The 72,089-nt window shown below is 30.8% G+C and overlaps 2 protein-coding genes across 3 annotated transcripts; both read right to left on the minus strand.

Annotated features, from left to right (window-relative positions):
• Positions 1 to 5,923: 5,923 nt before the first annotated feature.
• On the minus strand, positions 5,924 to 11,677 carry LOC129285328 (probable hexosyltransferase MUCI70). The gene is made up of 9 exons (XM_054920963.1): positions 10,743 to 11,677; positions 10,017 to 10,211; positions 9,654 to 9,867; positions 9,390 to 9,499; positions 9,108 to 9,307; positions 8,603 to 8,706; positions 7,433 to 7,620; positions 7,148 to 7,347; positions 5,924 to 6,354 (listed from the first exon to the last, which is right to left on the minus strand). Exons 1-9 carry the CDS (start codon positions 10,966 to 10,968, stop codon positions 6,145 to 6,147), a joined length of 1,647 nt encoding a protein of 548 aa, XP_054776938.1. The 5' UTR covers positions 10,969 to 11,677; the 3' UTR covers positions 5,924 to 6,144.
• Positions 11,678 to 53,630: 41,953 nt separating this feature from the next.
• On the minus strand, positions 53,631 to 57,675 carry LOC129286832 (L-type lectin-domain containing receptor kinase VII.1). 2 transcript variants are annotated; one of them, XM_054922901.1, is made up of 3 exons: positions 56,929 to 57,674; positions 55,837 to 56,622; positions 53,631 to 54,233 (listed from the first exon to the last, which is right to left on the minus strand). In XM_054922901.1, exons 1-3 carry the CDS (start codon positions 57,515 to 57,517, stop codon positions 53,791 to 53,793), a joined length of 1,818 nt encoding a protein of 605 aa, XP_054778876.1. In that variant the 5' UTR covers positions 57,518 to 57,674; the 3' UTR covers positions 53,631 to 53,790. The 2 variants fall into 2 exon arrangements, with proteins under 2 accessions (XP_054778876.1, XP_054778875.1); XM_054922900.1 differs by having other exon boundaries at positions 55,837 to 57,675.
• Positions 57,676 to 72,089: the final 14,414 nt, after the last annotated feature.

The raw sequence follows: 72,089 nt of genomic DNA on the forward strand, positions 1-72,089 counted from the left end.
TCAAAGTAGTACCCCATAACCCCATATAAAGCACATTTAATCTTTTAAAACATGTAATGCATGATAACTAGTAATATTTATTCAAAAATAGCTAAAACAAAGTAATAGAAAATGTAAATTTCCCCTATTACATCAACCCTTTGGTACCAAAAGGGTTCCCCTTATACAAAATAGGGCTCGGCTTATTCCTTACTTCTCAATAAGTTCCACCAACAATTTTCTACAACATGTAAGTGATCCACATCACTTATCATGACAAATAGCATTAATGAAGACTATAACTCATACCACACAACTTAGGTCAATAAGTCATAATCCACCCTAATGGTCTATATATTAAAAACCATTCACATAGTATCACTTAACCACCAAAACCATTTATTAGCCATCACTAGGCTAATTTTCAATTTATATAATTTTTTAATCAATTAAAAAACTTTACTTAGTGCCACCAACTTTCATCATTAGCCCTTATAATGAAAACCAACCTTAATTTAAATTTTATTAGGCTCAAATAGCAAAATTATAACTAAATCAATAGGCTTAAACCATTGAGGAGCAAAAACCCAATTTCTTAAGGTTTATTTTGTGCCCAAAACGCCTCTTTTCATCCAATTATTCACTCAAAATATTAGATCACTATATAGAAACTCAAAACATACTCCCTAGGATCCAAAAAAAATAAAAGCTTACAAGAATAAAGCCTTTGGGATCAAAATTCAAAAATCTCCTCTTCCAAAAATTGAAGAAAATCAAGAGAAAGGGAAGAGGATTGAAGTAGGGAGTTTACCTATCATGTAGTCGAGCTTGCAACAGTCGTAAAGACTCCTAGATCCAAGCCTAACTCCCTCCCTTTCTCTTCTTTCTTCATCTCTCCCTCTCGTACGTTTTCTTTCCTTTCCTTTCCAATTCAATTTTCTGCATTTCTGCATCAGTTTTGGTCTTTAAATTGCTGGTCAAAAAGTTTGGGGAAAATTACAAGAAAGGGCCCAATATTTTTTTATTATTGCATAAAAGCCCGGGTCAACTTTGGTAATTTTTCCCATAGTTAAAAATCAAATAAAACTAAACTTTTGCTTAGTAAAATTCAAACTCTAAGCCTCTATTAAATTATTCTAAATTTTAATTTAATTATAAATATTTTATTTTATTTTTAAAATAAATTTGAGTCTTAAAATTTTTAGGATGTTACAAATTCAAACTCTAAACCTTCAAATAAGCTATAAGCATATGTTTCACTAATGCAAGACTCTCCATTTGTCATAAAACTAATTTAAATAAAGTATAAATTGGGAGAATTTTTTTTATTTAAAATTTAGGATCTTTATAAAATAGTTCCATATAACTAGTCTAACATATCATCAAGAAAGGGTATCGGGAATCAATACTTGATAGTGATCTTGTTGACTGCTCAGCAATCAATGGACATTCTCTAATTTCTATCCTTCTTGGTTACTAGTAATATAGGTATGGCACATGGACTGATGCTTTCATGAATAAGTCCTTTCTTCAATAGCTCTTCAACTTGCCTATAAACCTTTGCATGCTCCTGGGGACTCATTCTATAGATAGGCTTGTTGGGAATGATGACACTTGGAATAAAATCAATGGCATGTTGTATGTCCCATCGGTGGCAATCCAAATAGAATGTCATCTAGTATCACATCCAGAAACTCAACTAATAGTTGTTGAACGTTTGCTAAGACAGTAGAAACTGTAGCATTAGTTTCAAGTACCAAGATAAGGCTCAAAGCTGGGACTTCTGCTTTTGTCACTTTAAACTATTCTCTGGTCACTAAAGACACCAATGGCTTGGACTCTTGCTTGCTCCAGCTATACTCTTTGAGCAATAAAGGTGCCAGCTTAATTTTCACTCTATCCTTGTTGAAAGAATAGGTATTTGTACGATCATCATGATATGCATGTCAGTCATATTGTTAAGGTCTTCCTTAGAGTAGATGATAGGCATCCATTGGCACGACATCCTACCACACTTCATCCTGGAATTCGTTACCAATGGAAAAACTAACCAAACAATGTTTAGAAACCTTTACCTCACTACCTTTATTAAACCACTAGAGCTTGTCAAGATGGGGATGGTTTTAGGTAGGCAATTTCAGCTTTTCCACCATGTAGTTAGATACTATATTCTCACAACTTCTGTTGTCAATAATGACATCACACACTTTCCCTTGAGCAATACAACAGGTATAGAAGATATTGTGATGGAGCCAAGGCTCTTCCTTTGCTTAGGATGTGTACAAGCTATGCCAAACCACCAACATCTCTCTGTGATCAGTAGGTACAAACTCTTCATCATACACTGGCTCTTGGGTGTCGAATACAGATTCTTCCTCTTCTACAGTCTCTGATGCACCATATGCATCTCCTTCTATGTTGGTGATGACTTTGCAGTTAGGACACCTTGAAGCAATATGACCCATTCCTTAGCATTTGAAGTATCAAATTGTCTTAGACCAAAATTCTCTAGCCTTTAGTAAGGGCTTGCTGGAAATGGTAGGACACTGGGCTTGAGCTCTAGAAGCAATGGGGAAATCCTGAGCCCATGAAGACGGCTAGTATGAGGCCATCTTAGGGTTTGTTTCTCAATACAGATTGCTAGTCGAATCACTTTGTCTAGATTCCAGTATTGTTGCAACTGCACCTGATGGCTAATAGCGGTGTTTAACCCTCTTAGATATTGAGCTATGGTCTGCTCCTCCTTCTCCTGAATGTCACATTTCATCATAAGCTTTTCAAACTCTCAAGTATACTCCTCTACAAATAGCATTTTCTAGCGTAAATTCTACAAATGGATGAAGTTATCTTAGTAATAGTTTATAGGAAAAAACTTCCTCATGAGTTCAAGCTTCATTTTTTCCCAAGTCTGGATCTTGGTCTTTCCTTCTCTCTCACGCTTTTTCTTCAGGTTTTCCCACTAGATGGACACGTGCTTCTTAAGTTTGATAGCCACGATCTTAACTTTCTGCTTGTCGAGCACCTCTTTGAACTTAAATATGTGTTCCACCATTTGTAGCCAATCAACAAAGTCATTAGGCTGAAGTTTTCCCTTAAAATCAGGGATGTCCACCTTAATATTGCTATTGTGAAAAGTTTGAATTCAGTCTTGGCGATTTTCAAAAGATGAGGAACTACTACTACCAAAATCTCCTTTTGGGTTTTCAACAACAACTAGGAAGAGATTTGATTTGGGAGAGGAGAGACATCGACTGGAATAAGCCTAATAAATAGGAGTAAAGTAGAAATTATGGCATGCAGTCCAATATTCAAGCCTAAATTTTTTTGAGAGAATTTCAATAAAAAAATCCTTTGACCATACTTATTTAAATTCAAAGTTTCTAAATTTCTAAAATTGCAGTTCAATCTTTGGAGTACTGATTTAATATTAAATTTCTAAAGGAAATGACAAAATTACCTTTCATTGAAATTAATATCTGAATTTTCCTACTTTACTTGTTATTTACTTATAAAATGTTATTAATTGCCCTGTTTAACTTATTTTCATTTTAAGTATTTAAATCATCTTAAGACAATTTGTTTATTCATGTACTGTATATTGTTCATTCACTTATAGACTGTTATTCATTTCTCTACTTTACTTGTTCATTGCCAGACTTTTACTTGATTTCATTATAGGGAAATAAACAAGTGAAGTAAGGCAATTAACAATATTTTGTAAACAAATAAATAAATGAAATAAAATAATTAACAAGTGAAGTAAAGCAATTCTAATATTAATTTAAATAAATGGAAATTTTTTCATTTTTCTTAAAAAGTTAATATCAAATCAGCGCCTCTAAAATGCAATAAAATTTTAAAAAATCAGGAGTTTAGAATTTAAATAAGTGTAATCAAGGTGTCTTTATTGAAATTTTTTCATTTTTTTTTTAGCCACAGCTTTATGAGCATTGAAAAGGTGGCTTAAAATATTGTTATATATATATAATATATATATATTGATTTTCCTAATTATTACTTGAAAAAATAGAATCAACATCAATATAAAAATATACCAAAAAAAATGTTTTCTTCCGATTTTCATTAAAGAATAGCGAGAGTAACAATTAAGTATCAAAAAGATCAATTAATTCAAATTAAATCTCAATTAATTTTAGAATGCCACTAAAGTCTTTTGGTCCTTTAGAAGTAATAAGTCTAATATCTTTAAAAATTTGCAAAAACTCCCAATGTTGCAATTTCATTGTGATATATTTGTAACTTATTTTTTAAATTTTATTAGGATTGAAGAATAAACAATAGGCAATGAACAAAATGAAGGATCTATTTATTTTATTAATAAATAAGTGATAGGAAAATAATAAAAAATAAAATTAATATTTTTTCAATATTAAATATAAACATCTACATTACATATTAAAATTTAAAAAATAAGTTACAAATTCATTACAATGAAATTATAAAATTGGAAACGTAACTTGCAAATCTTTAGGACTATTAGACTTGATACTTTTCATATTAAAAGTGAACATTTGTGTTCTCTATTAAATTAGGAAAATAAGTTGTACAAATACATCACAATAAAATTGCAAAATAAGAAACCAAACTTGCGAATTCCTAAAATTATTAGAACTAATACTTCTCAATATTAAATATGAACTTTTATGTTCCCAATTAAATTTTGGAAAAAAAACTACAAATGCATCATAATAAATTGTAAAATTTTGCACTGAATTATCAAATTTTTGCAAATTCCTATTAAACATATTATCACTAAGGACCAAAAGACTTTATTGGCATTCTAAAATTGATTAAAATTTAACTTGAATTAATTAATTTCTCAGTGCCTAATTGTTATTCTCCCAAGAAAATATAGCACAAGCGATTTTTTGTAGAATTTTTTAATGTCCCTTTTTTTGGCTTCTGCAAAAACAAAACAAAAAAAAAACAAAGGTTAAAAATCATTTTCCCCTTAATTTTCTTTTTCGTCAAACATTGAGCATCTTGTACTTAAGAGTGAGGCAATATTCTCCTTAGGACAATTTTTTTCAAAGTAAAATCACTCTTTTATTAAAGACCCATCGTTTTTTCCGTCAACAGAGAAAAAGATGAGTCTCTGATGAAAAAATAATTTTGTTCCAAAAAAATATTTAAAAAAAATTATCTCACCTTTTATTTCCCATTTCCAACGGTATTACAAAAGAAATCAGTCTCTACTGATAACAAAGCATACACCTTGAGTCTAAAAGGATGTACTTCCCAACCATAACATGTTCTATAGTTTTTCTAATTCAAACATGTCAATATTTTCATTAACACTATTATATATCAGATAATTTAACCCAATTAGTGTTGCATTATCATCTCTCTTGGAATATTTAAAAGTAGGGACTTGGTTCTCCTCCTCCCACCAATCCCTCCGCTTCCCCTCCTCCCAACATTTCCACCATTGGATCTCAATTTCAATGGCTATGATTCATTGTATTATAAAATTATTATAATGTTAAATAATAAATTATTTATAATAGTAATATTAAATAATATATTGTAAAATTTAACAGCTTACATTTATTAAGTTATTTATTATTTTATATTATTATAATAATGATTTCATAATGTAATGAATCTCGGTCATTGAAATTGAAATCCAATGGTAGAGAAGTTAGGAGGAGGGGAGGCAGAGGAATTGGTAGGAGGGAAGCTAATTCCTAGAAATAGAGAAACTAACATTATATATAGAATAGACTATAGGGACTTAATACCTTTAAAAAAAAAATACTAGAACCAATTACAAATACGATGAAATTATAAGAGACCAATTGTTGTGTTTTTCTAATAAATCAAACTTTTGGAAAGTAGCTTAAGTCACTTTATTAGTGAGACCAAAGAGACATGGCTTGACTTGAATACAAATGAGAACAAATATATTTTTTCTTCAACAACGGAACAAAATAATGGAACAATATAATATTGAAAATTTTACTATATATATACAACAAAAAAATAACGAATAAGCAAGAACAATTCAAGAAATTAAAGCGTAAGAAAAACAGAGTCTAGTTGCAAAAAAGCTCAACACATCCTTCCTGCACATTTTCTTCTGCTCAACACTGAATAATTTTCCTCAGTGGAATGAAAAAGAATGTGATTACCCAAAATCAATTCTTAAGTCGCACCAGAATCTCCATTGCCAGGAAAAGCTTTCCGATTGTACATCGACGCCGTCCTCCAATCTGTCCATTGTTGTCTAGGATATGCCACCACAGGCAGACTTTCCGGCAATGGTGGCGGCGGTGAAGGTGGCGGTGGAGATAGGGGTGAAGATGGAGGAGAACGTAGAGCCTTGACCAGCTCCATTACTTCGCGATGGTATTTCTGTAAACATACATTAAAAGTTTGGTTTCAATAGGTTCAATGCAAGATAACAAATAATACATGGCCACCAAGATTGGTTATGAATAGGGAACAAATTATGAGTAACCTGTGTTCATCATATCTGATATAATTTGCACTCTATATTTAATTTGAAATGTTCAGATTTTTTTTTTTTTATCAAGATAAAAATTTATAAAATTTTTAATAAATCTATTCATCATCATAGTCTATATTTAATCAAAACAATCTCATTTTAATATTAATTTTTTTACAAGTTTCATAAATTGGCCATACAGATTTATTCTAAACTGTTTACGTTTAAAAATTTTAACTTGTAATTTTTAAAAAAAAAAATTGGAAAGGCCCCATTAAGAGATTATCGTTATTTTTAATATTGTACTTACAAAAATAAAATTTTATAAAAATTAAAAAAATTAATATTAAATTTGAAGCATCTAAAGTAAATCTAAATAGTCAATTTATGAAAATTATTAAAAAATAATATTAAATTTAGACAATTCAGACTATCCAAATAGATAATAAGTACACTTATTAAAATTTTTTAATCTGAACAGTTCAAATCATTTCAAAGGTGCTTGACTCCCGTTATTAATAACTTCAATAGACATTCCTATAAGTTTAGATTGTTCATCGTTCAATTCTACACTCAAAAATATGGATTAGTCGGTAGTACCAGATAGTCATATAACACATAACACACACTACAATTTAAAGCTTTTTCTTTACTTCAGTGACTGAATTCAAAAGAAAAAAAGATGAGATAATTAATTACCTGAACTACAAAATTGCGTCTCTCACAATCCTGGAACATATTAAAATGAAAATCCACCTGAGACAAAATTTTGTCTCTCACGGTTGAAAAACTTATCTGATCCCTAGAAGTAAACCGATCAACTTCATTGAACCAGAGACAAGTGAAGAGGTTGCTAATAGGAATAAGCTCTCGGACAATTACACATCCTTCAGGAACATCTGCAAATCAACAATCAAGATTAAGAATAATGAAGTGAATTGAGAAAAATTTGCATCTAACCCAACAAGAAAATTTTGGCTGTACCACTTATGATGGGATATTTGTCCCCTGTATATGGGGTCAGTCCCTCATTCTTATAAAACTCAATCTGAAAGTCAATAGAGGCATTGTCATACTTTCCAGCAGCTTTATTTGCCTCAGCTTCAACAAATACATCAAACCGCTTATAATGTCTCGATATTGCGAAAGTTGCATTCTTTCTCCACAAAAACCTGAATAATAAGCAGAGTGGTTAAGGTTCGAAAACAAGCATTCTGGTCAGGCAAGACAAAGTATCAATGCTAGCACCCAAATAAGCTTTAACCCTGCATGCAAGCAAAAAAAAAAAATTCTAGCAATTTTCTAGTTCTGTAGGAAAGGAATTTAATCCATGATTATTACATTTGAAGAGGTAATAGTAACGACTCAAACAAGAATTTCACCGAACATAATCAATCAGACATCAGATTCTTGTTTTTGAGGAACAAACTGTCAAAATGTGAAAAGTAGCCATAATAGGGTGTTGGAAACAAAGGGGCCGCACATGTAAATATTAAAAATGTGTGGCCATTATTATAATTTAGCCTAAATAAAGCAGTCTATTTGGAGAAGTTTTAAGGCTTAAGAGATGTAATTGTTATGGAATTGATGTATAGATAAGAGTAATATTTATAATTGTTGAGGGCCCAAATTGTAAATAACACACTCAAGTCTATAATATAAATAGGGTCGTGGTCCCAGGATTGGGCTTGACGAAAAACTAATTATTTGACCCCCCTCCTAGATAACCATATGTTTACAATTTGAAAGATCATAGTGCCCATCCATCAACTCATGGAACCATGTGACACTCTTGACTGCAGATTTAGGTACGCTTCTGCATTCAATTTCATCTATTCCTCTGAATTGATATGGGATTATATTCGAGTTTATGGATTTGGTTGCAATCATTTCCATGGTTTAAGCATGAACTTGATTGATCAAGAACAACCAATTCCAACATAGGGAGAAAGTCATTGATTGAGAAAGGGAGGGATCTAATAAATTCATTCCAAGGCAATGATTTGATATTCTGTTCATGCCAGATCCAGATGAATTCATGATGACAATGTTCCTAGCATATGATGAAGGAAGCTGAATTCAAATTCCACCTAAAATAAGTAAATATGACCTCTGCATAGATATGTAATCTCAAAGAGAGACACTTAGAGGTACCTTTCAAGAATTTGATGAGGATCAACAACAAGCTCAAGCTTTCCATCAATCCATATAGAATAGCGGGCATTTGGAGTCATTCTATGTATCAGAAGCTTTGGAATCTGTAGACAAGTGTAAAATGGTACATAGAAGATCAAAAGGAAGATCTATGTTACAAAAAAAAAAAATCAAACAAAAAGTGTTCAACTAAAATATATGTTATCTCAACCCACGAAGAAAGATAAAATCATTATAATGCTTAGATCACATAAAAGCATCTAGAAAATATAGATCTACTACTAATCTAAGCTTCTTTTTCCTCCATCCATTGAAGGCGAATCAGAAGACCTCCTCCAATCTAGACTAAAGAAAAAACCACTGTCAAATACGGTAGTTCTCTAAAGCAACAATCAGATCATGAGGAAAAACGTAAATATTTAGAGAATCTGCACCAAATGTTTTCAAGTTTATGCATATCAATGTCACAGTCATGGTGAAGCTGGCCAAATTTATAAACTCTTACTTTCCCGGTCCGTCTACCATCAGTGTAAGGACGATTCCGTGTAACTATAACTCTCCATACCCCAATTTTCTTGCTGCTATCAAGCCTGCCAGAATTTCTCTGATATTTTTCTGTTTCTTCATCTATAAACATAAGGAAGCATACAGTCTTCTTCGAATATTCACTTATATTTGATGGCTCGTTTATCTCATCAAAATTTCCTGAAGAACATTTTAAATTTATAAGTAAATTAAACGCCTAAACAAGTAAGAAAATACAAGACTGGCAAGATAAAATACAGACCAAATATGCAAGATGCAACAACAATGCCAGTACACTGTTCCATATACAGGAGGTCATCCTCATCCATATCATACCCTGTGTTGCGGCCAGGTTTGATTCCGCGAACAAATCTGATTGATAGACACATGCATAACCGAGGATGAAGAGTGAAACAGACATGAACATGAGTATAGGATAAATATGTCCTACTACAGCCAAACGCATTTTATACCTATAAGAAATATGAATATTCCAGTTAAATATCCAACAAAAACTAGAACATACCCACAGTGTATATTCATTGATGGTTGAATATGGTGAGAATAACTTCTCTGCGCCAAAGTGGGATATCCACCGAAGTCAGAACCACCAAATTCTCCATCTCTACTCAAATTTTCCTCATAGATAAAAGTTAAATTCTGAAGGATTGGTGAAGGTGATGGAGATTTTGGCATCAGTGCTATGGCTTCTTCAACTGGTAGGTAACAAACCGGGCATGCTAAAACATGAACAAGGTAAGTATTCAGAAACAACACTACCAGCATATATTATAAAGTGATCTAAAATGTACAGCAAGCCCAGCGTATGGTCTTTAATATCAAAACCTTCAGGAAACTGGGTGATTTAAAATAGTTTAAAATAACTTACGCCGTGGCCCAGTGCGTTTTTTATCGGCTGGTGGAGGAGGCAGTACGAAACTATTACAAGGATGCCCAGGAGGAAGTGTGTAGCCCATAAAATGGCTAGGGGGAGGAGGAGGCAACACCATATCTGAAGTTAGGCTCACAATGCTTTCATTAACATTATTGTTCTGAACACTGTTTATTTCCTGTGATTCTTCACCTGAAACAAACCACATCTCAAATTACCTAATTAAAATAGAAATCAAGTATTAAATTGTAAATCAAAAAACAGGGTTTTCTTTCGTTTTTTTTTTTTTTTTTCCTTTGGCAAGGCAGAGACATAAAGTATAGCATAAGCCAGTGAGTCAAATTGAATCAATAAAGACAACTTCCATGTCGGAATTGCAAATAAATAAGAACTGCAACAACCAGGCACACTAGTACAAAAGAAAATAGAAGAGAAATAGATGAAATAGTTTAAGACAATAATGGCAATAGCACCCAAGTCAATCCAGAATATGTCAAAGAAGCTACTAGACGTATTCATATACCGAATTCCTTTTACCCACACAACATCATTGTAATCATCCAATTGAGATTCATCAAACTACATATCCTATGTGTTCAATGAAACATAAGCAAATAATAGAAGGCTTAAATTGTGAGCAATCACATGATATAAGATGATATAATCACTAAAACCATGGAAGAAAACAGAGAAATTGAAAGGAGAATGGGGGAAAATGAGAACCTTTTTCAACGTTCAAAACCCAGAAGAAAAACGCAGCACAAATAGCAAAGAGTAACAGCATTCCGATACTCTTTTGCCCTGTAAACTTGAAGAACCGCATGAAGAGCTTCTCTTTCTCCTTTACCATCTTGGAAAGCTTTCGTACTGTGTGAATAATTGGAAATCTTTTCTGTAGCTGTTTACCTAAAGAACCATAACTTGAACGAATACCCAGAAAACCCCTCATTCATTACACTTGAAACCCCTCGTATGACCCCCTCATCTAGGCACCCAGAAAATTCAGCCCCTTCAATATATCTAACACGCTGCCCCTAAACTGCCCAAAAAATAAATTCGCCACGCCCAATTCAGCAATTCAGCCCAATCTCACAGATAACTATGATCGAAGTTCCATGCAATTGAATATACTTAGCAATGTTACTCTCACTTCAAATCAACTAAACTTAAGAATTTGCTCTCAAAGACAAAGGGTATCGAAACACAAAATTCCAGAAGTGGAAGCAGAGCAGAATAAATTAGTCACGCCTTTGAAAGAGCAAGATGCGATCAATTGCTAACAAAAATTTGGGTACTACGAAAAAAAAATAAAAATTCAAGCAAGGGATGAGTCTACGGTTTCTGACCGGCTCTGTACGGATTTTAGCAGGATCAAATGGATAGATTTCAAGTAAATATGGGTCTTGGAAGAAACCAGGAACTCTATCGGAAGTAGCGATATATAATATATTATCTTTTGAAAATCCCGGGTTGATGATCTCAGATCAAATTTTCATGGAACATTTATACGAGGGGATGTAGAATTAGGAGAATGAAGTATATACAAATGGAACATCATTGATAGGCCACTCTGCGCATATGAGCAATGTTTTCTAGTTCAAATATTGCCGTCGCACTCAGCTTGACATTTGCGTTTGCCCAATTACTCATAATCCAATTGCGCGCAGTCTCTCCCTCTCCGGCCCCCCCTCCTGTATTTATTTATTTTGAACGAAGGATATCAAATTTTAACCTCTAAAGCTGTGTGGCCTGTCCTTTTTTTTTTTTTTTTTTTTTGGCCAGTATGACCTGTGCGTTGAATGCATGATAATTTAAGCCTAGATTTAGATTTGTATCAAATTCCCGATTGGATATATAAAAAATTTATCCACATCTATGATTTTTTTTTGTAATTTAAAATGGATAGGATTTAAGTATTTTCTCTATTTAAAACATTTTTATCCAACTAAATCACAATAGATGTGTTTAATGTATTAATAATATTAATCATAAGAATTTGTTATAAAATAAATAATCTATAAAAGATTTGCATGTCTTCATCTAATTGAAACAAGCATTTTAAATATATAAGATTGAGTATATAAATTTTTTACAATTTAAATTTTCCCTAAACTTTAATTATTTGAAATTTTAACTATTATAATCCTTTTATTTTCTTCATATTTTCACTATCAATTCCTTTATTATTCTTGTCCCTCTTCTCTCTTTTTTTCCCTCAATTTTCATTGATTCAAAAATAGAGAAAAGCTTATCAATATTAATCTTCTATTTTTGCTTTGAATCTCACCTCCTCCCTTTTCTACTTTTAAAACTTTTTACATTATTTAAATACGGAATTTTAAGTATAATATTCTAATTTAAATCCATCAATTAAAATGCTACTTAAATGTAATATTTGAAGTATTTTTTGTTGAATATTTAAAATTTATAAAAAAATTAAATAATTAAATATTACATAAATATTTTTACAATTTGAGAAATAAAATAAAAAAAATTGAAAGAAAAAAGAAGGAGAGAAGGTGAATATTCATAATTAATTTACACTAAGTTTCTATCCATCTCTGGATATTTGGCATTATAAAATGGAATGAAAAAAAAAAAGAGCAATTTTAAAATATTTTTTGATTGAAAAATTCTAAAATATTTTTGTGTTCCTAAATAAAAAATCATTGAAAAAAAAAGTCTTAATCAGCATGGAGATCTTGGATATGTTATCAATTTCCGCTTTTATTTCGGGATGTAATGGTTTATTTATAAATTGGTGAACATTTAGAACGATTTTAGCGCTTTTTTTTCAAACATGACTTTCAAGGCTATAATAAAATAAGTTGTCCTTTTCTGCTTCTCATTCAAGTGTTTCATATTTTTGAAAAACACAAATCATTTTTTCATAAAACTTATCTATTAACTTTACTATGCTTGCTTATTTTATGGTGATGAAAGAAAAAATACAAATTATTAAGAAAGAAATTAAGAAAATAGTAAATTTAGCATAAATTAAGAAGAAGATCCTTGATTTTATTTGGACCTGGAAGAGATTAGTAAAACTAAAAAAGGGGGGAAATATACAATGATAAATTTTTAATCCATCAAAACTGTCTAATATAAAGGAGATATGCGGACAAAAAAGGATATATGTGAACACACACACACACACACACATATATATATATATATGACAATAAAATCTATTTAAATTAGATAAATAATAGATTGGTCTCACAAAATAACTTAATTCCCTTGGATTCTTTTGTCATTAAGGAATTAAAAGAAATGATACTTTTGTCCTCGATTCAAATTAAAAAAAAAAGTAATGGATGTCATTTCCCCCATTTCCTTCATCAGTCATGCTCTATGTTGTCTCTATTGCCATCTTACCTAAACTGTGTCTCATATGCCACCACAATGTTGCTATTGTTAAGATAGGTGGCACCCAGGAGGAGAGTGAATTGGATGACACTTGAAACTTTTGAAAGAGTAAAGGAAGAAGATAACACCCTCAACATTTATACTGGTTCAGCTACAAACTTGGCCTATGTCTAGTCTTCAAGATCACACTTAAGATTTTCAACTAAAATCACAAGTTTTAATGAGTGCTTGCCACCATAATATAACTCTTAAGACTAACATTATCTTGATTTATTTAACACACCTTACTACAATTCAGCAAGTTATTACAACACCCTTTTCAAAATTTTTGAGAAAATAATAAAAGCTTTTTAATAAAAAACTCTCTTAAAGAGTATATGAGAATACAAATGAAAGCTTATATACTTTTGAGAGCTTTTCACAATTCTTTTCAAGAATGCAATGAGTAAAATCACAATTTAAAAGCTCTTTAAATGCACAAATGATAATTCATTCACTCAAAGATCATTATTTCTTGTTCTGGTTTAAAATGAATCACTTATATAGTTTTTTGAAGTTGACAGACTATTGAAATAGTGATTATATCCGTTCAGGAAATTTTTTTATGAGTGATTGGTATAATCACGCATGATTTTGCACTGAAGAAGTTTCACAAAACCGAATGCAATAGATCACGCATGAACACCTTGTCCTCTCACATGTGGTTTTGCACTTCTGAATAAACATTCAGTTCTGTGTGCCTAATCATGCATGGTACATCATTACTCTCTCGCATGGTTTAGTACTTAAGAATATTCATTCAGTTCTGGGTGCTAAAACTTATGTGGTACCATATTACTCTCTCACATGGTTTTGCACTTATGAATATATTAACATATTAGAGTGCTAAAACTTGAGAGTGTACTATTTGCTCTCAGGTGTGGTTTTGTACATAATGATTGCTTGCCACCATAATATAACTCTTAAGACTAACATTATCTTGATTTATTTAACACACCTTACTACAATTCAGCAAGTTATTACAACACCCTTTTCAAAATTTTTGAGAAAATAATAAAAGCTTTTTATAAAAAACTCTCTTAAAGAGTATATGAGAATACAAATGAAAGCTTATATACTTTTGAGAGCTTTTCACAATTCTTTTCAAGAATGCAATGAGTAAAATCACAATTTAAAAGCTCTTTAAATGCACAAATGATAATTCATTCACTCAAAGATCATTATTTCTTGTTCTGGTTTAAAATGAATCACTTATATAGTTTTTTGAAGTTGACAGACTATTGAAATAGTGATTATATCCGTTCAGGAAATTTTTTTATGAGTGATTGGTATAATCACGCATGATTTTGCACTGAAGAAGTTTCACAAAACCGAATGCAATAGATCACGCATGAACACCTTGTCCTCTCACATGTGGTTTTGCACTTCTGAATAAACATTCAGTTCTGTGTGCCTAATCATGCATGGTACCTCATTACTCTCTCGCATGGTTTAGTACTTAAGAATATTCATTCAGTTCTGGGTGCTAAAACTTATGTGGTACCATATTACTCTCTCACATGGTTTTGCACTTATGAATATATTAACATATTAGAGTGCTAAAACTTGAGAGTGTACTATTTGCTCTCAGGTGTGGTTTTGTACATAATGAACTATCATCAGTTCTGTGGAACCCCTACTCTCTCACACGTGAAATGGATGACAGAATGCCATATGATCAAAACTCGCGTGGAATCAAAATGATATGACACGTGAAATTGCAAGCACTAATGCATAAACTTGTTTGATGCATATTCACATGTAAAGCATAACTCAAGCAAGATTTTGCATAATCAAGGGATATGAAATTAGGAATCAATAATCATACAAATGAATAATTTTAGCTTGATTTGAGAAGATTTAAGACTCAACAAAATAAAATATGATTATTTAACAAGTAACAAATCACGCATGGCTACCATCAGTCTCACGTGTGGTTTTGTACTTTGTTACAATATAATGAAGCACAGGTACTAAAAATTGCATAGTCAATGAAGCCTTTCACGTGTGATTTTGCATGCAAAGATAAAGCTTAAGGCAACATACAACACAAGTGCTTAATCACACATGAAGCACTTCTTCACATTCGCATGATTTAGCTGTCAATGTACCTGACATGCAAAAACTCATAAGTGACCTGTAGAATCACGCGTGATTCTATCTCTTCACTATGTAAACTTCTTCTATGAAAAACCATACGCAAGAAGGGCATTGTTTGCAATCTTTAATATACTTAGAAGATTCTTAATACGTATAAGAGACATATGATGTATTCATTTAGTGATTAAGAAAACTGACTAAGCTCTTTAAGTTTTCACATTGAATCTAAGATAATTTAAATTACTTATCCTAAACTTCTTCATCTTCTCTTGATTCTTTATACTCTTGAGGTTTTATCTCCATCCATAATTCTTTGTATTTGCACACATGACAAATACCTCTTCTCTTAGTTTTGTAATCATCAAAACACATGATCCAACAGCTATAGCCTGAGAATGGGTGTTCTCATATGTGATTTGCTTCACCTCTGACAACTTTGAACTTCTCAATGTTATTGGCAATAGGTCTATCATTGTGGCTTCATGGGTGCTGGAATTGTCATCATCATGAGTCTAAGAGCTTCTCTCCCTCTCTCCCTAATCGCACTTGATTCAAGTATGTATTCATGTTTTCAATGTAGCATCCAAAAACTTTGAACTTGGAATAAATTGCTAATTAAGGGATAAATTAATTAAAAATAATTAATTAATTTAATTATATTTTTAGGTTGTTAATTGGCTTCTTGGGTCATATTTGGCTCTGAATTGAATTAGGATGGAAATTGGATCAAATTGGGTAGCATTGGGAGGAGCAAAAGTGACTTTTTGCTCACTATGTCATGAGCCACAACTTGTGAATAGCACAGACAACATAAAATATAAAAATCATCAGAAAAAGGTAGTTGTTATGTGGGAAAACCTAGAATTTAAAGGGAAAAGATTTGGGCACTATTAGGACTTTAATTTAGGAGAATTTTGAAGCTAGATTGGGTCTTCAAACTTTTGAGGAAGTTTCCCACCTTTTTCTTTTACCTCTATATCTCTTTTTCATTGGATTTAGGAAGTGGGTGAATTTACTCTGAACGGATCAAGCTGTGAGTCTACATTTTAAAGATTTCAAGTGAATATAAATGTTTGATTTAAGTCTCTTAACCTTGGATAAGTGGTAATATGAAGCTTATTTTTGTTTGGTGTAAATTGGATCAAGCCTTAGCTTAATTATGAGATTTTGAGGTGTGACAAGTTAAGATGTCTAGTGTTTTGTTATTAGAGAGTTAAAAGGAAGCTTGAAGGGATTGTGTGAACAAATTGTAATTTTAACAAGCCTCTTTGTTGAGATTAAGAGTGAAAAATAGGAGAATTGGAGTGATATTGATGGCAATTAGTGTTTGGATTAATTAAAGATTAACATATAGTACTTATTATTGTAGATTGAGATGTAGGAAAGCTTGTCTTGACACAAGAGGATATTTAGTACCACAATTAACCCTTTTAGTAACAAACGGGTTGAGTTAACTAGATAATTCACATTATTTATTACCTTATATATGTTATTCTCAAGTTTTTTTATCATTTGTTATGTATATATGTATCAATTTTATAAAAGTTATCTATCTTAGAAAATAAGTGGAGTATTAATTTGTGAAATTTTATATTTTTAAAGTAAGTGGTAAGATTTGTTATAGTTGCTTAAAACATGGTTTATGCATGATCAAGTGAAAATATGTAGTGAAATATGGCATGTTAAAGGGTGGAAGGTCACCTTAATAGAGTTAGTGAAGATTAAGTCCATATGGCATTGCTGGCATCTTGGGACGCTAGGTACACATCATATTTCTCCTTAGTGCCCGAAAAAGGATACGATGCTAGAGACTTACTCTCTTTAGTATTCAAAAGAGTGTGAAGTTGGAGACTATATTCCTTAGCATCCGTAGCATCCAGGGTTAGAGTAATGAAACCCCAGTTACTTGTAATAAGGGGAACCTGTAGTTCAAAAGTAGTTTAGGATACCTTGACTAAGTAGTCATACCATGAATGGTGAGCTTAGGGACCATATATGCGGTTTAGTTTTGTAAAATAGTCTACTAGTTTGGTCAAGAAATTGGACGATCAGATGATTAACGATCATGCATTTTATTATGGTGAATCGTATATGGTGTGTGTAACACCCTCAAATTTACAAACTAATTTTTCAAAAAAAGCAATTAGAACCATGAGGGACAGTCAGGATCCTCATGGCATGATATTTAAATTAGGTCATGAATCAAGAGAGACAAACATAATCCTCTTGGTCAAATAAATACTTTTAATAAAAAGGATTAGAGTTTACATGCTTCACAAAGAAGATATGTCTTAAGTTGGCACAAGATATATTGTATAATCCAAAATAAGAGGCAACGTAAAAGATGGTGTTTCATACACCATAGTTACACCTCTGGTGCTTTCTCGGCCGGATTCGCTCCTGTAAAAATATTAACCACGGGGAATGAGACTTAAAAGTCCCAGTAACCAAAAATTAATATGTAATGATGCATGCGGATGTAACTAATCATGCAATTGCTAAGTGGGCACACAAAACATTTAACCGAACAATATTTTCAAACAAACCGAACAAGTATTTAATTTGCATGACTGCACCTTATATCCTCCTTTCGCCATGCTCGGACGCCAAATCACCCGGCCAAAGGTGAGTTGGACCAAGCGACACGCCACTCATTGGGTCCAATGAGGGCTTACCACGTGGTAATAATTAACCGAATAGAAATTCCCATTATCACCATACATTATCATCATTCAAATATCCAAACAGGAATATATCCGAACAATAATATCTCATCATGATAAACAAAAATAAATTTTTAACCCACTTGGCAATAATTTCAAACAAGTATATACAGTATTTATTTTCAATAATTCATAATTTTTTAAACAACAAAACAACACATAACCATTCACAAACACACCCATCACAACACATTAATAATGGTTACCTTGTGTCTTGAATAACAAGTTCCCCCTTCACAACTTCTTTTTTACCACTATCTTTGTCAATATAATCTACATAATTATTTCACAATACTATATATTAATTTTACATTAAAATAAATAACTCTAATTTAAAGAATTAGAAAGTCTTAGATCTATAATTCATATTAATACTAATTTAAGATTTATGCCTCATTTAACTTCCCAAATTCTTTTTCTAAAATTCTCATACCCTAATAAACTATTTTTTTTATCCTCAAATCACTTCTAGTATCACAATTTCATCCTTCTATATTCTAAAAATTCGTCCAAAAATAAATTAAAAATTTTAAAATTATCCTGAAGCCTCAAATCACCTTTCTATAACCTCAAAAATACCTATTCATACTTAAATAAATATTTAATAATCATAGGTTTATCCCTACATCTCAGATTCCACATAAATTCAACCATATAGATCTAGATTTTAACTTAAAAATTCTTAAACATGAGTTTCAACCTCAAGAAAATATTCTATAATATTTATTATATCCCTAAGAGTTTTAACCTATATTTTTAATCTATCATATCATCAGATTAACTATCCTATAGAAAAAAAATCATAATCAGAATATTTACTCTATCCTATAAAATAATCATATCACTAGAAAGCTAATATTATTTAGAAAATAACTATAAAATTAATTTTGTAATTAAATAAATTTTTAAATGCTAATCTAAACAGGAAAGTTAGAACATACCTGAAGAAAAAGAAAATAATCCCCCCTTGTGAGAAAAACGCCGAGCAACGTGAGAGGAAGAGAGAAAAATAATATAAAAATGGGATTGTGGTCCCAAAATTATATTAAAAAAAACTATAGGTTCGAATTTAATTATTCAAACCTTTGGGCCAAAAGTTGCAATTTCCTCTAAATTGCATCTTAGCCTCTCATGCTTCCTAATGCACACACCCCCTCCTTTTTATACATGAAGGCACCTCTTCTCTTCCCTCATCTAACCAATGTGGGACTTAGAAACAACAACCTTCCACCCCCTTTTTTTTTTATTCCTTCTACCTTCCCTTTTTTTAACACACAATAAAAAATTATTTATGTATTATATCTTAACTAAATATTGCTTATGTGATTTTAAATTTAAATTTTTAAATTTATAATTAAATACCTAACCATAATATCATTTCTAAATAACCTCAAATAATATAAATTCCTATTATTATCATTTTTTTCCTTAAAACCTAAATTCCACAATTTCTTTATTATATAAAAATCAGGATGTTACAGTGTGATTGTTATATATATCTTAAAGCTTTTTATAACTTGCCATGTTAATCGATAGTGTAGATTATCTTTGTTACTGAGATTCTTATCTCACCCTGTGGTTATTATTTTATGGTCATACTGTCGAGTTTGAGTAAGGGAAGGAATTAGGCAAGGATTAGTTGATTAGTTCTACTTGCACTTGTAATGCCTGATTTTATTTTGAGTTGTGTACATAAACTTAAATAGATGATAACATGAGTTTCCAACTAAAAATGTATGTCATTTTGGTTGGTTGTACTAGTATTATACTATGTTATTTTGTATTTTAGCCTAATATTGTATATGACATGAATATGTGGTGATTTTTATGGTGATGGGCTAAAATACTAATACAAGTGCAAGGAATATTATATAAATATGGTGATAATGTATATGTGGTGTATTATATGGCAATAGAAGCTAAACAGTGTGTAAATGTGATTTTGTGTTTTTAGCCATATTTGGTGAAATTGGCATTAAATAGCCAAATTTTGTATTTGGTATATTTTTGTATATTTAAATGTTTAATCAAATGTATTTTGATTCATTGGATTTAGTTTAAGCTTCAAAATGGGTAAATGGTATAATTTTTGAGTTTTTGGTATTTAAATGCTTAAAAATCATTTTAAAAATTGACTTTTGCATCTAAGTGTTTAAAATTCTCATACGGTGTTGAATCATAATAAAACTTGTACCATTAGTTAGCTTGTTGAATAAGCTTTGCATGAGCATTTGAATTACTCCAATTGGACATTGGATGCAAAAATGGCACACGTTTGAAGTTCATCCTGAAAAGTGGTCATGACAAGGACACATGCACCAAAGTTTACTGTGCGTAAGTTATGGCACATGGTATAGAGGCTAAATTGGCATCTCTGTGCCATATGTCATGGCACATGGATCACAAACCACGGCGCATGTACCAAAATACATAAAAATAATATTTTTGGCCTTGTTCTCAAGTGTTTTACTTCCTAAACTTTTCCATACTTTACATATATTTATAAATCATTAAGTTTGAACTCAAACTACTTATTTAAAGAGTTTTTATGAGATTCTAAATATTCAAAATCATCTCTAAAAGTTTATTAGTTTTAAGCCTTCTGTATTTACTTTGAGTTTAAAAACAATCAATTGCTCCTAATTATCATTAATTATTATGATTTTGTGGTAAATGTTAGTAATATTAAGGCGGACATTACACTCAACTTCTATATGACTGTGTTTATGGGTATGTGAGTCCAAACATTGAATTTATAGTTAACGAGTCACCACCACTCAATGCCATTTTTATTTCCTAAACTACTCTTCTAATCTAACCTCTTTATTGGCACAAACCTTAAATCTATGTTAGTTGCTTCGATGGACTCTTGTCCTCATAAATGACTTTGTACTCACAATTCTATTAACTTCTATCTCACCTTGAATTGTGTTTCTTCTGCTATGCTTTTTTATATGAGAACATAATAGACACCATAGGATTGAATTTGGATTTCTTGCTCTTTTTTCTTATAAACAGTTCCCTCTTGTGCTTCTATTTCTATGCGTTGTGTTACTTTTCTCTGCTCATGAGTAATTACCTTTGGGGTAGAATTTTAAGAATTAAAGGGCAAAGTTTGGGGAGAAATATTGAGCCAAAAGAGCAAGAAACCTTATTAAGGTCATCATGGTACCCTAACAATGAAGATATACGTTCCATGAACCTTGAATAAACTTCATTAAGGTCTATGTTCTATGCAACTATTTACAAAATCAAAATTGAGCTTCACATATAAAGAAGCCCGCTAGTATAGTTAAATGAGATAATAATAATGACAATGCCAAAGAAAAAAAATAGTCAAGAGAACGTATCTTGTTATTTCCACTAGCACAAAGCTAAAGACCAAAGTTTTGGAATGACTTGACTTTAAATGAAAATTTAAAATCATTTATATTTTTATTTTGTATAAAATTCTATTGGGTATCATTCCAACAAGAAATGTGATTGTTCATTTGCTTCATAAGGCACATCTCCTTATATTATTCTATCTTCACCACTCTGAGTTTATTATCCTTACTAAAACAATAGTTGCTTAAGTAAATTTTCTCATGATGTTAGTTATTTAAAGATAACTTACAGATGGCAACAAACTGAAATTAAATAAACTATAGTAGAGCTAAAAATCTTATTAAAACAACCATGAAGTAGCTAGATTTGTAATAAACATACATTTATTAATACACACATATATACCACACAGAAAATGTCCATGAGGATAACACATAAGAATTTAGAAATAATATATATATATATATATATATGAAAATAGGATTGATTTTCTAGTAATCATGAGAATTTTTTATAATTGGATAAGCCACAAAACATAATGTTATTGCTCTTATCCATGTTCTTTTTAAGTTCACTTGTGCTTTAGTCTTGAGCTTCTCCTTTTAGATATATGCTCACATGTGAATACCCAACGATAACATGTGTTTTAGTCTTGAGTAAAATAAATTTTGAAGATCAATACATGTGAATGAATATATTGTTGATGAAGCATATATATTATACATTTATAATGAATATTGGAAAAAAAATCATGAAAAAATGGCTAAGTTTTTGGCTTGCAAATCAGCCTCTTATTCCATTGGCCCAAGTTAAGTGAAGAAAATAATAATGACATTCACATTACTCATATCAATTATTGGAAGCAAATTAATTGGATCTATGAGATATTTGGTATGATTTTGTTTGACCTTTGTTGCTGTATGATTTTGATTTTTTTTTTTTACCTTTATTGCTGTGACTAGTGTAGATTGTAAAATGTTAACAAGGAGTCTTGATTGTTTAGGATAAGGAAGATGGTAAATGCGTTAAGTCTTTTCAAGAAGAACTTTCTTAAGGAAAATGAAGATTAATATAAGAAAATGAGGCTAAAACATAGAATAAAATATGAACTAAAGGCTTAGGAAGAGTTGCTAAAGGCTGAAAAGGCCAAGTATGTTGAGAAGGGTAAGCAATTAAAATATGACAGACATATTGAAAAATATAAATACAAGGTTCCTTTTCACACGAGGTGCTCTGTGAGGTAGTTTATAGAGCTTGTAGAGTTTGTAAAAGTGAATGAGAACCTAAGAACGAGGGTAGAGAACATCAATTAATAAAGTTTGGCATGTTGCTTGATGAAAACATTCCCTTGAGACCTCTGTTTTTAATTAATATCTTCATACGATCCACCTATCCTTCAATTTCTTAAAGACAAGTCAAAAGAAATGAAAGCAAAAGATGTTCACATATTAATAAGATTACCCTTTGGTGGGGATAGGGTGTCAACAGAGGTAGATGATTAAGAGAAAGAATTCTTGAGGTTAAAGGAAATATATTATAAAATGACATATAAGAAGATATTGGCATTGATTAAATCTAAAGTAGAGGATGAAATTTTTGAGTTTTTATTTTTATTGTACACATTAAGAATACTTTTATATTCGAGTGATAGTGTTAATGTTAGTGAACAGATGCTTAAGGTAATGTATTGTACTAAGAATGCATTGAAAGACTTCAATTGGTCAAGATACATATTAGATGACTTGTATGATGAATTGGAAGAGTATTTGAAACAAATGAGGAAAAAGAAGAAAGATGTCACTACAAACTTTGAAGGATGCTTATACTTTCTAGTGGTATGTATAGATGAATTTATGCTATTCTTTTCACTGTAATGCGTTTATATTGAGTATAATATGATAATTATTTATATGTTATTGCATATCTATTTTTTGAGCATTTTCCATTGATTAAAACAAGTGACCATGATTTAAGAAATGTTGTCCAATATTAGAATAATAACAAAGCCAAGGAAAGATTACAAAAAAATATGAGGATGCTTTATGGTGCTTTTATAGGAGAGCCTACTTCTACCGTCACCAGGAAGAGACCCACGACATCATATCGAGACTCGGTATTTATTTCTCACTATTTTGGATAAAATAGCATTTAAAACAAGTTTTTTTTTCTATTTACATTTTATAAATTTATAGGAATTAAAGGATTTATTTTCAATAGTAATGGGGATTATTGAAGATAACCACTAAGGATTGAATGCTTATGTCAAATTTGCATTCAAAAAGGAGTAAACGAAAAGGGAAGCATTGCAAAAATTAAAAAGGGAAGGCAAGTCAAGTGTTAAAGTAAAGGAAGAAGATGATTGGGTGAGATATGATAGTGAAGACAAGCCAGCATCCGAGTTTGAAGAAGAAGAGAAGGCAGATTCTGTGTTTGAAGAAGATGGAAAAGAAGAAGATGGAGATGATGAAGGAAAAGAAGATGGAGGAGACAAAGAAGAAGAAGAAGATAAAGGAGAAGACAGAAATAAAGGAGAAAGAGGAGGAGGAGAAGACCAAACTAATAATTTGTCATCTCCAATTCATGTATCTTTCCAAGAAAAGGATGAAAAGGAAAAATCAGAGGAGGAAGTTAAGGATGATAATGGTGAATGACAACTTAGCAGATCTACAAGGAGAAAAATACCAACTATTAAGTCTCCTTCGGTTCTATTGAAGCAGGTGAATAGGATGAAGAAGAAGGTTGATGAAAAGCAACAATTTTTTTCAATTGTATCACACATGTGCAAAAGGGAGGAAGGTGATGAGTAAGTAGTTTTTATCACCTAATTTTTCATTGATTTGCAACAGTTTAAGAAAAGTTAATTAATATTCTCTTTTTCATAATTTTGGTTGAAATGTATTATCAATATCTCACCCGTGATGAACTTTGATGTTTAGGAGGAATACAGTAGATTAGTAACAGGGTGAGATAGTATTTAATTTTTTTTATAATTTACACATAATAATGTACAAATAACATGAATTTCTTAGTGGTTGTAGTTTATGACTATGCTATGCCATGCATTAATGGGTGACATCAAGGATTAAAGTGTAGTTTGCCATCATATATTTGATGCTGACTTCATGATTAGTTTTCAGTGAAATTAAATTTAAATGTCCTATTTACTATGTTTTGTTTTTATAATTTGTAGTATACTATGTTCTTGTTGTAGTGCAAAATGATATTAGATCCCCTCATTTATAAGGAAGCAAAGAACAAGAAGGATATCTTGCCTGAATATGTAGGATACAACATAGCTAAATGCGACCTCATCCTCAGTCTAGCTCTTGTGAACCAGCATTAGATGTCTTTTGTCCTTGACTCCTTAAAGGAGGATAGTGGTATTGAACCAAGGAGAAACAAAGGAAAAAAGATAGAGCTTTAGATGTAAAAAGATTTTTGGCGAATACACGTATACGGTTGATTAGTCAACTTTGATGGTATGTCTTGCGTGCATGTTGTTTTGATAGTATGAATTTGTTTCCTTTATAGCAAAACAGGTTCTTTGACATATTGAGTTGGTGAACCCAAACTTAATCTAAAAGTAACCAATAGCTAATGTTATTTGGCCTCTGGTACCCTAATAAAATAATCTATGCATCCTCTATATATTTTTACAGCGTATCTTATTTATGTAATGCCTTTGTTTCCTTTGACCAATTGTAATTATTATTTGTTTGCTACATATTTACAGGAAAGATTGTGGTGTTCTTATCATGATTTGATTGAAAACATGGGATCCTACTGTGTCGCAAGACTTTACTGATGTTTTTTTGCATTTTCTTTGACCTTATTCTTTCTACTTGTGTGTTATTCTTTGTTTGATGTTTTTCTTTCTACTTATGTGTTATTCTTTCTTTAGTGTAGAAAGAAGTTACTAACTTTAGGGCTGAGCTATTGTGGTGGCTAATTAATCATCTAAAAAAATGAAAGTGGCCTTAAAATTACTTAATAAAGAAAAGACAAGAAAGAGAAGGGGGTAGCTACTTTAGTATATAAAAGGGGATGTTCAATGTAATGACTATCTCAACATTCGTCAATGTAATCACTGTTTGAATATTTCTTAATATGTGTAATGACTTCTTGGTTTAAGGAATGAAGTTCCATTCATCAGTTGAATATTTCTTAATAAATATGAAATACCAAATAGTGCTTGGGTTCAAGAAACAAAGAATGAAGTTTTGTGAACACTTTCTCTAGTGCTTTCTCTTTCTCTGTGGCCATTTTCATTGTGATCATGGATTTCCTCCTCTAGCACTTCTACACCCATTTCTGATAGTACTTAGAAGAATCTATAGAAAGTGAAGACAACTCCTCGCATCACCCATTTCATATCGTGTTGTTTCTCAAATGCTCTTGCTATAAATGATGCTTGGTACGATGTCATTGAGGTCTTTCTAATATGCGCCCAGTTTATGAAGGTGAGATTGAAACTATTAAGCATCTATTTTTTTAAATGCCCATGGACTTGGTGTGTTTGGTTTGGTAGTAATTTGCATTTACTAGTGACACCTTCAATAATATTATTTTCAATCAGTAGTGATCTTTATAACATCTTGGATTTTAAATCAAAAAATTTTAAGTGCTAAGAATTGTATTTTGGTCAATTTAAGTGAATTTTTTTAATTTTATAATGTTTTAAGAAGATTAATATGGTTATTAGATTCTTGGATAACCTTGGGAGAAAACTAGGTCAGTGTTTGAGCAGGTTATGGTATAAAGAGAGACCTAAATAGTGTGTGAGAATCTCTATGCCATGTGCCACAATGCATGTGCAAAATCTACACTTATCAGATTTATGAAATCAAATCAAAAATCAAAAGAGGGAAAAAGTAAAAATGAGAAGGTGATGGAAAATGACCGATGACAACTAGAGCTCGACTGTGGGACCAATTTGGAAGCATTTGGAGCAAGATCTATCCTTGGGTAAGCTTCCTACACCTCTTCCTCTCCCTTTATGCAATTTTCTGATGTTTTAAGGCAATGTAGGCTTTGATTTTAGTTTCTTTAGGTTTAGATCAAATCCATTGCCTTAGTTAAGATTTTAGGGAGTTAAATCAAGCCTGTAACCCTAGGTTTATGGGTTTTGTATGGATTAGAAATTTTTGAATAGGGTTTGAGCTAACCCTAGGTATAATTGGGAGTTTTAGAACAATATGGGTAAGTAAGTGTGTTATTTGAGTGTTTGGGTGCTAAATGAGATTAATGGAGTGTATTGGAGGAATTGATGTTGATAAAATGAGATTTTAGATATAATAAGTATCCAAAATTTCATGATTTTGGGGTTTAATACAAGTGATAATTGATAATTATCATTTGATTGTGTAGATTAAGTGTTGTTTGAGTGTTATCGTGCGTAGGGAACATGTGAAGCAAACGTTAGACCACTGTAACCCTTTTTGTGACAAAAGAGTTTAGATAATGGAATAATTTATACTATTTGATTAAAATGCCTAACTACTTGTGAGTAGATATATATATGTTTTGAAAGCATTGCATATTGTAAAAGAAGCATTTTTTGTATTTGAATTGAATTGAAAACAATAATAATTGAGAAAGTTTATTATATAAGTTAATTATGAACATGATCATAATAGGAGGTGAGAGTTCACCCATAATAAGGAGTAGTGAAAATTCATATGGCATGTATCTCCTTAGTGTCTAGTAAGATATAGTGTTGAAGATTTTCTTCTAATCTATGTGGGGTACGGCGTTGAAGATTAACGTTCCTTAACGGTGTTGGAGTAATGACACCTCGATTCCTGTGTAATGATTCACATATTTTGCACACGTTTCTTTCACATTCTTGACCATATTTTCTTAGTTTATAGCCTTATATGCATCATTTTAGCATTAGATTTAATCATCAGCTCATTTGCATTAAGTTTTGATATTAGGGGCATTTTGATCATTTTGCACATTTTGTTGGAATTAATTATTTTTAATTTGGAATTTTAATTTCTTGAAACATTTTATTATTTAGATAATTTTTATTCTCATTTTTAGGACTTTAGTTGGTTCAATTGCATTAGATTTATTTAGTTTTGTTTATTTTGCATTTTTCAACGTTTAGGGTCTAATTTGGTAATTTCTCTTTTTTAATTTTAAATCTTTTTTTTTTTTTTTGACTTTTCAGCAAAGAAGAAAATGCAGAAAGAGAAGCATGCATGCGCACGTGATCATCTTCTCGGGAGGAAAAACTGAATGCATGCTCACGCGAGAGTGGATCGAACAATTTTGCGTCATCACACAGCTGGATCATCTTCATCTTCCTCCCTCGGTCACACTGCACACACACGACATCGCTCATCCTCTCTCAGCCGAGTTCGGCCATCATAGATCGCACCGCCACCACCGACAGCCACTGCACTTCTTCCTCTGGGTTCAGAGATCATCATCATCACAGTCATCACTCAAGCTCTCGCAGGCGAACGCTCATCACAGTCAGTCGCATCATCATCGTACTTCTCTCCTGAGTTTAGTTAGTGGCAAATAGAATCGCTCACCTCTTCTCGATCAGAGGTTTATGGCTCACTCACAAGTCACACACCAGCGCAGATTCTCCTCTCAGTTTCAGCTCAATCGCACGCCATTCAAAGACTCGTTCCTCTGAAGCATTCATCCATGGCAGCTTCTTGTGAATCTCTTCTTCAGTCAGTAGCTATGGAGAATGAGATGAGAGGCTGAATCTTTAAGGATTCTTCAAAATGATAAAATTTCACTTGAGCTTCATATTTTCTTGGCTTTGGTTCTATTGTAGCTTGAATCTGATTCTATTTTCCTGCTTTGATTTCAAATTTAATTCAATGATTCTGGTTAGATTAATTGAATTAAGGGAGAATTACAAATAGATCTCACATAAGAGAATTAATTACTGTAAAGTTTATTGACAACTGAACTAAACTGCATTAGGACCTTGCAGTAATAAATTCTCTTGTATGGTACTTCAACATCATTCTCCCTTGAATGAATTTGATATCATTTTTCTTGTGAGGATTAGATTGCTTTGGTTTATATTTTTCATTGAATTTGTACATTTCAAGTGTTTGAGCTTATGCTTTAATAGTTATTACTTGCTAAATTCGAATTCTTGATTCTTGTTTGATTTATCTAATTCATTTAGCTTTCATTAGGTCTTAATAAGAAGTTGATTATCTAGATTCAATTGTTCTAAGTGTTAGAGCAAGGTTTTAGCAAGGAAAAATTTAGTGTGATTTGTTTTTATCAAAGTTTGGCAATTATTTAGGGGTTATATGTCTTGGTCTAAGCCACATGTACTTAGTCATAATGGTCATTAGGCTTTTATTTTATCAATTGAGTCATATAGGGACTAAGCTCATGGAATTAAGGAATCTATGATTATAAAATGGATTCAAAACTTAGAAAATTCACTCATTTGCTTGTTTGAATTAATTTTACTTCCATTCAAATTTGGATTATCCAAAATCTTGATCTAATGTTATAAATTAAGAGGAGGAGGGGAAGAGGATGGGAAGAAAAAGGAGAGACTCCTCTCCCTAGACGGCATGGTGATAAAACCGAAAATCTTAATAGTTGAAGGATATAAATGACCATTTATTGACTTTAAAAGCGATCATAACCCTTTAAACTTAGTTGAGGGGCATTTCAAACCCTTAACCCTATAAAAAAATATAGTGGGACCCATTAAAAATATTAAAAAAAATTAAATGTAGGCCCCACCAATGATGAAATTTGATGGAATAAACAACAAGGTGATGAAATCAAAAATCCTAATTGTTAAGAAATATAAATGATCCTTTCTTGATTTTAGGAGTGATACTGACCCCTTTCCACTTAGTTGAAGGACATTTTAGACCCTTAATCCCCCTTCCTTTCTTCGTGAACTTATCACTATATATTCAAATGATGATGGTATTATATTGTACAGGCAAGTTAATCTAGGTTTGAATATAATAAGATGATAAAATGATTTTAAGAAAATTAGAATTAGTTAATGGGAACCTATATATACTGTTTATTTAATGTATGTATTTCATCTCTGGTGGGATGGGTCTATTTTCTCTTTGTACTTGTAAACATTTAAAATGATTTAGGCTGTGCCTTTCGAACATGACTTTGATGTCTACAATAAAAGTGACGTCATAAATGCTGCTTATTGAGGATAGCATATCATTAATTTCTTCCCAAACATTACACATTAGAAGATTCCGAACTCGTGCACAAAGTAATTAAGAGTTGGGTAAAACGAGTTCAGTCTGAGTCTTGAGAGCCGGTGATGTACAGAGATCGAATTGAAGGGAGAGATCGAGAAGGTGAAAGACGAGAGTGAGGGAGATTTTGAGAAGGCGAGAGATCTGTGATATTCTGAGAGATAGAGAGGAATGAGAAAAATGACTAATGAGGGTAAGACTTATGAAACCGATACGGATGCATGCACTAGGAGTGTTCACAGAACCGGACGGGACTAGAACACTCTGTCCCATGTCCATCCCCAACAAAAATTGGACTGAATTTTTGTCTCGTATTCCGTCCTGTCTCAAAAGTTGTCCTGTCTGCTAGAAATCAGGATGGAACTAAGACGAGATTAAGATGTCTTACTGTCTCGACAAATCAAACAATGTTCAAAAAAGATATGGATGATAATATTCATTAAAATTTTAAATCATATTATTTATTAAGTTTAAAATCAAAACAATACAAGAACATAAATCACAATAATTAAAGTCAATTATTAAATTATATTAATCACAACTACATATTATGATAGCAATTACAAATTATCTTTAAGCTATAAGAACAATAATAACATGCAAGCCAAGTACAACATCAAATTATTATTCTTCTACATTGATTGAGATGTGCTAAGTTAATTACTCTTTCAAAAATAAAGCAAGAAATATGATATAAATAAAAGTTGTAAATTAGATAGATATAAAAATAAATTATATTAATATAATTAATATATTATAAAGAAAGATATCACCCTATTTTCTTCTATGTCATTAAAATTATCAATATAAAAAATTTTAGTTTATATAAGAATTATAAGTATTAAAATTATAATTAATATAATTAATATAAATATAAATTATTTTTAATATACGAAATGAGACGTCCTGATGATAATTTTTTATTTCATCTCGTCCTGAACTCCTTTTCTATCTAAGTTTCATCCTCACTGTTTTTAGATTAGGACAAGACTTATCTCAATATAATTGAGATGATACGGGACTAATTGAAAAAGATACAAGCTAAACATTTGTAAACTGTATTAATCGCTGTGAGCGGCAAAATTGTAAAAGACTTAAAGTTATGTTTGTTTGTTTGTTGAGATTATAAACCGTTAGATTGAAATAATCAATGGTTAAAGGAGTCATGATCCATGTGATGATATAAAATCTCCACCATATCCTTTTTTTTTTCTTGTCAGAAATCTCTAGCATATTCTTTTTTGGCCAAAAATCTCTATCATATCTAAGTACACTCTTGTTTTTTTTTTTTATAACATAGTAGGAATATCTTAAGAACACATTGATTACTAAAATTACCATTAATTTAAAAAAGAATTGGTTTTTTTAACATTTTGAACCTTATGGTATGATTTTAACTTTTTTATGTAATTTTAAAATTATCAATTAATTTTCTTAAATAACTTTAAAAATTACACAATATATAAAGTAATAGATTTTAAAATAAATGTATTATTTAAATGATTAATAAATACACAATGAGAAATTATCACATAATCTTATGTACTACGTTATTTAAAATTGTTGGGGCGGATTTTTAATATGCACGAGAATAAACAATTTTAACATAAAATAATTTTTTTTTTGAATTTACAAGGGCAAGCCAAAGCTTGATAATTACAGCTAATTAGTCACTAGAGCGTAGGCTCTGTTCCCTAATGACCATATCAAACAGCAGGCAGAAATCTGAGTTAATATCTGTAAGCCAGGCACATCAAGAAATGCGTTCTTTTCTAATAAATAAATCAGCACACAGCACAGGAAATTGAGTTGCGTCTAATATAAACGACTTCCACATCTTTCATAAGGCTTATAAGATCTCGGATTTGATAGACTAAGCTCATAAGAGGGTATTGAGGCCCACATTCTCTCATGATAAAGTTCAGGCTTGGCTTTCTAAGGAGTCAGTGTGCAGTTTAACTTTACCCAAATTTCTGTCTTGGCATATCTAGAGACCGGCCTTCATTGCTTCTGAACTCAGCTTCTGTAAAAAAACGTTTCCCTAAGTACTTTGGAAGCCCACTATCCATTGTTCTTGAGAGTTCTTAATCACACCAGCACACATTAAAATAATTTTTTTTATAATTTTAATATGCACATGACAAAAAATTCTAGAATACAATATGTTATGAATTTTTATACACCTGCACAACAAATCTTCCCTCTCGCTTGCATATTCTAGAAAACATTTTTTATTTTTAATATAAGACACGCAATATTAATTATATTATTTTAATATTATTTATTAAATTTAAACTTATTAATTATGAGAGAAAATATAATATAAATTTTAAAAAATTCATTTAAATGAGTAATAAAATTTTAATTTTATCCTTGTTTAAATGAAATTTTTTAATGGTAAAGAATTTTGTAGTGAAATTGATACCACTAGACAGGTAGCTCAAAAAGCTACGTGATTCCAAAGTGATATCATGAAAGCAAATAGTAGGGGTGTGCCACAATACAGGGTATGTGCACCATGACGCATTACGCAATGAAAGGGCTTCCCTCTCTATGCTATCCACTATGACAGATGACACAGGCTTAGTTTTATTAGAATCTGAAAATGATATGGTTTAAACTTTCAATTATGCTTGAATGTTTGAAATTGTTTCAAATGTGATGTACTTATAGGGAGTATAAGAGAAAATATGATCATCATGCATGGATGCATTAGAGACTATGTTATTTTTGCCACATGGTAAGCTACTACCTAAGATCCCGTGGTTGACACTTTTTGTCAAGGTCCCTTTCCCCTGGTTTGGGATTATGAGACATTAGGCACCTCTTTTTAAGAAGGGGAGTTTAGTCTTACAAGCAATGTATTTTGGTGAGGTATATCCTCTAATAAGACCCAACTAGCAGGATAAAGTGGATGAAAGGTATAAGGGATGGTTAGGAATGACAACATTTGTTTATATAACTTTTTGATATACTTTTGACTTGTAAAAATAGGATTCCCTTATTTGTAAACTCATTTATAAACTAATTTTGTAAAAAATATTATTTATGTAAATATAGGTTGTGAAATAAGATTTTGATTTGCTTTACTAGTATATTTAGAATTCTCATATATTATTAAAGCGTTAAATCTCACTCATTATCTTTTAAATTTTTTAAGTGAGGGTTCTAGTAGGTCATGAGGGAAAATTGAGCCTATGTGTTAAATAATCTTCCAGTTGAGCACATGTTCGTTTTGTTTAGTTAATTGCCATGAACTATAATATTATAAAACATTTATTTGGGATTTGGGAACTTACGAACGAACTTAACATTTAAATACTTGATTTTTAGTGGGGCTATGGATTTATTTGGACTTGATCATCTGATTACTCTTGCAAAACTGGGCAGAGCCCTTTTTATATCTTTTAACTTATTGGCTCAATCATGATTGTTTGGCAAATTGAGTGTTTCGGGCCACATACCCTTGGCTCAATAGTTGTACGTTCTTGGGTATCTCATTATTCCTTCTAAAATTTAATATGTGCGCTGATTTTGTTTTTTGGTAATAAAAGGGGCTGAAGCCTAAATCAGAAAGTCTAACAAATGGAGGAGCAGCATTGAGAAAGCAAAATCCAACAGCAAGTGAGAGTGCATCTTTTGCAAGCGCGTCAACAACCATATTTGCATCCCTTCATCTGTACTGTAGTTTAATATTCCAAATTTCCAATCTCTGTTCAGTAATCTCATTACATTCAGGAAGGTAGCACTGGCAATGGACTGGCTTTGATCTTGATTGTTCAAGCTCTGAATTAAAACATGTGCATTTGATTCAACAATGACATTTCGAAAGTCTAGGACTCAAAGCGCTCGAAGTCCCTTCCAAATGGCAAAAACTTCTGCTTCATAGGGAGAACATTTACCCAAGAATTGGTAAAAAGGAGAATGGCAGTTCAGTCCCAAATGAATTAATTAATGATAGTTAGATTCTCAATAAAAATTTTTACAAAATGGATTATAAATATCAATTCAATCAATTAAAATAGAAATTTTTTCACAATCTAAGAATTCTACTTTATATTTAAATATTTATTGTAATTGAAACTCCTAAATTTACAATAATTAAGATTAATATTTTCATATTATTTTTTAAAAAAAATTTGTCAATGACTTAATTGGTATTAATTTAATATTTTAAAACCTAACTGTCATTCTTCCTTGATAAAAACCTTCTATCCAGAAACCCATTAGAATTTCTCACAACACCTCAACATCTCGCACACTCTTGTAGTTGAGAAACAGCACCAGCAACGTTTAATTTAATACAAACAGTAGGAGGGGATTACCAAACAAAATCATGGCACACACTAAGCAAATCATCTTCAGTAATGACTCCATAATGTTGAGCAAAGTGACATCTGGCAATAAGGATAACCATCACAGGGTCATATGGTCTTTCGAAATCCCCAGAGAAAATGCACTCATTCCGCCATATCCACAATTTCCACAGAGGAGTGCCCCAGATAGAAGTCCAATCATTATGTGACCCAAATTCACTTTTTCGAAACTGTGCAGATTTTATTAACATATTTTGGGGAAGGTTTGTTCGTAATTTGGGGGGTTTCTGATAGCTTGACCAAGTCTCTGCTCTTGCTAGACGCTGCATTCCTGGTTTCGTGGATTAGGCCTTCCCCTCCTTCATCCTTCAGGCCCAATAATATTAAGCTCGGCCCATAACTATTTCCAAGCGGAACGTTATGGTAATCTAATTATGATTAATTGAATCATACTCTTAAATCATGAAATTGAACAATTTAATTATTTCATGAAAAGATTATTTAATTTTCAATTATTTTTATAAATATCTAACATTTTGCTATTTTATTTTTTACACTTACTATACATGTCAACAATATTATTTTTTTTATTATGTTACTGGTTCAATTGTCGATTTATCCAGTTAAACTAAGAAAATTGTGATTCATTAGTCTTTCCAATTTAGTATCTGATCAGTTTTCAAAACTTTGCCCCCAATGTTATCACTCTTCACTCTCAAGTAGAGCTGGCAAACAAGCGGACTCGATTCCTATGGGCTTGGCTCATATGAGTTCAAATCTAAAAGTTTGTAAATTTGAAAATTGATCATTATTCAAAATCAACCCTTATTGATCAAGTTTAGTGTTGGGTTCATAATCCCCTTTTTATTTTTAAATTTTTATAACTTTTTGAAAATTTAAATTTTAATTTAAAAGTGTAAACTTATATTTTAAAATTTAAATTTAATTTAAAAAATATATTATTTTTTAAGGAGTGATACAAAATACAAGTCTAAATGAATTGTCGGAGATTATTTTTATAAGGCTTAAATGGATAGGTTTAAAAGCCAAGTTACCTTAAAATTTTTCAATTTTGAGCCCTGCAAGGAAAAAAAAAAAAAAGCCCTAAATGAGAGACCGTGTGGCCCAACCTATATTCCCCACTGTCCCACTCTGTCTTCGTACTATCTGTCAGTGTTTCTCATGAACTCACTTTCCTTTGTTGTTTGTTCTCACTCACTCGAGGTTCCAAGACGTTTTCAATGTGTCATGGTGATAGATGGTTGTTTCTCTCCCAAGCATTTCCCTTATCGTTTGATAACTACCCCATCGGAGCATCTGTTTGAGAACTAACTACCTTCATTAAACAGATGACCACCATTCAAGCTATATATGCACTATTTCCATCAGAAAACATGACAAATAAAACGAAGGAAAAATATGCACTCACATAGAAGACACCCAATATTAATGTACTATCTGATGTTTCTACTAACATGGTCGGTTCATGGTATAAGAAAGGGACGGCAATTATTTGAAATTGAATTACTACATTGCCCTGAAGCATATACAAGAACAATTATAAACAGTAATAACTAACCTAAAAGTTAAAAAACTCGACACCTACCTTCACGAGTTTTCCTTTAAAAGAGTAGAATAATGAAATCCTAGGAGATGAACCATAAAAGATGAAGCTTGGAGAACCTGCAATGACCTTGGAATACTCTGGTTCAAGCAGATCAAGAAGAGAGAAGACGAGGATTATAGGAATGATATTCATTGTTTTCAAAAAGTGAATCAGATCGAATGATTGGGAAGTTGACTGGAGTCAATAATGGCTTGATTTGGACATAATTAAAAGACCATTTTCATGGTTAAGTCAGGTCAAACTTGAGTTGAGTTGCTATTGAGTTAAAAATTTAAGTTGAATTAGTAACTAAAATAATTTTCAAAAAATCAGACAATTTCGAGCATAATATACTAAAAAAAGTTTAAAAAATTTAAATAACTAGAAAAATTCAAAAATTAAACTTTCACTAAAAGCCAACTTCGATCACAGTCTAATTATTAACCATTAAATTAATGCCTTATCCAGTTCAATATTAGGTCTAATTTTTAAAACATTAATGTTAAGAGAGTAGAGAAGAAGATAGAGGAGAATAGACATGCAGTAACATGAGGGGGATTGAGTTTAAGAGGGTTGTGAACTATATTGGGTTTGGGGGACAGTGCGAGAGATCAAGAAAAAGAGACTTGAGACTGACAGAAGTGCAAGTGGTATTCTAAGACCTAAGGGCTTGATGAGAACGAGGCATGTGACAAAGAACATAAAGGGTTAAAATTGTGTTTGTTGGTTATTTGTTACAATGATAAATCTTTGTTTACTATGGTAAGGATTCAATGATATAAACATAATTTATTAAACTAATAATTTGTAAAAAAATCAATTTAAAATTTTATAGTATTACAAGGGAAGGGGAGTCATTTTCCTCCCTCCCCTCCAAAACCCTCCAACTAAACACACTTCACAGTGTTAAATTATTTCATGTGTAATTAACATTAGTAAATCTTGTATTGAACGTTAAAATAAGCAAGAAAGTGGTAGAGGCAATCACAAAATACACAACAACAAAGATAAAATGGAAGAAATTAAAGACTATGCTAGACTACATGAAAAAGAAAACTCCAACATCACATTAACAAAAATAACAATCATTGGCTTCAAAATCAGGGAAAAAAATAAAACATAATATCTTGATGTGATGAATGAAACCAGTGTAGAGGCAAAGAAACGAGATTGAAGTTTGTAAAAATGAATGAAATGAAACCTTACCTCTATTTGACAGGCAGTGAAATAATGTTAGTTATACATAATATAATGTTGACATCGTTGATGCTCCATGATCATCCTTTTGGGCATATTTAAAAATTGATAGACTAATATTGTAGCAGAAAAAATTTATAGGGATCTGGAGTAATGAAAAAATACAAAAATTAATAAAAAAATATAATAAAATTATAGAAACTAAAAATTATATTTTTCCAAGATATTATCAAAGGCGAAGGAAGAAAATGAATTTTAATGGAGGAAAGGGAGGAAGAGGAGGAATCCCTCCAATTTTTGGGGAGTTGGGAGGAGAGGGGAGGGGAGGAAAAATTCATTAAGTTAATGTTTCGATAGATAGATTTGAATTTAAATTTTAGATTTAAAATCTTAAATTTAAAGTCTCACATTTAAATCCATGTATTTAAAATTTGTTGTTTGAATAGTTTTAAAGTAAAAAAAAATTAGTTTAGATTTGAAGTAAAAATGAAAGATTAATAGAAGTGGTGAATTTACTTTCTATGAGAGACGAAAACTAGAGATGAGAAGAGTAGCAAGTAATAGAAACACTAATAATGAAAACGGGAAGAAGATGAGAAAGTTGGAGTAGCTAGAATTTTAAATAACTAAAATTTAAAAAGAATTTAAAATTATAAAAAATTTGTAATAAAATATGGATTTGGATTTGGATCCAAAGATGTTTATGTACCCAAGTGAAGGATGTTATTTAAATCTAAATCTAAATTCACATCTTAATGTATTCAAATGCATCCTAAGATTTTTTCTCCCCTCCTTCATTATATTTTTTCCAAATAAGGGGAGGGAAACTCCTCCCCTCTTTTTTTTTTTTCCCATCTAAACTAGGGGAGGTAACCCTTTCCTCCAATTAATTTTTTAGGGCTTAAGCTAAGCATTAACGCCTTGTTTTCTTTAATTATATATTTCTTTTTCAGACCCAGTGTAACACCCTCAAAAATACAAATCAATTTTTTATAAATTATTAAAACCATTATTATGGTAGAAAATTTTCTTACCATGATACATCCAAGACATAACACAAGTCTTAAAATATCCAAAAAGGCAATTAAACCATGAGGGACAGACATAATTCTCATGGTCATATAAATACTTTTAATAAAAAGGATTAGAGTTTACATGCTCCACAAAGAAGATATGTCCTAAGTTGGCACAAGATACATTGTATAATCCAAAATAAGAGGTAACGTAAAAGATGGTGTCTCATATACCATAGTTACACCTCTGGTGCTTTCTCAGCCGGACTCGCTCCTGTAAAAATATTAACCACGGGGAATGAGACTTAAAAATCCCAATAATCAAAAATTAATATGTAATGATACATGCGGATGTAACTAATCATGTGATTGTTAAGTGGGCACACAAAACATTTAACCGAACAATATTTTCAAACAAACCGAATAAGTATTTAATTTGCATGACTGCACCTTATATCCTCCTTTCACCATGCTCGGACGCCAAATCACCCGGCCAAAAGTGAGTTGGACCAAGCGACACACCACTCATTGGGTCCAATGAGAACTTACCATGTGGTAATAATTACCGAACAGAAATTCCCATTAACACCATATATTAAAATACCCTGACAAGTCATGCATTATTCAAATATCCAAACAGAAATATATCCGAACAATAATATCTCACCATGATAAATAAAAATAAATTTTTAACCCACTTGGCAATGATTTCACAGAAGTATATAACAGTATTTATTTTCAATAATTCATAATTTTTCCAAACAACAAAACAACACATAACCATTCACAAACACACCCATCACAACACATTAATAATGGTTACCTTGTGTCTTGAATAACAAGTTCCCCTTCACAACTCCTTTTTCACCACTATCTTTGTCAATATAATCTACATAATTATTTCACAATACTATATATTAATTTTACATTAAAATAAATAACTCTAATTTAAATAGTTAGAAAGTCTTAGATCTATAATCCATACTAATTTAAGATTTATGCCTCATTTAACTTCCCAAATTCTTTTCTAAAATTCTCATACCCTAATAAACTATTTTTTTTATCCTCAAATCACTTCTAGTATCACAATTTCATCCTTCTATATTCTAAAAATTTATCCAAAATAAATTAAAAATTTTAAAATTATCCTGAAGCCTCAAATCACCTTTTTATAACCTCAAAAATACTTATTCATACTTAAATAAATATTTAATAATCATAGATTTATCCCTACATCTCAGATTGCACATAAATTCAACCATATAGATCTAGATTTTAACTCAAAAATTCTTAAACATGAGTTTCAACCTCATAAAAATAGTCTATAATATTTATTATATCTCTAAGAGTTTTAACCTATATTTTTAATCCATCATATCATCAGATTAACTATCCTATAGAAAAATTCTAATCAAAATATTTACTCTATCCTACAAATAATCATATCACTAGAAAGCTAATATTATTTAGAAAATAACTATAAAATTAATTTTGTAATTAAATAAATTTTTAAATGCTAATCTAAACAGGAAAGTTAGAACATACCTGAAGAAAAAGAAAATAATTCCCCTTGCGAGAAAACGCCGAGCAACGTGAAAGGAAGAGAGAAAAATAATATAAAAATGGGATTGTGAGTCCCAAAATTATATTAAAAAAATTATAGGTCTGAATTTAATTATTCAAACCTTTGGGCCATAAGTTGTAATTTTTTCTAAATTGCATCTCTCATGATTCCTAATGCACACACCCCCTCCTTTTTATACATGAAGGCACCTCTTCTCTTCCCTCATCTAACCAATGTGGGACTTAGAAACAACAACCTTCCACCCCCTTTTTTTTTGTTCCTTCTACCTTCTCTCTCTTTTTTTTAACACACACATAAAAAAATTATTTATGTATTATATCTTAACTAAATATTGTTTATGTGGTTTTAAATTTAAATTTTTAAATTCATAATTAAATATCTAACCATAATATTATTTCTAAATAATCTCAAATAATATAAATTCCTATTATTATCATTTTTTCCTCAAAACCTAAATTCCACAATTTTTTTATTATATAAAAATCAGGATGTTACACCCAGCCTAAATTATGAGGGCTTAGGGCCACGCCCTAAAGCATAAATTTTTTTAATTTTATTTCCTACAAAATTTAATTTAATTTAAAAATGCTCTAACAAAATTCAAAGTCCTTATTTCATATATAAAGAACAACTAAAAATGAAAAATCACACAAATGTCCTTCCCAGTAATAATCAAGGTTCAGATTTTCCAAGGAATTTGACCATCAAGCTAAGTAAGGACTTGTTTTTGGATAATCTTCTAGAATTAGTTATGGGATTTAAAACCATGGTTTTAAAAAAAGTCATCCAAATTTCACTAATTTTTCTAAACTTCATTTTGTTCTTGATACTTCATTTCGCAGATGTTAATTTTTCCTCCAATTTTTAAATCAACTTTGCAAAATCAATTGTAAAAAAAATATTATCCAACTATCATGACATTCTACTAATCAATTTTTCTCAATTGAAATTCAAATATACCTAAGGCTTTGAGTAAGGGATGCCTGAGAATCTCCCCCCCACCAAAAAAAAAAAAAACGAAAAAAGGTTTTTTGGAGTAGTTCAAGCCTAGTCCTCTTGTCTATAAAGCCTAAGTTGCAAGTTCGAAAGCCTTACACTACATTTAATTATTGAAAGTTATAATTATCTTGATTAATTTTTATTATTAATCACTTTAATTAATTGTCTATAATCATAATTATTAGTTCATTTTTTAATTTTAAAATTGTTCTTTAATTGACATAACCAGATGAATTTTTATTTTATTTTATTTTTAAAACAATTTTAAAATTTGTATTACAAAATAGTTTTTTAAAAATAAAAAATCATAACAAAAACCAAACGGGCCCTTCCACTCTCTCTCCAGGATTTGTCCATTAGTTTGTTATAGACTGTTTCAGTTAAATGTTGCAAATTTCTTTTAACCACTAATCTTAAATCTTTACATTCTTGGTACGTAGACAAATATTCAAGATTATTTAGTGTGTTTTACTTTGTTTAAAGTCATTACCCTGTAGGATTGAAACGTTTTATCTGTTGGGTTCTTAGTATTGCAATGATATTTTTAATTTAAATCTTTCTTGAGGATCCCTAGGGCTGTAGAGATTAGATAATCAACGATGCCTCACAAAATAAATTCATTTTATTTTGGAAAAAATAAAGGTGATTGCAGCGGCCAAGGAAGGTCTGTCTCATCAAAGCATAAGTTACCTAATTATCACTGTTATAATTATATTAGTAAATGTTAGTCTAATTAATAAGAATTTAACTCATGACTTATAAGGTGTGGGATCAAATGCCGTTGCTGATATAAACACTTTGTTAGTATATGATCTATAAGTATCCTTGCAAGTATTCTTTAAATTTGAAGACATGTTCTAATTTTAATGAGCTTTGACCTACCTAAAATTTCATCTATAAAAAATTACTATTATAATATAATTATGTTTTCTATTTTGTTAAATCACATTCTTAGTTTCTGTGTGGTTTTTGTGTATTAACTTTGTTTATTGAGGCTATTTTTTAAGTTCCTCGAGATTTTCTTTCACTTAAATGATTGGTGATTTTTTGAAGTTTTATATTCGTATGAATATACATGATCCTCTAACACTTGTATGAGATCCACCCGGTGCAACTGGTTGGGAAAGCTAGAATATAGAAAGAATATGTATTTGTACCTTATTAAGATTTATTTATTTAATCTTATATATTTAATATATTTTTTTCTAATCAATTAAGATAAGTGAATTTTAATGTATTAATAACTTTAATAACTTTAATAACAATAATTTATTATAGAATAAAAAATCTATAAAAGATCCATGTATCTTAATTTAATTGAAAACAATTACATTAAGTATATACAACTAAATATATACTTTTTTCCTAAATTATTATCTCACATTCTTTTATCATTGTAGGGTCATCTCTTTCATATTTTAATGCAAATACGTGAATGTATTGTGACACATGTCTATTTTACTATTTTGTTTCCGGTCCATATAATTTTAGTTGTCTGCTTAATATTTTTATGATTTGGGGAACATCTAAATCTGAGGCATTGGCGCTTGTTAAGGGAAAGATGAGGCTGAAGTTGCAGACCCGGAGGAGAAAAAGGACAGAGGCAAATTAAGTGATTATGCTGAAGCAATCAACTTAATCACAAGATATGCCTGCGGGAGTACCAGCCATCCATGCCATGCCAGGGCATTTTACTATACACTACTTGTTCAAAGAGCTTTGTCGCCAACCTATGAAGCACCTATATTTTAAATTGCCTCACATATTAGTATTATCATCATGTCTGATACCAATTTTCACCAACATTTTTTTAGAAATATTATTTTTTTAATTTTTAAAATTTTTTATTTTCAATACGACATACGTATCCAATACTTGTAAAATGCAATTTGGTTCTTTAAAACTGATACTTCAAGATTATTTTTAAAAAATAAAATTTTGTTAAATATTGCAATATTAATATTTTTTATTCTTAATCTATTTTTGTGATTTTCTTTTAAAATCAAAGATTAGATTTTTCTTAAAAAAATAAGTTTTAGATATTATAACAAGATAAAAATTATATTTTTTAATTATAAAAATGTAGAAATATAATATTTTGGCATTTAAGCCCTTGGTGGGGAACAATTAGCAGAAAATGGGTGACAGGTAATTAGATATAAATAAAATAAAAGTGTAAGTAATGATTATATTTTACTTAATAATATTCTACAGAACTACTATATATGCATGCTTTTTGGGATATTTTATAAATTAAAATTACATTCTTAACATTTTATTTTATATATGTGTGTGTTTACATATTGAAAACTTACCGTATCATATACTTTTAAAATTGAAAGTATCGAAGTATTGCATACATATCACATCCGATACATGTACCAGCATTTGTGCATCATAGCCACCAATATAATCCTACCCAACTTGACCCATGGTAATTGAATAAAAAACGAGGTTGGAATTTATTTTATCATAAAATAAATTTATAATTAATTTTTTATATCTATCATGTTCCTTGCTATTAAATTAATGGATCCCCGATTACTTATTTAAATTTATAAAGCATTGATATTTCAAATTGTCTCACACATTCATATCAATATCATATATGATATTGATGCTTTTTTGATACTATCCATAAACTATCATAATATTATTTTTAATTTAAAAAATATACTTTTTGATATGCATTCAATATTTTTAGATTACGAATCAATACTTCAAGTCTATTTTTTAAAAAAATTAAATATTGTTAAATATTATGATATTAATGTTTTTTTATTCATAATATATTTTTTTGATTTGATTTTAAAATCAAGTATTAGATTTTTCTTAAAAATAAGTTTTAAACATCATAAAAAGATAAAGATTTATATTTTCTTAATTATAAGTAGAAATGTAATCTTTTGGTATATAAACCCTAAAAAGAAAAATTATTAGCAGGGATTAAAATGTAGGCAATTAGGTATAGATAGACTAAAAGTATAATTAATAATTATATTTTATTTGGTATTACTATAAAGGTCTATATAAGTATATTAGTTTGTATATTTTTTGAATTGAAATTCTATTTTTTTATGTTTTTATGTATTTTTTATAAACATATATGCACATATCAGATAAATATTGTATCCTCTCCTATATTTTTGAAAATAAAAGTATCGACCCATTAGATATATATCATATCCAATTTACATATTGTATCTATGCATAATAGGTTTAAATTGAAACAACAAAATATTGATCTTTCATTACCTCTAAATTAAAATTTATAAATAAAAAACTGGAATTAAAAAAAATTCTTTTATAATAATTCTCAAACTTTCTCCACGACTCTGCTACTACTATTTTGCTAATAGAAAGGTTTACACAATATCGTTTCCATGGTTACATAAGCTAGAGGATGATCATTTTTTCAGGATTAAATGAAAAAATATCTTGAAATTTTTTTTCACAAGGAGCGTCTGATATTTTAAATTCTTTTGGAGTAATATCGTCCTGGAAATTTTAAAAAGATGCAATATTGTCTCACAATTAAATCTTGAGAATGTCGACAGTTAAAAAATAAGTATAAGCAAGGGTATTTTTGACATTTCTTCCTTCTACATTTTTGTCTCCGCCTTCCATGTTTTTGTCTTCGCCTCACTTTTCTTTTTTCATCCTTCTTCTCCTTCTCCTTCTACGTTTTTGGTCTCTGAAATATTGCTTCCTCTCATGAGATAATTTATTTCTATCAATTAGACTAAATTAAATGGTGATTTTCGTTGGATAATTTATCTGATAACTCTGATTGATAGAAATAAATTATTGCAAGGGAGGAAGTAATATTGCAGAGACAAAAGACATTGAAGAAGAAGAAGAAGAATAAGGATGTGAGAAGAAAAGGGAGGCAAAGACAGAGACGCAGAAGGCGAAGATGAACGTGCAGAAGGAAGAAATGTTAAAAATACCCTTAGTCAAACTTATTTTTAACTGTCAAATTTCTCAAAATTTAACTGTAGGTGACATTACATTCTTTTTAAAACTTTTTAGGATGTCATTACTTTAAAAAAAGATTTAGATACTGAGCGGCTCTTATGAAAAGGTTCTAGAGCTTTTTTTTTTTTATTTTTTAACCCTTTTTTAATTGTTTCTAGAAATCCTCTTAGTTGAGGCAATTTTGTACCAGGCGTTGAATGTGGTCGCATTTTTTAGTGAGGATTTAAATTCTGATTTATCCTGAGGGATTAAATTTTTTCACTAAAGTCAATCCTATTAGTAAGATATCATTTTTCAACACGGAAACTTGCTCCAGCGGCAGTTGAAGTATAGCATGGAAAACCATTATGACCGAGAAATCCTTTTCAATGAACCCTTCAAGGTGAAAATGGGATCGTGAGCACGCTGCATGGGGTCCAAGTTCCAGTTAATTAGTACCAAAGTTGGGCTAAGTGTTGATAAATGATTTTTTATATAGATAATTGATTAATTTGGGAAAATGATAAAAATATTTTCATGAAATATGAAAATGACAATGAAGTTCGTGAAATGTCATAATTCTTCTTAAGACTTTAGAAACATTTCTGACATTAATAATTTTTGATGAAATGATTAAAATACTCTCAATTTAAATTAAAATAGTAATTGGGTATTCTATTTTAATTATTGCTAAAAAAATATAGTCATTATTTAAATTAAAGTAGTAAGGAATATTTACAACATTTAGACTTCAGTTAATCAAAAAATTGTGATGGAGAAGTTGTAATTGATTGGTCCATTATAGCCATTGTGAGAAGATAAATAGTTATTATTTAAAATAACGTAATCACGAATATTTACAATATTTGGACTTCAATAAATAAAAAATTTACACAAGGAAAATCATAATTGTTTGTACCATTTTAGTCATTATCAGAAGAAAAAAATAGCCATTGTTTAAACTAAGATAGTCATGAATATTTATAACACTTGAACTTTAATGAACCAAAAATTTGCATAAGAAAAATTGTGATTATTTGTTCTGTCCTAATCATTGCTAGGAAAAAAAGTAGTTATTACTTAAATGAAAGTAATCCCTAATATTTACTATTTTTGGGCTAGAGTTGTTACCTTTTTCTATTTTAAATTGCGAATATTTTAGTCCTTTCACTAATAATCATTAATGTCAAAAAATCTTTAGATACTTTAGAAAAATTATGACCTTTTGTATGACTTTATTGTCATTTGTATATTTTGGAGAGATTTTTCTAACATTTTTTCTTATTTAATTTTAATGTGTCAATTTTTTTTAAAAATGAAAATATTAATTATCATTATCAATATATCAATGTAAAGTAAAATATAAGATTCATAAAAAAGCTGCATACATACTTTATTATTCCCTCCTTCCCTATAGATAAAAAAATTTTTAAAATTTTTTTATCCTTAAATATAAAAAGTTGTTAGTATATTTTTTTTAATAAATGAACCGTCATATCCTTATTAAATTGAAAAAAAAAAATAAGTATTCTTATTTAGTTACTTTGAAAAAAAATTATTTTTTATTTATAATTAAGAGTAAAATTGAAATATTGTTGTATTTTTAATTAGATAACTAAATTTTATTAATTTATATAATTTAATTAAAAATATTTTAGATATAAGGAAGAAGAGAGTAATTACTATTGGGCTAGCAAGGTAAGTAGGACTAGGCTTGCCACACTACTGGACTAGTTTATTTATTTATTTATTTTTTTTAATTAAAGTCAACCAACAACTACTAGGCTAGTTGAACATTCCTAAGTCGATAAAAAATGTGAGTTCGAATGCCTTGCTGGAAATTTACAAATAAAATGGCACTACTTGATACTTCTTGGAAGAAGAACCAGAATAAATAAATAATCAAGCAATCTTGGATCAAGCTCTCTTCTTATTCTTATGGTTCTTATGATTGGTACTCTTGACAACATTATTTCAGTACACCTTCAAAAAGGAGTCCAATAGGAGAAAAGCCTTTTCTTTGTAAATCCATTTCCTTGGACTTTTTGTTCTCGTCCAATTTACATACCTTAGCCCAATTAGAGAGAAGAAAATGCAAAAGATGTCAACTCTTTAAAATAATAAATAAATGTGGAGGGCCAAGCCCAAGGTTTATTTTCACTTTGGGCCAACTTAGTTTTTTCCCTTTTCTCTTTTTTTTTGTAACTGAAGTTTTTCCATTTTCAATCTTCGTTTTAACTAAATAATCATTAACATAAATTTAAATTGAGATTTAAAAATACTTCCATGAAGATAAAAAATTGTCAAGAGTTTTATTAAAAAAAACAGAGAAATGTTAAGAGTGCCCTTATCTCCCCAAATATTTAGTTCCATGTTGCCATTTTCTCTCGAGATTAATGTTTAGGTTGTTGAAGTGATATTTATATTTGAAAAAACATAACTAATGGTCCCTTATCATATTTTGTTATTGATTTCTATATTTTTTTCTATATTTTAGATCCTTCTAGTTTCTTTCATACGTAATATTAGTCCCTCTAATATGATATTAAATTATCTGACGTGTATATTATAGTGTTAAATTTTGTATTGAACGCTGAAATAAGAACAAGTTGGGAATATAATCAGCATATGGAAAGGGGGGGGGGGGAGAGGAAGGGTGAAGGTTTTAACCTACGGGCCATTTATCTTAGCTAAAACAATTGATTTGGGCATTTAACGCATAAAAGTAAAAAGATTGACTAATAGTGATTTAAAATTACTTTCTAACACTCACAGCTACTATTGTTGGAATAGTCTTCATTGAAAAGCAATGTTTTAAAACTCGGACCAGACAACGAACCGGAAATGTCAACAGGTCACGAGTCTCATGGTTCAACCGGTTAGACCGGTGGTTGGACCGGTGACCTAATAATTAAATAAAAAATTATATATATATATATATATATATATATATATATAAGAAACAAGCTAACAAAAATACAACACTAAATTCTTGAATGCATCAGGATTTAGGCATAATCACTTAAAAAAATAAAACTTATATTTGCAATAAACAACTCTTAGACAATAAAAAATAGATTCATCTTCATCCATTCAGCAATCTTTCATTTTACAATAAACAGCTCAAATAATAAAAAGCAAACTCATCCATTAGTATTCATTCTATTCCATTTAGAACCATGGAGATTACATTAAATTGGGTAGAGATATAAATGAGGGAGAAAGAAAATCTCACCGGGACTGAGAGAGAGAGCAATCGATGAAGAAGATGAAGAATCAAGAAAGGGGTCGAGCTCAACGCCATCTGACTGTCTTCAACAACTAGATGCCTATACTAGAGTTATCCAAGAACACGAAGTCACGAACCAAAATGAAGAAAGTGAAGTGAAGATGAAGAATAAAAAAGCATCTGAAATTTGAGAGAGTTTGAAATGGCTAAAGCTGAATGGTGAAGATAATGAAGGGTGAACATAGAACCCAAATGGTTGAAAAGACGAGTTCAAGATGGCTAAACGGTGAAGACAGAGCCCAGATGGCTGAGTGGCTTGAGGGAGATGACACATAGAACAAAACCCAGATGGCTGAGATTTGAGAAGGTGACGAGAATGAGTGCGTGCATTTTGCGAGACAGAGAGAAGTGAGACTGAAAAGAAGAAGAATGGATTCTTATAGGTGTTGGTCTACTAGACAAAGTGAGGAGAAGGGTTTTTTATTTTTAAAAACACCAATTTTGCCCTTTTTTTGCGACCCGCTGTTGACCCGTAAAACCCGCTCCGGGTTCCAAATTTTTCCCGGGTCTTTAAAAACCGTCCAGTTCTAGGCAGGCCAACCCAGGCCAACTGCTAATACGGGTTAATTGGTTGAACCAGCCCGTTTTCTTCAGCGGGCGACGGTCCGACCGTCCAGGTCGGTTCAGGTCTTAAAACATTGTTGAAAAGTGATTGTCAACTCATTTTGATTTATGTTTGCATATCTATTAACACTCTTAGTTATATATAAGATAATTTAGCATGGTTAATGCCATATTATTATTTCTCTATAAATATTAAAAATAAGAGGACTAACGTTGCATAAAGAAAAAAAGCTAAAGGAATTTGAAATAAAAAAAAGTACACATAATGACAAAAGACAATAAAATTATAAGGATTAATATTTATATTCTTCCATTATTTTTTTTAATAACGAGTTGCATATATTGATTGTATCTTTGAAAGGTTTAACCTCTATAAGCCAAAACGACTTTCAACTTATCGATTTTTTGGTTAGAAAAAAAAATCAATTTTTTTAATCATCATTGATTATCCTAGTTTTTTTTTTACCACGAATGGATGATTTTAAGATAAAGCTCGAGATCTTCGTAGAGAAGTTGAGACATGATCTCATCAAACAATCTCTTTGCCAGAATTTTTTTTTTTTGAAACCTTTATCAATATTTTTTGAGCCTTAGACTTGTCAATAAGTCCTTGGAATTCAAGTCTAACTAATTTTCATGTGTAATTTGATGTTAACATTTCATGTTAGTCGTTAATTATAATTATAAAGTCGAATTAATTATTTACTTAACTTACGCACACCCAGCGCAAACCATATGCATGCCATTATGTTACCCATACCAGAATGAAAAAAATTTGTGATGACATTGAGAAGGCTCATCTTAAGTGGAGGACAAAATAGTCATTAAGTTTTGAAAGTGAGGGCAAAATGGTACTCTAACACATAATACTGCCATGGAAAATGATTGATGTATGCGCGGAGCTAGGGGGAATTTTATCTGATGAAATAATTATTTGTACTGTAACTATTGGGCCTACCTAAAAGAACCAATAGCGATTGAAGTTGTAGATTGACCTGACAATGTTTTTTTTTTTAAAAAAAAAACTTTCAACTACTGTTAAAAAATAAATTTTACAACAGTAGTAAACTAGTAAGCGATTATATTTTACAACCGATATAGAATATTATTTAATATGTCGGTTGTAAAACCAGTATAAAAAAGTGTTAAAAATTTAAAAATTAAATATTTAACTCACTTTTTACTGCAGTTAAATAGTAATAATCATCGTAGAAAGTTCCTTTCCTTTTTTTTTTAAAATCTTTTTTATAATTTTCTTCACTCTTTTTTAACGTTTCAACCATACCCCATGGCCCCACTTGTCTCCTTCTTAAACCAATCAAGCCACCTTTCATCTCTTGCTTCCTTCTTCTTTAGGACTTGCAGAGAAAAAAGGACAACACGATGAGACTTCCCTGTTTTAATCAAGTCTCTTCTTTTTTCAAAATCTAATATTTAAGTTTGAGGGATTATCCAAAAAAAAAAAATAGAGATCAAGAAATGAAATTACAAAGTGAACCAAATCTTGCTTTGGACCTTCAGATATCTGCTTCAGTTTTTCTTTTCAACGGGCCTAATGTTCTAAGCTAGACTGAACATGTGTTGGTCAAAAATTAAAAAAAAAGTTCGATGAACATGTGGCGACGGCGCCAAAAAATTCTCTAGCTTACATGGCATCATTTTGTGAGAGCCGTTTGACAAATTTAACATGAATGAATTTTAAAAACATTGGAACAAGGCTGCACAAAAGGACTGATTCGACAAAATTTTGACTTAACTTAAAATCTAATTTTTTTTTAACGAAAAGAATTGAATTAAGCAACACGTATCTATTCTGATCCTAATATAACCTGAAATTAAACTATACCAAACTGGTCTAGCAGGATTAGGAAACTGATCTTTGTCTTATCCAGTATCTCATTTTATTTTTTTTATTTTTTATCTATGAGAGATAATAATTTATTTCAACATAATAAACTTAATTAACATAATAAAATTACTTATATTCATATAAAATTTATCACAATAACAATAATTATAAATCCACTACAATTTCTAACAACAACAGTTACAACACATAAGATTCAAATTAAATAACTTTCAACAACATTGAACAGTTTTTAATATATCTAAATTCTATTACACCAAGTTAACAACACATTTCACCAATAAAAAGAGAAGATTGAGGTTGATCAATACTAGAATTTTGCTCAATATTCATCACTTTACAAGTATAAAACACAAAAATAATACTAATTATTATTACAAATTATTGTAATAATAATTAATAAATTAATTATAATTATATTAAATAAATTTATAGGATTAAACCAAGTGGTTAGATGCTTTATCTCTTGTCCAGTTCAATTCGAAGAAAGAATTTGATCTTTTTGGTCTTGAAAGATCAATTTTTATTCGAATGGGACAGGATCAGGTTTGTCTCAAATTGAATTGGATTAGATCAAAAAACTTTTGCACAACCCTACATTGAAATCACATTGCATCATTAAATATTTTAAGATACTAATTACACTTTGCTAAATATTTCTGGAACAAATTTTTACTTTAATCCATATAATTATTTAATGAGAAAACATAATTTAAGGTCTCTATACTTTGCTCTTGTTTTGTATAGGTTTTTGTACTTTTTTTAGCATTCTAGATCTCCACATTTTTATTTTTTAGTGTTTTAGGTTCTTAAATGAACAAAGTGTAGACACCTTGAAAGGACCTCAAACACTGAAAAATAAAAGTATAGAAACTCAAAGTTACAATTTCTCTTATTTAACTCAAACATAATTCCAAATTCTTCTAAACGATGTGGGTTTCATATGAATTTTGCAGAGTCTTAAAATGGATTCCATGATTTATATTTTGTTAATGATGTAACTTTTTTTTTTTTTGTAAATTACATATTTGTAAGATATGGGTTTGTGATGCATACATGTTCTTTCCAGCAAATCACAAGCCACAACCAATTGAGTCAGACCGTACTACTTCAATTTTAATATAAAAAACTGCCGGATAAAATTTTTTCTTTTTAAAGTTAGGTCTAATAAAAAAATTATTATTTTATAATATAAGATGGCAAATCTAAATTTAAATATCTATTAAAGAGATATTTACATATAATATTTGAATGTATTTTAAATAAGATTATTTCAATAGAAAAATATTTGTGTATAATACAAAAAAGTTGTTTCCTCTTTTTTCCCCCTCTAGTAACCAACAGTCCACTTTTTAAATTAAATAAATTCAATAAAATGAGGATGGCCCAATTAATTAAGTTTATTAACTCTACTAACTATTTGATTGGCTCATGGACTTTTGCATCTTCCAGTCCATCAAGGGATGACAATAAAAACCAACATCTCGAGATACCAAGAGAGAGATTATTTGTTTGTTTTATTGTTTTTGAAAAAGAAAAAAATTATTCCTGGAGAAAAGGGAAAAAAGAAAAGAAAAAACATAATTATTTGAACATATAATTTTAATGTGTTTGGTATAAGTTCCTATAGTTATTTTTGTTGCTCCAATTTCTTCTAGTTTATCTCATATGTGACGTTAGTCCTAGTATTTTTCTTTTAATATATACTCAAAAAGATGATGAGATGATAATAAGAGTGTTTAATACGCTGACATATGATTAACATTATTAATCTATCTATAACTCAGCAAATTAACAGCGTTGTTCATCTCCTTCTATTTCATGTTTCATATTTTAATATATTGAATTATAATTCCATCCCAACACAAATTAATGGAATTAACTACAAATCAACATATTTAACATCATTAGTTTCAGCTCATCATTCTTTTGGATATATTCATGATTTATAAGAGAAATTAGAGGGATCTGGAACCAAAAAAAAAAAAAATTACAAGAACCTATACCAAAGGTTAAAATTAATGGAAGCAATAATTATGTTTTTCCAAAAGACAGCTATGTTCAAAGGTCTCTCTGTGTGTGTTTTGGTCCACTCTCTGTATATGTTAATTAATTAGGTACCTTGCCAAAATCTCCACCTAACAGCAATCATAATATCACTCACGTCATCAACTCAATTAACTCATTTTGCTTTCTTACGTTACATAGAAAAGTTTGGCTATGATGGTTTGGTGATTTAATAGTTTGATTCTTCCATTATGCTTTCTTCAATTATTAAATCAATTAAAACAGCACCAAGTTTGGCCTACATCCATGTGTACAAGTCCAACCTCATCATATAATCTACAAATTGTCATCAATATATTTATTAAAATGGTATAAGATCACAATATTTAAAAGTTCTGAATAGGGTGTGATTTACTTTAATTAGATGCAATATAACTGCAAGGACCACTCTAATTGCATCATTACAAAAAAGCCACTTTAAATAAAAAAATATATGAAATAATTGATAGTGAATTTATAGTAAACAATATCTCCTCCAAAATTTGTAAGAATAAATAATATCTATGATTGAGTCTTTGTCAGGAGAGGTTCCTACATTTAGTACTTAATCGTGCCTTGAATATAATTGTCTCTAATAAGAGGATACCTATAAGCAATAAAAAAAATCTATGATTTTTTTATGATAACAAGATTTCATTATTACATTATATATCTATGATAATTTATGAAGTTACCACTCACTCTTTAGACTTATACAACCTATTATTCCTAGTATTAGAAAAATGAATTTGTCTAAAGATAATATTCTTTTTGCCACTTCAATTATAAGAAACAATTAAGAGCTAATCTAAATATAATGAACAACTACCCATTGTCTCTTATATTTATTAAAAAAATTATTCTTTTACACTCATTAAATTAACATCATTAAATAAAGTCACCTTGCCAAACAATTAATAAGGACATCTTGAGAAAAACCACTAAACCTTAAACTTCTTAATAAAAAAGAGGAAAATCTCAACAACAAAGATGTCAAAACCAAAAAAAAAAAAATTGAAATCACAAGTATATATGCATGCTTATTAGTTTCAAATCTTTTTCTTTTTTCTTTTATCTGTACAATGGAAACTACAAAAATAAATTCAAAATGCACAAAACTTTGTACAAAATTAATAATCAAACACGATTTTGAGAATGAATCTAACATGGTACATCAATGAGCTAGGATGGCCAAAGCTAATTAAATAGGGATAAAAATAGAGGTTAGACTCATCATTTTAATTACCAAATTTGACGAGCCCGGTATTGTTATTTATTTATCATAAAAAAAGAAAGTAACAAAGGTTAGACTCACCTATTAATTAATATAAGACCTCCTCATCATCCCTATTCACATCCTCTAATTACTTATGAGGATTCATATCCTATCCAATTTTTATATTTTTAATCCACAAGAAAAGCTTCAATCACCAAGTTCCAATCCTCTAAAAAGTCGAAAATATGTAAAGTTGGTGGTTCAACTTAATGGTACTTTACATTCAATTCAACATATAATTTTAACTGCAGAAAATCTATTCTCAACTTACCTTCCATCAACAATAGAATGAGAGAAAGAATAATGGCGAGAGGTTGAAGATGAGTGAGAAGTAGCGTGTAGTCTAACATCTTCAAATGTTGGGTGAGATGAGAAGTTAAAGTAATTTGAATACTCAGACCAAATGTCCCTTGGTGATCTTATGTGTTTAAGTAGGTAAGTATCCAAATCTTCACTCTCATCATACTGATCTCCATCTTCATTGTTATTGCTATTATTATTGTTGCTCTTTCCCTCTAAAACTTTCAAAACTTGTCTCATTGTTGGCCTGGCTTTTGGGTCAGGATAAGCACACAATAATCCCAAGTTAAGTATAGTTTCTATTTGTTGTTCATTCACTTCTCCTTTTGCCCTCAATCTCTCATCCATTGCACTTATTAATTGCCCTTGTGCTTTGAGTTGCCACACCCACTCCACCAAAGATGGCTTTCCTGAAGCAAATAAATAAGTATATATACCATGAGTTTGGAGATTAATAAATTATACACATCACTTTTGTTTTGTTTTTGGGAAAATACAACAGCAAATCCATGTATCTTGATTGTGTTTTGGTTTTAGTATCTATAGTTTTATTTTGTTGTTACTAGTTCATTTAGTTTGATTCAATTGCAATGTTAGTCGTTATAGTTTCAAAAAGGCATACAAGGACCATGACCTAACACCAATGAAATTAATTTTGCTAAGGTGTACTATATATGTTAACTCTTTTGTTGGCATAGTACTTAATCTTTTCTTTGTCTCCTACATTCTATTTAATCCAAATATACAATAAATTTTTTTCCTCCCGGCCCTTACCTTTTATTTATAATCATGCTTATTAGTTACTTTATTTTCATGCCAGCATATTTTTTTCCATGCTAGCAAAAAGGCTTGCAAAGTTACAACAAAATTAACTTTGTTAGTATTAGCACACGGTCTATATATAGGTGCATTTTTAAGACTATACATATTACTGTTGTAGATAGATCAAATTAAAAAAATTAAGAGTGATGAAATAAAATTATAAAGACTAAAAATAAAACACAGTTAAAGTATAGTGACCTACATTGTAATTTCATTTTTTAATTACATATAGTTCTCTGTTTTTGTTTTCAAAGCTTGTTGGTGCTTATACTAAAAATATATAATGCAAGTAATATAATTCCAAAAGTTTAGACATGCTAATGCAAGTATCTCTTTATTCCAAGGAGAATCTGTATAAATGTTGAAAATAGAAATATGGTGTATATAATTTCAACAAAACCGAACAAAATAATTTCATGATTTTGAAAATAGAAGAAAATTAAAGTCAACATAATATTAATGAAACTTCTTGGAATAAGTCTACGAAATTATCTATCTTCAACACACAGTTTATACTAGTACGTCTCCTTAAAAATGAAAGTAAATTGCATAAATCTCCCTAAAGTTTTTTTTCTAGAATATAATGACATAAATCTTTTTTTCTATGATCAATAAATTTGTGTATATTTTTTTTAAAAAAAAAGATAGAAACCCATGTCAATGTCTTTCGTCCAAATTCAACACTAGTATTATCATGCACTCAATACATATTTTTGGGTTAAAGGCCCATTTTTCTCTTCAACTAGCTAAGAAGAGTTGGGATCTTATACTCGTTTATAGTGTAATGTTCTTCTATCGAAAACACAAATTAAATTTAATCATTGATTGATTAGAAAATTATAAAAAATAATCTTAAAAATTGTATAAAAAAGCGTCTGAGAAAATTACAGATAAATACTATATATAACATTTATAATTTTTTTATAATTTTTATATTTTTTAATTATTTTTTATAATTTTTTACTCAATTAATTGTTAAAGTTAATATTTATTAATAATAGAGTAGGGTTGACATTACATTATTTTTAAAAATTTAAAAAATAAAAAACATGGCATACAGCAAATGCTCTTAGCTAAGCCTATTTTTAAAGAATAAAATTGCTATTCAACCCAGTATTGTAAAAAACAAAAGTACGAAACAAAACAAAACCAGAGAGAGAGAGAGAGAGAGAGAGAGAGATTCAATGTTACCTTCCTCAATAGGTCTCCTTCCACACATGACCTCCAAAACCAATATTCCAACCATGTAAACATCGCTCTGAATCGATGCTCTTCCAGTCTTCATCATTTCAGGCGCCATGTAGCCCACCGTCCCAACTACTTTCGTGGTACTCGCCACTTCACCCTTATTGTTCTGCATTAACGCTAACCCAAAGTCTCCTAACCTTCCATTAAGCTCCTTATCTAACAGTACGTTGCTCGCTTTAATATCTCTGTGCACTACTTTTGCTTCCGACCCTTCATGCAAGTACACGACCCCACAAGCTACATCCTTCAGAATCCTTATCCTCTCTTCACCGTTAAGGATCTTGTCGTCTTCTTCGTTTTCAAATACTCTCTTTTCTAGACTCCCATTTTCCATGTATTCGTAGATTAGTAAGAAATTACCTGCGTCTTTCTTGCACCATCCTCGTAATTTTACGAGGTTTCTGTGTTTGAGTCTTCCCAGACTGGAGATTTCTGCTAGGAATTCTCTCATTCCGTTATTCTCATGGGAGATTCGTTTCACTGCGATTTCTGTTCCTCCTAGGTTTCCTTTGTATACTTTGCCGTTTCCTCCGATTCCGATCACGTTTTCCTCCGAGAATCCTTTTGTTGCTGATTCGATTTCTTCGTACGTTATTCTGTGTGGCCAGTACTCTAATTCCCAGTCCTCCATTGCTTCTCTTTCCCGAGCTTTCCTTCGTTTTCTCTGTATTAAAAACAGAGTCAACAGAACGACGAAACAGAGTAGGAAGAAAATCCCGATGGTCAATCCTGCAATAAACCCTTTAGATTGTATGATTGAATCTTTTGGAAGAACAAAAGAGGGTAATCCAGAAGTAATTAACGCCTCGCTGAGTGAAAAATTTGAATTACTGAAGCTCCAAGCCAAAATCTTGTGACTTTGAACTAATTGCCCTGTGGAACTTGTAAACCCGACATACATTTCATCTTCAAAAACCTCAGATAAGTTCAACGACACATTCAACAGTGGCCTACGTGGTCGTTTTGTGCCAACTGGTGCCATAGTTATGCTAAACAAAGAATCTTCATAGTCAATCCAAACCTGGTAATTCTCACCGTCGTTCAGCTTCAATTCTTGGAACGACTTGTCGTTGTCGTCCTCCGGCCAGTACCCGGCGTCGTGTGCCGCGATAGATTTGAGAGAGTTCACGTCGATCCCAACGTGATTGGCGTTTATGTCATCGAACTCTTGATTCATGAACACATCGAACTCAACACCGAACACGTGGTTACCGGAATCGCCATTGTTGGTGAAGTTTAAGAAACCCAAGTGCTGAGCAGAGTTTGCACCTTGGATTCCACGAACAGGCGTGAAGATGAACACAAAGCCATGGCCAGGAAGGATATTCTTATAAGGAGCCATGGCGAAAATGAACGAAGCAGAAAAACGGTACACGAATGAAGAATTTGGGATCTTGGTGGGAATCTTCTGAGGGTAAAGAGCACGACCGATAGAGAAAGCTTGGTCATGAGTGAGAGATAGGATTCCAGAATCAACGGTGGCGTTGCCGTAGAGCAAGACATCGGAGAAGTTGAAGCCGTTGAAGACAAAATCGACGGCGAGAGATGAATCGGAGAAGGAGAAGAACAGAAGAAGAAGGACATGAGGGAAGAAACATAGTGGATGGTACTTGAGTTTGATCATTGTGAGGCTGAAGAAGGAGGAGGAGGAGGAGAAGCAGCAGCAGCAGAGGGATTTCTCATGAGAACAGGATCAAAAGCAAGAATGGCATAGAACAGTGATGAGGAGAAGGTTTAGAAAGTAGAAGGGGACTAGGACGTCGTCGTCGATGGCGGAAAGAGATAAGGTTGTCGGATTTTGATTAGTCAAACACGGGAAGTTTGTGAACATTCAACTGCGTAATAATTTAAATATTGAATATTTAATAATATTAATTACAGATATTTGCGTTAGATTTAGAATCAGTGGGGGTATTATTAATTATTGATGACTACATATACTAGGGGCTGAGCTGGGCAGGTTTTCTGGGCTTTTCCGCGTTTGTGTGTGAAAATGAATTTAGAGACAATGTTTTATGTTAATTAATGCATGGAGGAATTACTCCTCTTATACTCTTATGTATTTTACTAAAATCAATAATAATTTTTAAATTTATTAACTTTATCTAAATATTTAATAATTTTTTAACTTTACAACTATTAAATATATATATATATTAATAACATTATTTCTCTCCAACATTTAATAGAAGTTAAATGAAAAAAATTATGATAAAAATTTAATGAAATGACTTATAAAAATGATAAAATAATTTCCTCTCTTTGTCCTATACATAGGACTAGAAGAAGGGAGAATGACAATTACTCCTTTATCTAAAATAAAAATATTTTCTCCTAACTAATTTTAGTTTAAAATAGAAGTAATTCAATATTTTAAAAAATTTCAATTCTACCCCCATGTATTTATTATCCTACTGATGATTTTGGTTTATCATTGGAGGTCTTGACTTGAGCCTTTTAGTTTGATAGTTAGTGGTCTATGATAAGATAGGGTGCTTTTTTGTGATGCTAGAAGCTAGTTACTTGTCATTGCAAATAGTTTTGATTCTCTCTACGTGCAACATGATGCGTGGAGGTGATAAATATGTTATTTGGATAGCAATTATTGTTTATATGGAGATGAAAATTATTAGATAGTTCCATGAGCCCTCGTTCCTGCTCTTTGATGTGACTTCTAGACTATTGGAGTTTTCATAGTGAAATTTCTTACTTTTTAATTTTATTTTAAGGCTTAGGATGATTTTGATAATGTTATTTTTTTATTTTTTTATATTGTTTTGTATTGGATTTAAGGGTTTTTTTTGGAGTTGTTTCTCTTAATTATATTTTGCTCAATGTGCCTTGTTTGGCTTTGTAAAGCTTACTTTTTCAATGATATTTCATGTTTCCGGCAAAAAAGAAAAAACAATACATTTATTAACCTAGATTTTTGTATGAATTTATAACTTTCTTCTCACACATCATAAACTGTAATTAAGAGTGCAAAAAGAAAACAAGATAAATTTTTATGGGAATAAAGATTGGGAAAATTATAATGAGATCCTATAGATTAAACTTAAATACTCTCAAGTCTCATGAATAAGGCAAATTATTATGAAGTCTCATGGTCCTTAGGGGTAAACATTTGTCCTTGGCTGATTAAAAGGGAGGAAAAGAAGGAAAGAGGAAAGAAGATTGGTTTTCGCATGTGATAGAGAAAAGACCAGCTGAGGTGCATCTTGCAATCATCCTCAGAATGGCGCATGGAAGGATTATCTTATAGTTAGAAGATGAACCCATTCTTGTGATCATCTTTAGTTTGAGGTATGTAGCAGTTTGTAAAGGAAGAGGGCCCACATTTGAACATTCTTGCACCCAACTTCGAGCTCAAAGAATTTGATAGTGTGACCTCATGGAACTAGATAAATGATGAGATTAGTTTTTATATACTCCCCATTAATCATTTAATCTAATGTTTTATGGTTTGTTAGCAAAATAAGGTTGTCTCTTTCTCTCCTTATAGGTATATGAGTCATGCGTGATCTCTCTCTCTCTCTCTCTCTCTCTCGGTCAATATATCTATCATGAGTGGTTATTGGGGTTGCATTGGTAATAGTGTATTCAAGAATTTAACGTTACTTGGTTAAGCTGATGAGCCTATCATGAGATAGTAAGATATGTTATTAATAGCTGAAGTGTAAGTTGTCAATATGCTGTGGGTAGTTGCCAATATATTATGTGTCGTGTAGGTTGAGAATACCTTGTATACGCTATTAATAGATGAAGCTTAAGTTGTTAATATACCATAGGTTGTTGTCAATATGTTGTGTGCAGATAGGTTGATAATATCTTGTGCGTATTATTAATGGCTGAAGTTTAAGTTGTCAATATACTATGGATAGTTGTCAATATGTTGTGTATGGTACAGGTTGACATGAAAGATGGCTAGTACTTCTGAGAAACATCTATTATGTTTTTTTCTATATAGGAGGAAAAATTACATATGATGGCCAAGGTAGTATGCAATATGTGGGTGAGAGTGTAAGAACAAAAAGTATGAAGTTATCAACAATAAGGGGGTGTGAAAACATTTAAAGTGAGATGAAGTTCACACTTAGCATTGATAGAAGAACACTTATAGATCTTCTTGATGAGGATGGAGTAGAACATTTAATTAAGTATAATGAAGAAAGTGGGCATATATATATAATTGCAAATGAAAATAACACTACACAAGTATCAACGGATGATCCAACTGAGTACCAACATGTGTAAGTTGTGTTAATTATTTTTGTTAACATAGATAATATTAAAATGTAGTATTACTAATGCGTTCAGATTGTAATTTTCTATAAGATTGATAATTTACTGGAAGGTTCAGAGGGAGGTTCTTTATCTCCACCTAGTTTGTATCTTGAGATTAAAGACTCGCCATTAGAATGTACTGTACAAATGGCGCCTACACCAATACTTGAAATAAATTCAGTGAAATGGAAGGACTTATTTATAGATAAGGGCCAAATGTTTGTTGATGTAATGGCCTTTAGACAAACTTTGTACAAGTATAGTATTGGGCATAAGTTTTCATGCAAGTTTAAGAAGAATAATATAAAAAAGGTTATTGCTAAGTGCAAGGTTGAGAAATGTCTATGGAATATTACAGCATATTCAATAGGAAAGCATACTGAGTTTTTGAGGGTGATAAGATTCAATAGCTGGCATATCCATAATGCATAAGACAAGCTTATTATTTCACATCAAGCAAAGTTAGATTTAACTTCATTGATCATTGCTGATGCTTTGAGATCTATTATAGACAAGAGCACAAATGAAATTAGAAGAGACTTGTATAGAGAGTATGGTGTGTGATTGACTTACAATCAAGTATATAAGGGATGAGGAAAAGCATTATGAGATATACATGGTCTTTCATAAGATACTTATATGATAATTCCTTGTATTTATGATAGATTAAGGCAAATTGATCCAACAACAGTTGCGAAATGGGATGCTTCCAATAGCAATAGATTTGAAAGGTTATTCATTACATATGGATGCTGTATTTTGAGTTTTCTAGAAGTTTGTCGACACATACTTCATATATATGGATGCTTTATAAGCGGTTCATACAAGAGAACATTGTTGGTAGTTTCTGCTTGTGACGAGGACAATGACCTATTTTCGCTAGCATATACTATTGTGAGTACAAAAAGATTTGGAGATTAGTCTTGGTTTCTTGAAAATGTCAAAGACATCTTAAGATTAGTTGAGATAACATTAGTTTTGATAGGTATAATGCTATTATTGGGGCTATACAAGCTATTTTTAGTGGCGAGAGACATGCATATTGCTACTACTGTCATGTGAAGGAGTGTTGAATATGTAAAAATCAACACAAGTTAGAGGAGGATGTTAGGGAATAACAAAGAGGTTGCACTCAAATTGCTTGATACTGTTGCTTATGCTAGGCATGAGGAAGAATTTAATATTACCATGGAGAATTTTAGATTGTTCAGTCTACAATTGACATAATGGGTTGAAGCTCAAAGGGATGTAGATCGATGGACATAATGTAAGTTTCCTTATAAATGATGGGATAATATTACAACAAATCTTGCTGAATCATTTAATGCTTGGATGGTAAAGGAGAGAAAGTACAATGTTGATATTTTAATACATAAGCATCAAGAGAAATTGGAAAAACAAGATGCTAGCATCCAAAATGGCTATGATTCATTAGAAAGATGGGGTAAGATCTAATATAGAGGCAAAATTGATGGAGCAAGTTGTGAGGGCTGAAAATTTGTATGCAAAATTTTATGAAAAAAATTGAATCTTGGTACAAACATCTTCTCCTAATGGAATAATTCATTTAAATGTAGATATTGCAAAATATGAATGCACTTGTTTGGCATGGCAAATGAGTGGAATACTTTGTGCATATGCATGTATAGCAATAAAGCTGGCTTATGAAAATATGTACACATTTGTGGATGAATGCTATAATTGATATCACAATAGAAAATTTATGCTCTCAGTATAAGGCTTGTGTTCACACATGATATTCCACATTTAGGTGCATTGATAGTGACAAAAATGTTAACCCAAACATTTTTAGAGTCACTGAAGACTAGAAGGCCTCCAAGAAGGCCTAAGACGAAAAGATGTGAATCTCAATTTCAAAAGAAAAAGCTTTATCATTATGGAAGATGTCATAAAGCTGGTCATACTTTCAGGACCTGCAAGAACCCTAATCTATGCTGATTAATGCTAGGAAGATGCAATTTTTTTGATTATGTAGCTAATATTTTTTTGCACTTACATATGGTATTTTTTTTTGTAAATGCATATGGCATTTTTTTGTGAATGCATCTAAAGGTGTAGTATATCTATACAACCCATGTAGTTATTTTTGGAATAGGTTGTGAATATTATGTAAATGCATGGATGATACTTCTACAGCTGCGTTATATGTTAAAGTTGTAAATTTTGATCTAAGCCTTATTGACAATGAATGAATAGGAAGTTGTCATTCCCCCTATATGATTTGTCAATCCTCCTTTCACAGTTGTTATTCTTCCTTGCCCAGTTGTCAATTATACTTGTACATTTGCTCAGGTCCTTATCATACCTAAAACAGGCTAAGTTGTGAATATCCCTCATTTAAAGGTCATTCCCCTTACATGACTTATCAATCCCCTTTTCCAATTGTCATTCCCCCTTGCTTAGTTATCAATAATAATTGTGCATTTGCTTAGGTCCTTGTCACACCCAAAACAGGTTAAGTTGTGAATATCTCTCACCCAGTTGTCATTCTCCTTTGCCCAGTTGTCAATGATAATTGGGCATTTGCTCAGGTCCTTGTCAAGCTTAAGTACATGCTAAGTTGTGAATATCCCTCACCCAGTTGTCATTCCCCCTTGCTCAGTTGTCAATGATTATTGTGCATTTACTGAGGTCCTTGTCATACCTAAGTATATGGTAAGTTCTAAATGTTCCTCACCTAGTTATCATTCCCCATACATGACTTGTCAATTCTCCTTTCCTAGTTGTCATTCCCCCTTGCCCAGGGTTAATGTTCATTGTGCATTTGCTCAGGTCCTTATCACACCTGAGTACATGGTAAGTTGTGAATGTTCCTTACCCAGTTGTCATTCCCTATACACACCTTGTCAATCCCCCTTAGCCTAGTTGTCATTCCCTCTTGTCCACTTGTAAACAATTACTGTCTCAATGAAAAATTTCAATGAATGAATACCATGACATAAGTATTAAAAATAGCAATCACCATTGAAATTAACATTTATAAAGTGCAATATCCAAAATTATTGAGTCTAAAAAGGCGATAACACTGTGTAATCAAGTAAGTACAGCTTTAATAAAGTAACAACATTTACAAAGTGCAATTTCACAATTAGTTCTACCCTAATTTGATCCTAAATGATATGTATAGCTTGGGTAGCCCTTCTATCTTCTCTTTCTGTCTTTGTAGGATCCTGATAACATTGACATCACAGTAGGTTCCTTCTCATTGTTATGATGATTGACAAGCCACCACAATAGTTCAAACTTCTTATATCAGAGGTCATCTTATAGGAATAAGGCAGTTATATCAGAAAAATCATGGATTTTTAGTTCACAAGTTATACTTAAGTGGTTCACAACACATTCATATGTCTAAGTATTCTGGCATGACATAACTGTCATCATCCAAGTAAGTGTTATCCCATGACTATAATCATGTGATGATGTGAACACTATAAATATGACTACAATAAAAATTTGTGACAAGTATTGAATTAGCCAACTCAATAACAACCACGGGAAAATCAAACATAAGCTAAATCAATCAACTCAATAATACTCACGTATCTTTTTTCTCTTGAACTTTAGGCCAAATTACATCTGGCTTTGTGTCATTGTTAAATAAATCTGGTTTAATAGCAAGGAGCATTTGGTGGAAGCAATCCCTTTACACAAAAGTTAATAATATCCATTAACAACTATGCATAAGGAAATGACAAGTATGTGTGAAGTAAATGACAAGTGTAGACATACATATGCATGTGCTAGCTTTTCCTTCACATTTGCTTGTCCTATTTTTTCCTTCTTCTCAACAGGTTTCTTACCCTTTTTAATGTTCTCATCCTCTTTCTTTCTCCTTTTATACTCAGAAATACTAACCAATGAATCCAAGACATAGAAGTTCTTTATCTTGGTCTTAAAGACATAACACCACCAATAACCAATAAATAGGGTAGGACTAAAAATGAAGTCACAATCTCCAATATTATATCCTAGGTACTCAAGAAATACTTCTCTATTGTTGTCAACAATGGTTCAAGCCTAAGGGTTGTTTACCATTTTTCTCATGAACTCTAAACCAAAAATGTGCCTCGTAACTCTCCCTTCATTTTCTTTTTTTTTTATCACCAACCAATATTCGAGTGACCATTGTCATAAATTGTAATTGAAAAAACAATTTCACAAGAGAATTAAGTTAATATCCATATAATGGTAAAAAATTATTGATTATAAATTCATACCCTATCGCTGATCTATTTGGTTCCACCAAAACATTAAAGTTCAGCACGAGTTAAGAAATATCCATACATCTACATACAGGTCCTGTTAGAAAAAACAAAAACCCTTTCATTAAAAACAAAGTTTAAGTGGTGTGTTTTTTCATGAAGTGTGATGAATTACCTCTCTCCCTCATTTTCATCACACGATACTGTGCACATCTTAAATAAATGCTCCTTCTCAACTATTTTCCTCTTCTAACTAGGTCTTACCTAAAGAGTTATACCATAATCTCCTAGGTTCTTTTACTTCTACAATCTATAGCACTCTAATCCCTTCTGCAGCTTCTTTTCTTCTACTTCATCTTCATGTATACTTAACTCTACTTCCCCCTCTGCTTCCTCCTTCTCCTCTTCATCCATACTCTCATATTTATCAATTCCTTTACATGTTTCATGTACAAACTTCAAAAGACGGTTATTAATCTCTCTACTTTCTATTGGACACAGCAAAATTTTCAAAGTAAACATTAAAAACAACAACTTGAATTGAGCATCTTCTTTTCCGGATGCTATCATTTTCAAAATATTCTTGTAGGGCATTTTAAAGTAAGTTTCCTTTAATTTCTTGAATAATTTGTCATTAATATCTACTTCTCCAGTTATCTCCTTGCTTTCATTCCTTATGCTCATAAAATTTTGTACATCCTTTATATTTATTTTTCTTACTTTCCCTCTAATGCATATTTCTTGGGTTGGGAGATCAAGTGCCCACATCAACTGTAACCTCCTATTACATCCACCTAATATAGGAGAAGATTACAGTGTTACCAAATCACGTACCAATCACAAATCAAAAGACTTATTTGAAAAGCTTGGGCCCAAAACTTATTTCATAAAATCATCCAAAATCACAATACAATCAAAGGAAAACATAGCAAAAGAAAATCATACATTTTTCTAATACATAGTGAATATAACCTACTAGCATTCCTATCTCAATTGCATGCATTTTCATGAATAAATAAAGTTAGACTTTAGTCTATGCGCCACGGCGTATAGTACATGTGCCACAGAATGTGGTTAGAGCTACATGCTCAACTTTGCTGTGCCATATGTTATTATGCACCTGTCTGATTTTCTGCCGTCATTTTGATAGCAAAAATGATGAACTTCCAACATATGTTACTTTCACATATAACATCCGATTAGAGTGATTCAAGTGCTTACATGTAACTTAACTTATAAGCTAACTAATGAGATAGTTTGGACATGATCTAATGGTTCGATTAAAATTTAGACACTCAGGGTACAAAAAGTTACTTTTTCTAAAAAATTTATGCACCCAAGCGCTCAAATCAATCCTTTTCTCTTATTAGACCATATGAGGCCTTAAATCAAATCCAAAAGGACCTAATATACCTAATTGATCATATTATATCACAATCATATACATATATTTAAATTTGACCCTTCTACAGTCAATTTTCGCATTTCATAATTTCACCACTTTGCCATTTCTGAGCACAACATAGGTCACTTGGCCTTGTTCTCAACATATTCATAAATATCCATGTTCACAATACAATATTAGCCCCAAATTACTCATTTCATCATAATTTCTCACTTAAGCTTAAGATTTACTAATAATCACAATTATTTCAACTCAAACATACTCAATCTTAACCCCTTGATTCATTTCATCATAAATACACATAATTGGGCTATGATTTCACAAAAATCATTACTCAAGTTAATGCATGCAATCCTTTAGCAACTCATTTACACATATATACAAAGGTTAGCCAGTTTATTACACAAACTTTGAGTCTACATGGCTTCTAGCAACTCAAGCTAATATTGACTCTCTTCCCTTGCCCTAATCACTACCCAGTCCTGTAAACATGTAACCACAGGGGTGAGATAAAAATCTCAGTAATAAAATAACTCACTCCTATTAACTATCACATGTAACAATATGGAAGTAAAGCGTATTATACCATTCAAATCTCATTAAAATAACATTTATATCACATATCTCATTTTCATTTCTTTTCACATAACATATATTCATTCTCAACCTTTCAACATTCACATAGAATTTCATGTCATCTCATAGCATATCACATCATTATATAGCATGGTATAGTATGATTACTACTGACTGAACTTTCAAATTACATTGACATGAAACTATAGGCTCACCTTAGACCAATGTACAGTCTCATTAGCCTTGAGCTCACCTATAGTGGTAGAATTATCTAGCCAAAGATGTCCTAACGCATACACGAACTATGGTTTCTTCCAATACACACGATAGCACATTTTTGACTCTAACACCATATCACAAAATACTAAGGAGTCTTATATCTCTAGCATCACATCTCAATAAGCACTAAGTAGATCTTCTCTAACATTGTACCTTACAAGGTACTAAAGAGAATTATTTCTAACACCACACCCTATCGAGTCTTAAGAAAACCTTGCCATATGGTCTTTATCATCTCCTCCACTCAGGTGAACTCCTACCCCTATGATTATGCTTTTTGAACCATTTAATATTTCTATTTATCATTTTACTCATTTCTCAAACATAGCATATATATATATATATATATATATAATACATTCCATTTAAAATCACACATTTTAATGCTTTATTTCAACCAAAAGCCATTTCACACAACAATCACACAATGCTATAAAACAAGCTTAGTTTAAAATCAGTTCATGTACTATATAGCATACTAATATATAGTTACAATAAATAGTCAAATAAAAGAAGTTATTCAATTATCTCAACCCTTTTATCACTAGAAAGGTTACTCGTGGATTTTAACAACCACAACTGCATTTCTCAAGCTTCCTTTCTCTATTCACTCGTCCAATATACCAATCTGAACACATTTTAGTCATTTAGTCCATTTTGACCAAAAACTTATTTTTATTATCTAAGGCTATATTCATCTGTAAACTCATTTTCATTTATCTATTCTAGGTCCATTACTATCCAATTACTATTTTACATTACCTCGATCAGTTTTATTTCACTTAAATTAACTTCTTACCGTAACTCTTCTCTCTTTAGAGCTAAAATTAAGCCTACAGGTTCAAAGCTCTACCATTCAACTTTAAACAAGTTGCAAAACTCTAATATAACTCTTGAAAACCTTTTTATGACTATTGAGTAAGAATCAAACCCTCAAATTCCATTGATTCAATTTTCCTATAACTCATTTTTAGAGAAATTTGTGTAGAATGGAAGACAAGAGTTATACATAGCTTACTTGACAAGTTATCAATCTGAATTACCTTTTAATGGCTTGAAATACCTTGCTCTAGTTTCTTAGCCCTTCTCCTCTACTCTTCTCATGTGTCTCTCAATTTTACCTCTTTGAAATTTCTAAAGTTTCACGGCTTATGAAGGCAATTTCTTGTTCATGTGCCATAGCACATGTAGTGTAAACCGTGGTGCGTGGCACAGTAAGATTTATTCTTACAACGTGCACTTGCTTCGACCCAAAACATACTCCTATCACCCATATCTAGTCACACAACACACCAATAAGTCAAATCATCAAGCAATTATCTGAATCTCTAATCCTATACTAATTATTCCCTCAATTAACCACTAATTATGAAATTAAGAAATTCAGGATGTTACATCAACTCTCTATAAATATCTCTGTATATGTTTTTGCATCCTATATCGAGCAATTTGTCGAACCTAATCTTCTCATACCTTTTTCTTAATTTGTCCTTTCCCCTAACATACTTTGTAACTTCTAAAAACTGACTAGGAGAGCAATGAGTATTAAAGGGTACATTATATTTTGTAGCTATCTCTCCTCTCTTCTCCTTTTCTTTCTTTGAATATTCCTCCTTCTTTGCTGCTAACAACTTCTCTTATGCTTTTATCAAATCTCCTTGACCATCACCAATTGATTTGTACTTGCCCTTGTTCTTCTTGTAGAATTCTTCTACAAATTTTGCATGACTAGAGATATTGGCTTTCCTTTCTCCCTTCATCTACAATTGATTGAAAATTCATAAATTTTAATATTAGTAAAAATTAAAATCACAACAAGTATGACACATATTAACTACCTACATGTACAACTATATATGCTTGCTTGTCAATTTCTTAAGTGAAGCTATTAATGTCCTAACCCTACTTGTCATCAGTAAATAACCATTCAATTGTTAATGCTCTATACACTACTTGTCAATTTTCTAAGTCAAGTTGTTATTATCCTTGCCTTACTGCAAACATGCATCAGGTAACATGGATGAGCCTTTTCTGAATCCTACCTGTCAATTTCTTATGCTTGTGTGTAAAAGACATGTAAGTTTATGATTATGTTTTTTCCTTCTCTTAGTGCTTCTTTCTCCTTTTCAGTTTTTCTTAGCATTTGAAAATTGAATTATTCTACTTGATGGAGAATGAAAAATTTTATGATATAGTTTTGTGACTATGGTTACAGTGTTTCAACTGGTATGTAATGTGTTTGTGTGATGTTTTATAAGCTTTGACATTTATCATGTTGCCTTTCATGTGTCTAGACCATTATCTCAACTGCTATAGATGCTGATATGCTTAATTTCTTATAGTTTACATTTGGATTTCAGGTCAGCATGTGTGAGTTATCAATTTCCTAAGTAAACTTGTTAATGTCCTAACTCTATTTGTCATCAACAAATAACCACTCACTCGTTAATGCTCGATACACTACTTGTCAATTTCCTAATTGAACTTATTAATGTCCTAACCTTGTTATCACCAAATAACCACTTACTCGTTAATGCCCCAGGCACTAGTTGTCAATTTCCTAAGTAAACTTGTTAATGTTCTAACCCTACTTGTCGTAAGCAAATAACAAAAATATCAAACTTGTTAATTCTAAATAGAGTTTTAAAGGCAAAGAAGGTCTAATGAAAAAATGGGTATCATGTGCAGAAACTGATAGTTTAACAACACTTCTCATTATAATCGAATCAAACCTAAAAACTAGCACATCAGGATAAAAGCAGGGCAGAACAACTACAACACCATGCTAATCTTGTATAACAATTCAATCAATCTCTACATATAAATCCAATAGTTATATATATAAATTGTTAATTGACAGTCACCACTTTTTGATTTTGATTTTATCCTACACCCTACAAAATTCAATCGAGTTGCAAGTTTCAAGTCATTACTGTATTTATCAATGGAAATATGAAATGGGTACACACACATATGTGCATGTGTGTGTGTGTGTATTTACCTTTTCATTAAATAACAAGACCAGTGAGAGCTAAAATCGATCTCCCTAATCCAATTATCATTTTTCATTGAAGGTGGAATGTTTGAAATTTGCAAAAGAGGTGCATAAAGACACCCCTAAGAGAAAGACTCCATGTTAGGGAATTCCTCTATGTTTAGGGAAACCAGAATTGGGAATTCTAAGGTGGAAGTCCCTTTATAAAAGCATTATAAGCTTGGAAGAGAATATATAGTCACTAGCTTGAGCTTCTCAAATTTTATTTCAGTCTCAACTACATCAATTTCTTAGCCTTCCTCTTGGATTACTTTATTTAATTGATTCACATGACTTGATCCATAGTACCTTAAGCATCATCAGACTATTAGCAGTTTAGGCTATGAAAAAATATTCCAATCTATTGCATTGATATATTTCTAATCTTAGTACATTAGGAAGGCATACTGTAGATTGTACTAGTTTTAACAAGGCAAGACATCTTTTTATATATAACATTGGAGTTTTTATTAGAGTGAACCCAAGAAAGGGTGATCTAACCCTATGCACTTGAGTTTAGGTAGTAACTTGAATCTCAATTCACATAATCTAAGATCAATAAATCTAAAATCAAGTGTTGGAAAGAATCTCATAGAAGTCACTGCAACCTATAACAAGAGAATCCATGTTGGGTATTTCAAATTGTTCAATAGCATTTACTTTAGATATTTCATCAGGCAGACTTCCAACAACTTTCATAAGTGCTCCACAATGTCTTATTTTGAGAGTTTCAAGTTTTGAAAGATTTTTAACTAAGGGTGAAGTTGGAAACAAAAATTACAAGCATTCATGCTTATTGACCTCCACAACTTCAAGATTTTCAAAGGTTAAAATACTAATCAAACATGTACAAGAGCATAAAAGGTAAAAATTACAACTTAGATAATTAAATCATATACCAACACATAAAAGATCAACAAGAATAAAAGTTTAATGCTTCAGCTTCTCACCTTAATTAGCATTGACATACAAAGGAAGGAAAAGGAAGAAGCTAACGGAACAGGGGAGAAGAGAACTCATGAATCAAACTTCCAATAGTGACGAACCATTCCCTGTACTCTTATATGACACACAGATCAAAAAGCGAGAGAGCAAAACCTGATGCATCCACACAACATGAAAAAAGGAGACACAATCAACACCAACATTCACAATCAAAGAAGAAACGAGGACCTTGAATGGCAAAATGTGCACAAGAATAATGGCGAAATGTTTCAGTCTTAGTGTCTCTCTCACTCTCAATCTCCAAGTGCGAATGGAAGATGAAAATAGACGAGAAGATGATGCTTCTTGATCAGAAGGAGTTCGGTAACTGATTTTAGGCAAAGTTAGAAGTTTTAATCATGCCTCAGAATTCAAAATAAAGGCCTCTATCACATACAAAAATGGGTTCTGCTTCCTCTTTCCTTTGTTTTTTCCCTTAAATTAGCTAAAGGCAAATTGGTCCTTTTACTTCTAGAATTAATCACCCCTAAGAACCATGAGACTTCATAATAATTTGCCTTATTCATAGGACCTGGTAGTATTTAACTTATTCATTGTAATTTTTCCATAAAGGATTTTATTGGTATTCGAGTTATTATCAAAAGCAACTTATACTTTAGATTGCATGCAAAAGGAGTAGGGTTCAAAATATTAATTTAATAATAATTAATTTTTTGATAATTTTGCAAAATATCATTGGATTATAAATTGCAAAACAAAATTTAAGTTTTAAATTTAATTTATAATTTATAATTGAGATTTTCATTTCTATTTCATTTTTCAAAAAAATTAATGGTAGTTAGATTTTCAATAATTTTTTTAAAAATGAATTTCACATTTTAATTTATTTAGACTGTTGTATATTTTTGGAGTCTAAACTTCAAATCATGTATTTAAGTAAAGGAAAAATTAATTTGCATGTCTTTTAATTTTTATCAATTTTTAATTTTTAATCAAATCCTTATAGTTTAATATATTAAATATATTAGTCCTAAAAGTTAAAATTATTAATGAATAATACTAAATTTTAAAAAACAAAACTACTTTTAAAAATTATAGAAAAATTGATTTAATACTTTTAGCCCAAAAAAAGTAAAAAAGAACATTTAATTTTGATTCATAAAATAACTTATTGTGTCAATTTATATTCTAAAATTTAGGGTCATAAAGTATCATATTATATTTTTATTTTGTCTATAAAAGGATCATTTTTCCTATACATGAAGAATTGTCGAAACTTTAAATCAACTTGATTAATACTTCCTAGAGAGCTATATACATTTAATAGAATAATATTGGGATGATGTTGTTTTTGGTTTTCAACAATTAACAAGAGTGCCAGAGACATGGAGTCTTAAATGTGTGAAAAAACATCCCCAAGCTCCTTTACCTTTGTTTACTTGAATGC

Source organism: Prosopis cineraria, unplaced genomic scaffold (assembly GCF_029017545.1).
Source record: "Prosopis cineraria cultivar Desert tree isolate PC_DT_omini unplaced genomic scaffold, ASM2901754v1 PC11, whole genome shotgun sequence".
NCBI classification, from domain to species: domain Eukaryota; kingdom Viridiplantae; phylum Streptophyta; class Magnoliopsida; order Fabales; family Fabaceae; genus Prosopis; species Prosopis cineraria.

What these genes read in the sequence shown, in the direction of transcription:
- LOC129285328 (XM_054920963.1), bottom strand. Translation starts at nt 10,968, where the DNA reads ATGAGGGGTTTTCTGGGTATTCGTTCAAGTTATGGTTCTTTAGGTAAA. An exon ending in AAAACGCACTGGGCCACGGC is followed by an intron (nt 9,868 to 10,016) that starts GTAAGTTATTTT and finishes TTCATGTTTTAG; the next exon opens with CATGCCCGGTTTGTTACCTA. An exon ending in GACGCAATTTTGTAGTTCAG is followed by an intron (nt 6,355 to 7,147) that starts GTAATTAATTAT and finishes GTATGTTTACAG; the next exon opens with AAATACCATCGCGAAGTAAT.
- LOC129286832 (XM_054922900.1), bottom strand. Translation starts at nt 57,517, where the DNA reads ATGATCAAACTCAAGTACCATCCACTATGTTTCTTCCCTCATGTCCTT. An exon ending in AAGGAGACCTATTGAGGAAG is followed by an intron (nt 54,234 to 55,836) that starts GTAACATTGAAT and finishes TATTTGCTTCAG; the next exon opens with GAAAGCCATCTTTGGTGGAG.